Source organism: Hemitrygon akajei, unplaced genomic scaffold (assembly GCF_048418815.1).
Source record: "Hemitrygon akajei unplaced genomic scaffold, sHemAka1.3 Scf000063, whole genome shotgun sequence".
Classification (NCBI taxonomy): Eukaryota; Metazoa; Chordata; class Chondrichthyes; order Myliobatiformes; family Dasyatidae; genus Hemitrygon; species Hemitrygon akajei.
In genome coordinates, this window is record NW_027331949.1 from 1549649 (window position 1) to 1610596 (window position 60948).

The 60948-nt window shown below is 47.9% G+C and overlaps 1 protein-coding gene across 2 annotated transcripts; it reads right to left on the minus strand.

The window, feature by feature from the left end:
* Positions 1–10181: 10181 nt before the first annotated feature.
* Positions 10182–60675, minus strand: LOC140721872 (non-homologous end joining factor IFFO1-like). Of its 2 annotated transcripts, none has more exons than XM_073036696.1 (9): positions 60072–60675; positions 58906–58966; positions 35629–35724; positions 31144–31284; positions 21671–21837; positions 15692–15812; positions 15138–15227; positions 14719–14849; positions 10182–10776 (listed from the first exon to the last, which is right to left on the minus strand). In XM_073036696.1, the coding sequence occupies exons 1-9, from the start codon at positions 60599–60601 to the stop codon at positions 10698–10700; spliced, it is 1416 nt and encodes a 471-aa protein (XP_072892797.1). In that variant the 5' UTR covers positions 60602–60675; the 3' UTR covers positions 10182–10697. The 2 variants fall into 2 exon arrangements, with proteins under 2 accessions (XP_072892797.1, XP_072892796.1); XM_073036695.1 differs by having other exon boundaries at positions 15138–15230.
* Between the last annotated feature and the right edge of the window lie 273 nt (positions 60676–60948).

Below are 60948 nucleotides of genomic sequence, written 5' to 3' on the forward strand. Positions count from 1 at the left end.
TGAATGCTGACATTGCACTTGCCTCCCTCACACCCGACTCAACCTGCAGGTTAACCTTTAAGGTGTTCTGCAAAGGGACTTGGAGTCAAGTTTTCGGATTTTCTCTCCGTTTAGAAAATAGTCCACACAGGTGCAACCCATGTGGCTGTACCCCTTGACAGTAAGTACTCCTGTTTGAGTACTGGGGGGGCGGGAAGAACAGCCCATATGGGGGAAGCAGCAGTGACCATGCCTCTGGCTCAGAAGGGTAGGGAAAGGAAGAGGAAGGCAGTAGTGATAGGGGACTCTATAGTTAGGGGGTCAGACAGGCGATTCTGTGGATGCAGGAAAGAAACTCGGATGGCAGTTTGCCTCCCAGGTGCCAGGGTCCAGGATGTTTCGGATTGCATCCAAGATATCCTGCGGTGGGAGGGAGAACAGCCAGAGGTTGGGGTATATATTGGTATGAATGACATAGATTGGAAAAGGGAAGAGGTCCTGAAAGAAGACTACAGGGGGTTAGGAAGGAAGTTGAGAAGCAGGACCGCAAAGGTAGTAATCTTGGGATTACAATCGGGACACAACACGACAGTGAGAATAGGAAAAGGATGAGTTGGAGGATAAATGCGTGGCTGAGGGAATAGAGCAAGGGGCAGGGATTCAGATTTCAGGATCATTGGGACCTCTTTTGGGGCAGGTGTGAACTGTATGAAAAGGACGGGTTGCACTTGAATCCCAGGAAGACCAATATCCTGGTGGGGAGGTTTGCTAAGGCTACTGGGGAGAGTTTAAACTAGAATTATTGTGCAGTGGGAACCCAACTAAAGAGACTGGGGAAGAGGACGTTAGCTCACAAATAGAGAAAGCTTGTAGACAGTGTGAGAGGGAGGATAGGCAGGTGATAGAGAAGGGACACACTCAGACCAAAGATTTGAGACTTGTCTATTTTAATGCAAGGAGTGTTGTGAACAAAGCGGTTGAGCTTAGAGCGTGGGGATCTGATGTGGTGGCCATTACAGATGGCTCAAGGACAGGATTGGTTACATCAAGTGCCGGGTTTTAGATGTTTCAGAAAGGACTGGGAGGGAGGCAGAAGAGGTGGGGCGTGGCACTGTTGATCAGTGATACTATCACGGCTGCAGAAATGGCTACAGAGTCTCTGTGGGTGGAAGTTAAAACAGGAAGGGGTCATTAACTTTACTGGGTATTTTTTTAATAGTTTTTTTTACAGGGATATCGAGGAGCAGATATGGAAACAGATCCTGGAAAGGTGTAATAACAACAGAGTTGTCGTAATGGGAGATCTTAACTTCCCAAATATCGATTGTCATCTTCCTAGAGCAAGGGATTTAGATGGGGTGGAGTTTGTTAGGTGTTATCAGGAAGGTTTCTTGACACAATATGTAGATAAGCCTTCAAGAGGAGAGGCTGTACTTGATTTGGAATTGGGAAAAGAACCTGGGCAGGTGTCAGATCTCTCAGTGGGAGAGCATTTTGGAGATAGTGATCATAATCTGTCTCTTTTACAATAGCATTGGAGAGAGATAGGAACAGACAAGTTAGAAAAGTGTTCAATTGGAGGAAGGGGAATTATGAGGCTATCAGGCAGGAAATTGGAGGCTTAAATTGGAAACAGATGTTTTCAGGGAAAAGTGTGGAAGAAATGTGGGAAGTAGTCAGGGGATATTTGTGTGGAGTTCTGTCTAGGTTCATTCCAATGAGACAGGGAAGTTATGGTAGGGTACAGGAACTGTGGAGTACAAAGGTTGTATTAAATCTAGTCAAGAAGAAAAGAAAAGTTTACAAAAGTTTCAGAGAGCTAGGTAATGTTAGAGATCCAGAAGATTATAAGGCTACTAGGAAGGAGCTTAAAACGGAAATTAGGACAGCCAGAAGGCCTTGGTGGGCGGGATTAAGGAAAACCCCAAGGCATTCTACAAGTATGTGAAGAGCAAGAGGATAAGATGTGAAAAAATAGAACCTATCAAGTGTGACAGTGAGAAAGTGTGTATGGAACTGGCGGAAATGGCAGAGGTACTTAATGAATACTTCAGTATCCACAATGGAAAAGGATTTTGGTGACTGTAGTGATGACTTACAGCAGACTGAAAAGCTTGAGCATGTAGATATTAAGAAAGAGGATGTGCAGCAGGTTTTGGAAAGCATCAAGTTGGATAAGTTGCCAGGACTAGACGAAATGTACCCCAGGCTACTGTGGGAGGCGAGGGAGATGGCTGAGCCTCTGGCAATGATCTTTGTATCATTAATGGGGACAGGTGCTGTTCCGGAGGATTGGAGGGTTGCAGCAGTAGATTTCAGCAACACATTTGATAAGGTACCCCATTGCAAGGCTTATTGAGAAAGTAAGGAGGCATGGGATCCAAGGGGACATTGCTTTGTGGATCCAGAACTGGCTTGTAGATGGTTGTAGACGGGTCAAGGAGGTCAGTCACCAGTGGAGTACCTCAGGGATCTGTTCTTGGACCCTTACTCTTTGTGATTTTTATAAATGACCTGGATGAGTAAGTGGAGGGTTGGGTTAGTAAATTTTCTGATGACACAAAGGTTGGAGGTGTTGTGGGTAGTGTGGAGGGCTGTCAGAGGTTACAGCCGGACATTGATAGATTGCAAAACTGGGCTGAGAAGTGGCAGATGGAGTTCAACCCAGATAAGTGTTAAGTGGTTCATTTTGGTAGGTCAAATATGATTGGCAGAATTAATGGTAAGACTCTTGGCGGTGTGGAGGGTGAGAGTGATCTTGGGGTCCGAGTCCATAGGACACTCAAAGCAGCTGCGCAGGTTGACTGTGTGGTTAAGAAGGTGTACAGTGTATTGGCCTTCATCAATCCTGGAATTGAATTTAGGAGCCGAGAAGTAATGTTGCAGCTATATAGGACCCTGGGCAGACTCCACTTCGAGTACTGTGCTCAGTACTGGTCTCCACTTACAGACACCAGTCAGTACAAATTGGCAGCAACATCTCCTCCATCAGCACAGGTGCACCACATGGCCGTGTGCTCAGCCCCCCCTCCCCCCCGCCCCCCCGCTCTACTGGCTTCATAATTATGACTGGGTAGTGTGGAGAGCTGTCAGAGGTTACAGTGGGACATCGATAGGATGCTGTTATGAATGTACCACAGCTCTGAGGGGCCGGAGGGTGCGGGACCAGCCCCCTCCTTCTGGAGAATCGCAAGATCGCTATTAATTCGGGTCTTGGACCAGGAAATGAGAGACAATGCAACGGATTGACCATTGTTCTTAGAGGCACCTGTGTGAATTGCAACTCTATAGTACGTGCCAGCTATCAGGGACATGGACACCCTCGGGCAATGTGGGGTGGGGATTGTATCACCCTACCTTGATTGACATTTACAAATCTGCCAGCCATGATAAAACGGAGACTGCAGGAGGCGGTACTCCAGCGACGCACCAGACAGAGACACCATCGCTCATCGCTCCCGTAAGGACGGGAAGCTGTTCGGGAGCCACGTGTGATTCGGTTCCCCTAGCTAGGGAATCGAGTGGCTAATAACCCCGGAAAAGGATTCCGAACTGACAACGGGGAACTCACGTTCCCGATTCCACGATTTGAGTCCAACAGGCTGGCAAGTTTATTTTCTCTCTCCAACCCGTAAACACCCAGCGGTCCCTCAAACGGCTAAAAGCCTTCATGAACTGGCGAGACTTTTTATATTTCCATCGGACAATAGTTTTACCCCTAGACAAACGATAGAGCTACTTCGAATTGTTGATTACTACTATACCTGTGCTTTAGATTGAGTATTGACGACGTATACTATCTGTATGTTTGTATTAACCTTACTTTTGTGCCCCTTTATAAATAAAAACGTTTAAAAATAGTACCATCAGACTTCAGCGGACCTCTCTATCTTTGCTGGTAAGTGACCCAGTTATGGGGTTCATAACAACGTGGGGGCTCGTCCGGGATTTGATACCAAATTGGGAGGTCAGTGAATTGGGTTTGTAAGTCAAAAAATTTGGATCTGGTACGCGGGTAGCCAGATGGGAAACCAGCAAAGATGGACGTGGATGAATTTATGAAAGACCCGACTCTAGGGGCGCTAGAGGCGGCTACAAAATTAGACTTGGTAAATCTGGCGAAGGGGTTAAGCCTCACAGAGGTGAGGTCATCAATGAAAAAGCAGGAAGTGCGAAGGGTCATAACTCAGTATTACATTGGGAAGAAGGTGTTTGCAGCTGAGGAGTTGGAAAATATCCCTGAAAAGGTACTAGCGAGTGGGACGGATCAGTTAGAGTTGGAGAAATTAAGGTTGGAACATGAATTTAAAATAAAGCAGCTGAGGAGGAGAAAGAACGGGCTGAGAAAGAGAAAGAAAGGGCCGACAAACAAAGGGAGCAGGCGTTCCAACTAAAGGGGTTAGAGGTGAAACGGGACTATGAGCTCCAACTAAAGGGGTTAGAGGTGAAACGGGACTATGAGCTCCAACTAAAGGAGTTAGAGGTGAAACGGGACCAGGAGCTCCAACTAAAGGGGTTAGAGGTGAAACGGGACCAGGAGCTCCAACTAAAGGGGTTAGAGGTGAAACGGGACCAGGAGCTCCAACTAAAGGAGTTAGAGGTGAAACGGGACCAGGAGCTCCAACTAAAGGAGTTAGAGGTGAAACGGGACCAGGAGCTCCAACTAAAGGAGTTAGAGGTGAAACGGGACCAGGAGCTCCAACTAAAGGGGTTAGAGGTGAAACGGGACCAGGAGCTCCAACTAAAGGAGTTAGAGGTGAAAAAAGAGCAGGACCAAGCTGAGAGGCAAAGACAGCATGAAATTCAGCTAAAAGAGCTAGAAGCAGCCAAGACAGAGAAGGAACGGGCTGAGAGAGAGCAGGACCAAGCTGAGAGGCAAAGACAGCTTGAAATTCAGCTAAAAGAGCTAGAAGCAGCCAAGACAGAGAAGGAACGGGCCGAGAGAGAGCAGGACCGAGCTGAAAAGCAAAGAGAGTATGAGGAGAAAGAGAAACAGAGGGAACATGACTTGGAGATGGAGAAGTTAAGGAAAGAGCGAAGAGATCCAGGGTTAGATCGAGAAGAGAGGTTTAATGTTAGTCGGGAGTTGAGGGTAGTACCTCCATTCGAAGAGTCGGATGTTGATAGTTATTTCTTGCTTTTTGAAAAGGTGGCAGTAAATCAGAAGTGGCCCAAAGAGCAGTGGGTGGCGTTGTTACAAAGTGTGTTAAAAGGGAAGGCACAACGAACATATGCAGCATTGTCCGTCGAGGAGCGGGGTGCGGAGAATTATGCCAAAGTAAAGGAGGCCATTCTCCGGAGTTACGAGCTAGTACCTGAAGCTTATAGACAAAGGTTCAGAAATTTATGAAAAGGTATCAAACGTATACCGAGCTAGCCCATGAGAAGGGTGTGCTCTTGGACCGTTGGTGCACCGCGGAACAGGTGGATGGGGATTATGGGCGTATCAGGGAGTTATTTTTGATTGAGGAATTAAAAAGGTGTGTTCTGGAGGAGATCCGGATGTATTTGAATGAGAAGCCGAATAAGTCCATCTCGGAAATTGCTAGGTTCGCAGATGAATATGCCCTAACCCACAAGACAAAGTTTCCCTCGAATAAAAGTACCCCGAGAGACCGAGGGAACGACCGAGAAAGTCCGCCGGCTGAGGTAGAGGTCCCGCCGGGAGCTAGTGGTAAGGTTGAGGGGGAAAGGCCAGGCGGCCAGAGATTTCCGGGCTTGACCTGTTTTAATTGTGGGAAGGGAGGACATATTGCATCTAGGTGCTTTGCTCCGAGAAAGGAGCCAGAAAAAGGGAAAGCAGCGGTCCCTATCGGGTGTGCAGTGGTAATCAGAAAATCGGCAAGAGGGTACCGGGTAGGCAGAGAGCGTGAGGGGTCTGAGATTTATCTGTGAGGGAGGGGGACCCACCAATTCCCGTATGGATTTGGAGACACGGGGGCGGAGCTATCATTAATTAGCCGTAACGTATTACAATTCGGACCTCAGACGGGCGAGGTAGCCCTGAGAGGAATAGGAAAATGGACAGAAATGGTGTCCTTACATAGGGTCATTTTGGATTGTGAGCTGGTGTATGGGTCAGTTGAAATAGGGGTGCCATCAGAATTCCCGAGAACTGACGTGGACGTCCTCCTTGGGAACGATTTAGCCGGGGGTAGGATTTGGTCAACCATGACTATGACCCGCCGACCGGTGCGTGTTGAGGCCCCGCCCATAGCGTCCCCGAGCTATACCTCATGCGCGGTCACTCGCAGCCTGTCGAGATCGGCAGCTGAGAACGGGAGCAGTTTAAAATTGGCCAGTTTTGATTTGGCCGAGATGTCTTTACCGACCCTGTGCCACGAGGGTTTAGAGGGTGGTAAAACGAGGAATAGTAATGTAAAAGGGGGTAAGGGAGAGGAGATAGATCAGCCCTTAGCGAAGAGAAAGGTCCTAGAGGTAGGAAATAAAGATGAGAAACGGAAAAAGCTGTTAAAAGGTCCAGAGTTAGACATGGATGATCTGTCGGGGGTGGCAGCCCTGTTTGAAGAAGTTGAGAGTTATCAAGGTGTTCCCGATAATGAGATGAAGGCAGTCCTAGATGAAAAGGATGCCACTACCTTGGAGAGGTCTGCTGGGTTGGCAGATGAGGTTGTTTCAGCCCGCGGGGTTGAGTTTACTCCGGAAGGGAGTTGCCCAGAGAGGAACTGGGAGGATCAGGGGAATTTAGAATTTGAAAAGGGTACGGGTATTGAAAGCCTGGAAGAGGCAGATGTCCCGTTTGAGTGTGTCCAAGATATGGATGCACGTGGTACTGAACCTAGTAATGGAGCTCAGAAAAAGTCTGAGGTATTTGATTCAGTTGAAAAGGAATGCAGTCCCTGTGGGTCAGATGGACTGGGTTCAGTGAAGACAGGGTTACCCCTGGTAATTGGGGAAAGGGAGGGTTCCCAGGTGTTGGTACACGAAGGGGTGGTGAACCTTAAAGTGGAACTCGACCATGGGGGGGATAAACATTATTATTGAAGGGAACGGAAAGTTTGTAGTTCCCAAATCGAATGAAAAAATTTAAAACCCGGCAGCTCGCTTACAGAGTAAGTCGGGAGCTGCCGGGGCCCCACACACTATTGTTATTCAAGGATGTGGAGTGAACAGGCAGCACTTGACAGGCTGTCTGGAAAAAGCGGGATCGCTTGCAGATCTTAAATTGGAAACTAATAGCATGACGGGTCCTGAAGAGAAAAATAGCAACTTGCTTAAAACTAAAGTATTGGGTAGGAATGAATTAGGTCTGGGATCCGGTGTTGATACGAGAACTCCTAAGAATAAGGCGGACGGGAGTTTACCCTGCCAAACTACTCGAGTTCCTCCCATAGAAACTCACCGAAAAAAAGGTGATGGTTAATGGGGGCGCCATTTTAAATAGGAAAACTGGCTGTATGGGATTTTGACAAAGCATGTGAATAGCAAAGACAACCCCCTTAGAACCTGCCTGTTAAGTTGAAATCTGATGCTACCAGCCTTGAGTCAGGTACAAGAGAAACAAAAAATATTAAAGGAAGTGCCACTGTACTCATTACCTGTTTAGATGCTGAATTAAATGTATAACTGTATAGCTCTGTAGTGACACTGAAAGCTTGTGTATTGTGTTAGATTCTAAAATCCTGCAAGACTCTGTACTACTTCGTTTCACCGCTGGTGAAAACGCTTTGAAGGGGGTGTTATGAATGTACCACAGCTCTGAGGGGCCGAAGGGTGTGGGACCAGCCCCCTCCTTCCAGAGAATCGCAAGATCGCTATTAATTCGGGTCTTGGACCCAGGAAATGAGAGACAATGCAACAGATTTGACCATTGTTCTTAGAGGCACCTGTGTGAATTGCAACTCTATAGTACGTGCCAGCTATCAGGGACATGGACACCCTCGGGCAATGTGGGGTGGGGATTGTATCACCCTACCTTGATTGACATTTACAAATCTGCCAGCCATGATAAAACGGAGACCGCAGGAGGTGGTACTCCAGCCACGCACCAGACGGAGACACCATCGCTCATCGTTCCTGTAAGAACGGGAAGCTGTTCGGGAGCCACGTGTGATTTGGATCCCCTAGCTAGGGAATCGAGTGGCTGATAACCCCGAAAAGGAATCCGAACTGACAACGGGGAACTCACGTTCCCAATTCCATGATTTGAGTCCAACAGGCTGGCAAGTTTATTTTCTCTCTCCAACCCGTAAACACCCAGCGGTCCCTCAAACGGCTAAAAGCCTTCATGAACTGGCGAGACTTTTTATATTTCCATCGGACAATAGTTTTACCCCTAGACAAACGATAGAGCTACTTCGAATTGTTGATTATTACTATACCCGTGCTTTAGATTGAGTATTGATGACGTATACTATCTATGTTTGTATTAACCTTACTTTTGTGCCCCTTTTTAAATAAAAACGTTTAAAAATGGTACCATCAGACTTCAGCGGACCTCTCTATCTTTGCTGGTAAGTGACCCAGTTATGAGGTTCATAACAATGCAAAACTGGGCTGAGAAGTGGCAGGGAGTTCAACACAGATAAGTGTGAAGTGGTTCATTTTGGTAGGTCAAATATGATGGCAGCATATAGTATTAATAGTAAGACTCTTGGCGGTGTGGAGGATGAGAGAGATCTTGGGGTCCCAGTCCATAGGACACTCAAAGCAGGTTGGACTCTGTGGTTAAGAGGTGTACGGTGTATTGGCCTTCATCAATCGTGGAATTGAATTTAGGAGACGAGAGGTAATGTTGCAGCTATATAGGACCCTGGTCAGACCCCACTTGGAGTACTGTGCTCAGTACTGTCACGTCTCACTACAGGAAGGATGTGGAAACCATAGAAAGGCTGCAGAGGAGATTTACAAGGATGTTGCCTGGATTGGAGAGCATGCCTTATGAGAATAGGTTGAGTGAACTTGGCCTTTTCTCCTTGGTGCCAAGGAGGAGTGGTGACCTGATAGAGATGTACAAGATGATGAGAGGCATTATTCCTGTGAATAGTCGAAGGCTTTTTCCCCAGGGCTGAAGTGGTTGCCACAAGAGGACACAGGTTTAAGGTGCTGGGGAGTAGGTACAGCCATGGGCTGCCAGCAACAGTGGTGGAGACGGATACGATAGAATATTTTAAGAGGGATTTTATGTGGAGCTTAGTAAAATAGAGGGCTATAGGTTAGCCTAGTAATTTCTAAGGTAGGGACATGTTCAGCATAACTTTGTGGGCTGAAGGGCCGGTATTGTGCTGTAGGTTTTTCTGTGTTTCAATGTTCTGCTACCATAGTGCACGACCTAACATTTTTCATCATTGTATTTCATTTGCCTTACTTGGCCATTCTCCTAATCCAAGTCTTTCTGTATCCTACCTGTTTCCTCAACACCACCTGTCCCTCCACCAATCTTAGTATAATCTGCAAACTTGGCAACAGAGCTATTCCATCATCTGAATCATTAATATACAGCATGAAGAGAAGTGGTCCCAGCACCGACCCCTGCGGGACACCACTAGTCACTGGCAGCCATCCAGAAAAGGATCCTTTTATTCCAACTTGCTGCCTCCACCAATCAGCCAATGCTCTAACCACATTAGGAACTTCCCTGTAATACCATGGGCTCTTAACTTGCCTCATGTGTGGCACATTCTCAAAGATCTTCTGAAAGTCCAAACATACAACATCCACGGTGTCCCCTTTATCTGCCCTACCTGTAATCTCCTCAAGCTTCCACCAAGTTCGTCATTGTCCTGTGTCACCAAATAATCCACAACTACATGCATGTGTCCAACCTCTCCCTCCAAACTCAGACCCTCTGGTCCAGGCAGCAGCCTGTTAAATCTCACCTGCACCCTCTCTGGCTGGACCGCCTCCTTCCTGTAGCAGGGCGACTGAAACCATGCGCGGTACTTCAAGGGCAGACGCACCAATGAATTATGGAGCACGCCCTAACCGCGAAATCCCGGTCCCATGCCGAGCGAAGGCCAGAAGGCCAATCCGCTTTCTGCAAACAGCACACGTGTACTCCCGGGTCCCTCAATTCCCCACACCTGCAGGGTCCTACCCTGGTCAAGTATAATCCCCCCCCCCGCCCCCCATTCAGCATCCCACCCCCTCCCCCAGACAGACTCTGCCTTGCCCTAGAGCTCACCCAGCCGGTGATGCTGCTGCTGATGTGCAGCCCCTGAAGAGAGAACGCTGAGGCTGAGTGTGGATCTGGGGCTGGAATATAGGCCCCGTTTAATGAGGTGAAAAGTTATGTGCAATATAGTTTCTTTTCCATTCCACTGATAATACATCTTATGATACATGGGCGGACAGGTCCACGGGGCGCTGTTAGCGCCTCTCTCCGCCGGCCCGCCCCTCCCACTCAGTGCGGCGAGGGAGCCTCCCACCCGCTCGCGAAATGCATTGACTGTGCGTGTGACTGGAAGCGTGCGCGCCCGCCAGGTGGCAGGGGCAGAGCATAGATTAAATGTGGCTTAGCAAGAGAGAAATGGGATGGAGGGAGGGTGGGAGGGAGTGGGAGCAGGGCAGCTTCTCTCAGTCCTGCCCCGACCACTCCTCCCAACCAGAGACCGCCACCGGCATGAGACGCGCGGTGAGGTGGTACTGGGGTGTCCTCCGCTGCCCCCACCGACCTCCGTCTTTCCTCGACGTCCAGGAGCCTGGCCCGGGGCGGTGGCGGGGCGGGACGGAGGGGGGAGGAGGAGAGGGCCGCTCCTTCACCTGGCGGCGTGGTCCGGGGTGACGCTCTCTGGCTCTGGGGTAGGAGCTGCTGGACGGGAGGGTGGCGAAGAGTTCCTGCAAAGGGACAGGCAGTCAGAGACGCGGAAAGAGCAGCCGACACCACCACCACCCCCCTCTTCAACCATTCCCATAGCTGGTCTCCTTCGTCCATGATGGACGCATCTCCCTTCAAACCATTCCCTCTGGCAGCACACACGGAGGAGCCTTCGGGTGGGGACGCTCCTAACTACATCTCTCCCCCACACCTTAAACCCGTGCCTTCTCGTTCTTGATACCCCAGCCCTGGGGAACGTACCGCACACTGACCCGCCGTGTGTCCCTCATGCACCCCTGGGTGTGCCCAAGCTTTCGCCGTAACCCAGCCCCTCGAGTCCCAGTAACCATCCTCCACCCTCTTCCCAGCACGTTTCCTACAGCAGGGGTGGCTGAGCGTGGGGCTCCAAGCAGTGGAGACGGGTGCCACAGGCACATGGAGCTGAGGGAAATAGAGGGCTGTGCGCTCGGGAAACTCCGGGCAGTTTCTACAGCAGGTTACATGGTCGGCACAACACTGTGGGCCGAAGGGCCTGTAATATGCTGCAGATTTTCTACCTGCTAGCCTCCCGACCCTCGTACTCCAATGAGGGCCAGCGTGGAGTCTGAAGAACCCTATGATTTTATATCACACTTCTTTTGACCTTGATATAAAAACTATTGATTCCTGACCTTCCAGGTTAAAGAAACAGCAAAGACACTCGCTCATGTCTTTGGTTCTACGGCTGCACCGCGGAGAACATTCTCACTGGCAGAGAGCAGAAATCTCAACCTGCTCCATCAGGGAGGGGCACGATCCTCCACAGCATCGAAGATGCCTTCCAAAGGTAACGCCCCAAAAAGGTGGTATCCATCATTAAAGGCTCCCATCACCCAGGACACACCTTCTTCTTATTGCTACCATCGAGGTGGTGGTACAGGAGCCTGAAGGCACATACTCAACGTTCCAGGAACAGCTTGTCCCCCTCCGGAAAGGGGAATCAGCTCCTCTGCTGAACTTTTCTCCTCTTCTTTTCTTGCACTAATGTTCTGAATTCATTTTGTCATCGATAGTTTTCATTGCCGCAGAATAGCAGCTTTCACGACATGCTCCAATGATATTAAACTCGGTTCTGGTAACTGTAACATTCCTGTTATTGTAACTTTCTCCTATCTCTGTGTGTATATTCCTTCTAATTCACGTTGACTATTTCTGGGGAGGAGGGGATGGGGGCTGTAATAATGGCTGGAGGTACGTCTCTACCAGAGGAGGTGTAAGGCATTCTCGTCTCCGCTAGCGTGCAGGCCACCCTTGGGCCTGGTGTAGGGCCTGCTTAGCCGCCCCACTCCCCAATCAGGGTCGCGGGTGGTGGAAGGTCGTATGAGCTGCTGGTCCTCCTCAGCCAGACATTCAACTCCTCTTCCTCGTCTTCAGCCAAACTCCTCTACTTGAGGGCCAGCATTCCCACTCGCCGCCCTGTCGACCTGTGACTCCTCTTTGAGGGGCAGGATGTGGGACAACGCACATGAATGGTGCGAGACAGGCGGGGGTGCGACCACAGCCCCCCCCACCCCTTCCATTCACCCGCCCAGCGAGGTAGCCGGGAGACCCGCAGCCTCCGGAGACCCCGGTTCGATCCCGGCCTCCACTCTGCTGTCTAGGTGGAGTCTGCAAGCTCTCTCCTTGTGACCATGTGTGGGTTTCCTTCCCGGGGGGTGGGATCTCTCGTCTTCCTCCCACATCGGAGGGTGAACTGACCGCCGTAGATTGCCCCAGTTAATTGGCTGTGTGGGTGAGGGAGAGTATTGGGCGGGGGGGGGGGGGGTGGGTGTGGGGAGAGAAAGAGTCACTGGGAATGTGGCAAGACGTTATGGGGTGGGAGGGGGAAAATCCGTATGGTGAAAGGAGTCAGCAACAGCTTTGCAAAGAATCACTGGGTAAATAGGGGGGAAATTATGATAAAACAAATGGGGGGTGGAATTAGTGGGGGGAATGTTGCCCAGATTGCAGGGGGACCAGCGAAGGTGGGGGCTGCAGCGAGTTTCAGGTGGGAAGGGATTAGGAGATTGACAGATGCTGAGATCCTGGGAAAGGGGGAGCTGATCCCCTTCTCACTGGGTCATGAGCCAACATCAGCAACGCCTCCTCGGGGCACGGTCTCCCCTCCCGGGTCTCTGTGGCATTTACCCCATCCCCTCCCCACGACTCACTGTTCACCAGACTGGCCGTCAAGGCAGCTGCAGATCTCAGCTGGACACTCTGACCAAGTCTCCCAATGCCCTCACCCCTCACACCTCCGAGTCTCCCAATGCCCTCACCCCTCCGTCTCCCAATGCCCTCACCCCTCACACCTCCGAGTCTCCCAATGCCCTCACCCCTCACACCTCCAAGTCTCCCAATGCCCTCACCCCTCACACCTCCGAGTCTCCCAATGCCCTCACCCCTCACACCTCCAAGTCTCCCAATGCCCTCACCCCTCACACCTCCGAGTCTCCCAATGCCCTCACCTCCGCAGAGTCCCAGGGTCTTTCAACCCCATCCCGTACCAAATACAAACCTCAATGCCCCCCCACCCACAGAGACGCACACACTCACTCATCCCTGAGGACTGCACCACCCCTCACCCCTGTCCCCAGTACCCAGGGCGATGAGCCTCAGGTACCTCAAACCCAACTACCACCCCCCCAAATCACTAACTGACCCCTGCCCCAGGTCTGGGTGATCTCCCCCTGCCCCACACTCACCGGCCCCGGTCTGGGTGATCTCCCCCACCCCACACTCACTGGCCCCGGTCTGGGTGATCTCCCCCCATCCCTCACCCCACACTCACCGGCTCCCGGTCTGGGTGATCTCCCCCACCCAACACTCACTGGCCCCGGTCTGGGTGATCTCCCCCCATCCCTCACCCCACACTCACTGGCCCCGGTCTGGGTGATCTCCCCCACCCCACACTCACTGGCCCCAGTCTGGGTGATCTCCCCCCCCGCCCCACACTCACCGGCTCCCGGTCTGGGTGATCTCCCCCACCCCACACTCATGGGTCCCGGTCTGGGTGATCTCCCCCCATCCCCCACCCCACACTCACCGGCTCCCGGTCTGGGTGATCTCCCCCACCCCACACTCATGGGTCCCGGTCTGGGTGATCTCCCCCCATCCCCCACCCCACACTCACCGGCTCCTGGTCTGGGTGATCTCCCCCCATCCCTCACCCCACACTCACCGGCTCCCGGTCTGGGTGATCTCCCCCCATCCCTCACCCCACACTCACCGGCTCCCGGTCTGGGTGATCTCCCCCACCCCACACTCACCGGCTCCCGATCTGGGTGATCTCCCCCTGCCCCACACTCACCGGCTCCCGGTCTGGGTGATCTCCCCCTGCCCCACACTCACCGGCTCCCGGTCTGGGTGATCTCCCCCACCCCACACTCACCGGCTCCCGGTCTGGGTGATCTCCCCCACCCCACACTCACCGGCTCCTGGTCTGGGTGATCTCCCCCCATCCCTCACCCCACACTCACCGGCTCCCGGTCTGGGTGATCTCCCCCCATCCCTCACCCCACACTCACCGGCTCCCGGTCTGGGTGATCTCCCCCACCCCACACTCACCGGCTCCCGATCTGGGTGATCTCCCCCTGCCCCACACTCACCGGCTCCCGGTCTGGGTGATCTCCCCCTGCCCCACACTCACCGGCTCCCGGTCTGGGTGATCTCCCCCCATCCCACACTCACCGGCTCCCGGTCTGGGTGATCTCCCCCCCCATCCCTCACCCCACACTCACTGGCCACGGTCTGGGTGATCTCCCCCACCCCACACTCACTGGCCCCGGTCTGGGTGATCTCCCCCCATACTCACCGGCTCCCGGTCTGGGTGATCTCCCCCCACCCCACACTCACCGGCTCCCGGTCTGGGTGATCTCCCCCCATCCCTCACCCCACACTCACCGGCTCCCGGTCTGGGTGATCTCCCCCTGCCCCACACTCACCGGCTCCCGGTCTGGGTGATGAGCCTCCGGCAGGTCTCCATCTGCACGTCGAGGCCCCGCTTCATGCTGCACATCTCCATGTACTCGTGCAGGTGCCGGTTCATGTCGCTCTTGGCCGAGGCGAGCTCCAGCTGTGGGGATGGGGAGGAGGCTCGCGGTGAGAGAGAGGCGGAAGGCGGCAGAGTGGGGGGGGGGGGTGTCGGCGAGTGACAGGGGGAGAGGAGGGAAGAGAAACCAGGGAGGGGAGACCTCTGGGAGCAGGGGGAAGGGACTGCGGTGGGCGGTGAAGGGAGCCGATCAGGAGGTACAGAAATGGACTAGGACGGCGTAGGTGGGGAGCGAGCGAGAGGGGGACAGAAGGGTGAGGAGGTCGGAGGGGTCTGAGGCCCTGTGTGGGCAGGCTTTCAGAGTGGCCCTACCTCGATCTGGTCGATGGTCTGCTGGTACTCGCGCTCCCGGCTCTTGAAGAGACACTCCGTGTCCTTGATCACCTTCTCCAGCGTCTCATCCTTCTCCGGGTGCGCGAGGGAAAGGGGGAGATCACGTCAGCATCAGCCGGGAGAGACTTCCTACCCCTCCCTCCACTCTGTCCCGCCACAAGCCTCCTCCCCCCATCACCCCCTCCATTTATCACGTTTAATAACCTCACACCGTGCGGCCGGCAGACCTGCAGGTGAAGAGACCCACCCTTCTCACCTTGAAACCATGCCCTGTCGTTTCTAACCCAGCTCTCCACCACACCGGATCCTCGGGTGGGAGTCCCAGACTTGGGGGTAGGGAGCAGCACGCGTGCGGTGTGCCGGCAATGTCTCCCCCCTCCCCATTGTGTTTGGCTTCCCACCCCCCCCCACCCCCCGGGGCTTTCCTCGCTTCGCTCCTCACCGACCCAGCCCTCCTTGCCCGATGCTCGGTCGGGCACTCCCCTCTCACGCCCGCCACGCCTCCCGTCTCCGCCTCTGGCTTCTGGCCTCACCTCGTTCACGGTGTCGCCGGTGGACACCCTGCACCCGGACAGGTCATCCCAGAGGAGCAGGGTCTCGGCCGTCTCCTCCCAGGTCAGGCTGTCACACTCGTCGTCCAAGTCGTACTCCCTCCTGCCGGAGGCACAGCGGAGAGTCAGGGGGAGGCAATCGCAACCCACCCCCACCCCCAAACCCCGTCGACAGCGAGCGGCACAGACCCGCGCGTTGGGCGAGTGAGTTTGCGCTCAACTCCAGGAGTTTGTGGAACAGGAGGGGCGGGGGCAGGCCCTTCAACCCATCATTGCCATGCTGACCCGGTCTCACCCTCAGGAACACCTCTGTTTGCACCACTACACTCCCCGACAGCAGATCTGCATACACCCCACAGTCCAAACCCCCTCTCTCCCCTCTCCAGGTGGTAAAGTTTTAAGGAACTCTCAGATTCCTGTAAATGACGGTTGAATACAGACTGTGCCTGTGTATTCTGGTTTGAGCAGCTGCTTCTTTTGAGTGAAGATAAGGATTAAAAGCTCACACAGTCCCACAAGAGGATGTCTCCTGACTTTTCTCACCTTGGTTTCGACAAAGGGTGGAGGTAAGGTAGGACCTTTCTTAATTTCGGTATAGTCTCTTATCTAAATTAAGTTCTGCTCTATTTGAGCAGCTGGAATACCCCTTGATCTGACTGTTCTCTTGTATCGAGATGTTAAAGGATCAATCTGTCCTGCTAACATGTAAATGCTGAGTGCCCAGACAAGGACACTACACCGGATAAATCCATAACCGAAGCCTTTTCTCTTCGTCTTTACCCTCCGTCCACACTAAAATGGCATTTTTGTCCCCCGAAACCAGAGCTTTTCAGAAACGCCTTCCAGGGTGGGTATTTTTGAAAAAGCTGCTTGGGCAGATCAATGTGGACGGGGTAACCGGAGAAATCGGAAAACGCTATCAGACGGCAGCGCGCCATTTCATTGTTTTCTTGAACGCAACCTAGCAATTTCAGAACAGACGGCAACGAGACTAAAGCAAGAAGAGTTAGAAATATACTCACCAAATACTTTGACCCATAACTTACTGAATAAATAAGTATACTCACTTTGCCCTGTTTCCTGTCCTTGCTCTTATGAAGGTGATTTACCTATTTATGCAAGTACTTCTCTGACAACAGATGTGTAACAGCCTAATGTAACATTGTATGGAAATACAAGATAACACTGATGCAGACATGTTTTACACAGTTAACAAGGTGCTTTATTAATGCAGAGTTAGTCAGTTTTTCAATGTTCGTCGTCAGCCGGGTCAATCTGTCCGTGAATTCCCTGTCAGTTGCCTCTGTATGCTCCAGTATTTGTTTTTCTTTTACTTTTAAGTTCTCCTGCATGACAGCCAACAGCTGTCCGTCGTTTTAACTTTTTCTAGTCTGTAACTACACAAATGCGCACTTTTACGGCAAGATTCGACAGCAAATTATGTCGCTTGTTTTCGGTAGATGTGTCCTGCGCATGCCCATTAGGAGGAGATTCACCGAAATCTCCGTTTCAGTGTGGATAGAGATATTTTCAAATGTGCATAGTGTGGACGCCTATCGTCTTTATGCGAAACCGGTGTTTTCAAAATCATCCGGTCTAGTGTGGATGGAGCCCTAGTGTATATACAATGTTCTCTGTTTACCTCTGCCTGATCTGAGTAAGGCTACGTCCACACTAGACCGGATAATATTGAAAACAGCGGTTTCCAGTAAAAACGATAGGTGTCCACACTATGTGTTTTTACAAATATCTTTATCCACCTTGAAACTGAGATTTCGGTGAAATCTCTGCAGGACACATCTACCGAAAACAAGCGACATGCTTGGTGTCGAATCTCGCTGTGAAAGTGCGTGTTTGTGTAGTTACAGACTAGAAAAACTTGAAACGGCGGACAGCTGTTGGCTCTCGTGCAGGAGAACTTAAAAGTAAAAAAAATACTGGAGCATACGGGAATTCACAGACAGATTGACCCGGCTGACGACGAACATTAAAACATGACTAACTCTGCATTAATAAAGCACCTTGTTAACTGTGTAAAACATGTCTGCATCAGTGTTATCTTGTATTTCCATACAATGTTACATTAGGCTGTTACACATCTGTTGTCAGAGAAGTACTTGCATAAATAGGTAAATCACCTTCATAAGAGCAAGGACAGAAAACAGGGCAAAGTGAGTATACTTATTTATTCAGTAAGTTATGGGTCAAAGTATTTGGAGAGTACATTTCTAACTCTTCTGGCGTCAGTTTTGTTGCCGTCTATTCTGAAATTGTTAGCTTGCGTTCAAGAAAACAATGAAATGGCGCGCTGCCGTCTGATAGTGTTTTCAGATTTCTCCGGTTACCCCGTCCACATTGATCCGGCGTTTTCAAAATTACACACTTTGGACAGCGCTTCTGAAAAGCTTCGGCTTTGCCGTTTTAGTGTGGACAAAGGGTAAAAATGAAGAGAAAAAGCTTTGGTTACGTATTTATCCAGTGTAGTGTGGATGTAGCCTAAGTGTTCTTTGTCAGGTATGTTTACCTCTGTTTTAGGTGATTAAGTGGCCTTCGTCTCGGACTATCACTGTAGCTAGGCTTTCCTGACAAAGATAGTATAAAAAGCTCTGTATCTCTATGATTAGGCAGAGAGACTTCCGTGGCTGTCTCTCTGTGAGAGCAGACGGAAGGTTCTCTCTCCTAAAGGTGGAAAATAATCAACTGTGGTACTTGCTTCATCACATCCGGTTGATCACCGTTGACATAGGCATTCCAGGTAAATTAAAATCCTTCTGTGTTTCCCTTTGAACTTTACTCCACTTCACCTTAAACATTGCAATCTGCCCCGGTAGCTCTAGGGAACTAGACTACACGACTGGTGACAAGTCTGCCTCGGGAGGTGAGATCTCCACCTTCAACGTCCTCCCATGCTGCTCACACCTGTCGACCACTAATCAATAACCTGTACCTGGCTATACACCGAGAAGAGTCTATCCACCTCACCTCCGAGGGACCTGTATCATCACCTCTGTTCCAGTCCTGGGAACACCCAAGGGACCTGTATCATCACCTCTGTTCCAGTCCTGGGAACACCCAAGGGACCTGTATCATCACCTCTGTTCTGATCCTGGGAACACCCAAGGGACCTGTATCATCACCTCTGTTCTGATCCTGGGAACACCCAAGGGACCTGTATCATCACCTCTGTTCTGATCCTGGGAACACCCAAGGGACCTGTATCATCAAATCTGTTCCAGTCCTGGGAACACCCAAGGGACCTGTATCATCACCTCTGTTCTGATCCTGGGAACACCCAAGGGACCTGTATCATCACCTCTGTTCCGGTCCTGGGAACACCCAAGGGACCTGTATCATCACCTCTGTTCCGGTCCTGGGAACACCCAAGGGACCTGTATCATCACCTCTGTTCCGGTCCTGGGAACACCCAAGGGACCTGTATCATCAAATCTGTTCCAGTCCTGGGAACACCCAAGGGACCTGTATCATCACCTCTGTTCTGATCCTGGGAACACCCAAGGGACCTGTATCATCACCTCTGTTCTGATCCTGGGAACACCCAAGGGACCTGTATCATCACCTCTGTTCTGATCCTGGGAACACCCAAGGGACCTGTATCATCAAATCTGTTCCAGTCCTGGGAACACCCAAGGGACCTGTATCATCACCTCTGTTCTGATCCTGGGAACACCCAAGGGACCTGTATCATCACCTCTGTTCCGGTCCTGGGAACACCCAAGGGACCTGTATCATCACCTCTGTTCCGGTCCTGGGAACACCCAAGGGACCTGTATCATCACCTCTGTTCCGATCCTGGGAACACCCAAGGGACCTGTATCATCACCTCTGTTCCGGTCCTGGGAACACCCAAGGGACCTGTATCATCACCTCTGTTCCGGTCCTGGGAACACCCAAGGGACCTGTATCATCACCTCTGTTCCGATCCTGGGAACACCCAAGGGACCTGTATCATCACCTCTGTTCCGATCCTGGGAACACCCAAGGGACCTGTATCATCACCTCTGTTCCAGTCCTGGGAACACCCAAGGGACCTGTATCATCACCTCTGTTCCGATCCTGGGAACACCCAAGGGACCCGTATCATCAAATCTGTTCCAGTCCTGGGAACACCCAAGGGACCTGTATCATCACCTCTGTTCTGATCCTGGGAACACCCAAGGGACCTGTATCATCACCTCTGTTCTGATCCTGGGAACACCCAAGGGACCTGTATCATCACCTCTGTTCTGATCCTGGGAACACCCAAGGGACCTGTATCATCACCTCTGTTCTGATCCTGGGAACACCCAAGGGACCTGTATCATCAAATCTGTTCCAGTCCTGGGAACACCCAAGGGACCTGTATCATCACCTCTGTTCTGATCCTGGGAACACCCAAGGGACCTGTATCATCACCTCTGTTCCGGTCCTGGGAACACCCAAGGGACCTGTATCATCACCTCTGTTCCGGTCCTGGGAACACCCAAGGGACCTGTATCATCACCTCTGTTCTGATCCTGGGAACACCCAAGGGACCTGTATCATCACCTCTGTTCCAGTCCTGGGAACACCCAAGGGACCTGTATCATCACCTCTGTTCTGATCCTGGGAACACCCAAGGGACCTGTATCATCACCTCTGTTCTGATCCTGGGAACACCCAAGGGACCTGTATCATCACCTCTGTTCTGATCCTGGGAACACCCAAGGGACCTGTATCATCACCTCTGTTCCAGTCCTGGGAACACCCAAGGGACCTGTATCATCACCTCTGTTCTGATCCTGGGAACACCCAAGGGACCTGTATCATCACCTCTGTTCTGATCCTGGGAACACCCAAGGGACCTGTATCATCACCTCTGTTCCAGTCCTGGGAACACCCAAGGGACCTGTATCATCACCTCTGTTCCAGTCCTGGGAACACCCAAAGGACCTGTATCATCACCTCTGTTCTGATCCTGGGAACACCCAAGGGACCTGTATCATCACCTCTGTTCTGATCCTGGGAACACCCAAGGGACCTGTATCATCACCTCTGTTCCAGTCCTGGGAACACCCAAAGGACCTGTATCATCACCTCTGTTCTGATCCTGGGAACACCCAAGGGACCTGTATCATCACCTCTGTTCTGATCCTGGGAACACCCAAGGGACCTGTATCATCACCTCTGTTCTGATCCTGGGAACACCCAAGGGACCTGTATCATCACCTCTGTTCTGATCCTGGGAACACCCAAGGGACCTGTATCATCACCTCTGTTCTGATCCTGGGAACACCCAAGGGACCTGTATCATCACCTCTGTTCCAGTCCTGGGAACACCCAAGAGACCTGTATCATCACCTCTGTTCTGGTCCTGGGAACACCCAAGGGACCTGTATCATCACCTCTGTTCCAGTCCTGGGAACACCCAAGAGACCTGTATCATCACCTCTGTTCCAGTCCTGGGAACACCCAAGGGACCTGTATCATCACCTCTGTTCCAGTCCTGGGAACACCCAAGGGACCTGTATCATCACCTCTGTTCCGATCCTGGGGATCACCCAAGGGACCTGTATCATCACCTCTGTTCCGGTCCTGGGGATCACCCAAGGGACCTGTATCATCACCTCTGTTCCGGTCCTGGGGATCACCCAAGGGACCTGTATCATCACCTCTGTTCCGATCCTGGGGATCACCCAAGGGACCTGTATCATCACCTCTGTTCCGGTCCTGGGAACACCCAAGGGACCTGTATCATCACCTCTGTTCTGATCCTGGGAACACCCAAGGGACCTGTATCATCACCTCTGTTCTGATCCTGGGAACACCCAAGGGACCTGTATCATCAAATCTGTTCCGATCCTGGGGATCACCCAAGGGACCTGTATCATCACCTCTGTTCCGGTCCTGGGGATCACCCAAGGGACCTGTATCATCACCTCTGTTCCGGTCCTGGGGATCACCCAAGGGACCTGTAGTACTCACAGCTGGTTCAGCATCCGCCGCATCTCCTCGCTGATGGCGGAGGAGGTCTCATCCTCCCGGTCCTCCTCCTCCCCTCCCAGTAGCTTCCTGGACGCCTCGCTCTCCAGTAGCGGGCCCTCATTGCCACAGGCCGCCTTCGACTCCTTCTTACGCCCGGACGGGGAGACCTGAGGCCAGGAGACAGAAGGGTAAGAGCAGGGAGAGGTGGCCGACCGGCTTTTATTTTTAAACATCAGCTCACCATCCTTTCTTTTAAACAAAAGTTCATTCCAACACTAAAACTCAGCACAATAACCAGGACATCGTCAATGATTTACAGTTTCGAATTAAAATATGGTTTTCACCATCTGCAACACACTTGAGTCACGGGGGGGGGGGGGGGGGGGCTCCACCCTTGGGTCTATTTAAAGCGGGGACTGAGAGGCTCTGAGTACGGCCGTCAAAGGTTGTAAGGCCATCTTCGTCTCGCCCGCAAACATGGCCACAAAGCCACCAATCCCATCAGAGACCCTCACCACCCAGGCCACGCCCCTTCCTCACAGCTGCCATCAGGTGGAAGGTACAGGTGCGTCAGGATTCTCAGCACCAGGTTCAAGTTACCACCCCTTGACCATCAGGACCTTGAGCAAAAGGGCTACACTCATTTAAGGACTGTTATATTGTTCTACCATGCTCGTAATGTATTGCTGTGTGTTTACATCTGCATTTGCGCAGTTGGCTTACAGCTCCTGATGCTTACAGTCACTGATGGATTTGCTATGCCCGCAGAGAAAGAACCTCAGGGTTCAAAGTGGTGAGGTGTATATACTCTGGTAACAAATTTTACTTTGACCTTTGATCTGTCATCTAAATCACTGACGTATAAACAAACGGTCCAAAAACTGACCTCCCCCCGTGGAGAACCACCAGATACCGCTGGCCAACCAGAAAAGGCTCCCTTTATTCCTACTCTCTCCTGTCGGTCAGCCTATCTTCCATCTGTGCTGGTATCTTTCTAGGAATACCAAAGGCCTTTCTCTTGCTCAGCAGCCTCTTGTGCAGCACGGCAAAGGTCCTCTGAAAATCCACAGTGAATTCAATCACTGCCTCCGAAAGGTTCCTCTCCCATAGAACATTACAGCACAGAAACAGGCCTTTTGGCCCTTCATGGCTGTGCTGAACTATTTTTCTGCCGAGTCCCACTGACCTGCACCTGGCCCATATCCCTCCAAACCCCTCTCATCCATATACCTGTCCAAGTTTTTCTTAAATGTTAAAACTGAACCCGCATTTACCACTTCATCTGGCAGCTCATTCCACACTCCCACCACTCTCTGCGTGAAGAAGCCCCCCCCCCCCCCGCAATGTTCCCCCTTCACCCTTAACCCATGGCCTCTGTTTTTTCTCCCCTGGCCTCAGTGGAAAAAGCCTGCTTGCTTTCACTCTGTCTATACCCGTCATAATTTTATAGTCCTCTATCAAATCACCCCTCATTCTCCTACGCTCCAGGGAATAAAGTCCTAACCTATTCAACCTTTCTCTGTAACTCAGTTTCTCAAGTCCCGGCAACATCCTTGTAAACCTTCTCTGCATTCTTTCAAACTTAATTCCTTCCTTCTTTTAATTTGATGGCCAAAACTGCACACAATACTCCAAATTCGGCCTCACCAATGTCTTATACAACATCACCATACAATTCTAACTCTTATACTCAATACTTTGATTTATACAGGCCAATGTACCAAAAGTTCTCTTCACTATCCTATCTACCTGTAACGCCACTTTCAGGGAATTTTGTATCAGTATTCCCTGATCCCTCTGTTCTACTGCACTCCTCAGTGCCCTAACATTTACCTTGTATGTTCTTCCTTGGTTTGTCCTTCCAAAGTGCAATACCTCACACTTGTCTGTATTAAACTCCATCTGCCATTTTTCAGCCCATCTTTCCAGCTGGTCCAAATCCCTCTGCAAGCTTTGAAAACCTTCCTCACTGTCCACTACACCTCCAATCTTTGTATCACCAGCAAATATGCTGATCCAATTGATATAAATGACAAATAACAATGGACCCAGCACTGATCCCTGTGTCACACCACTAGTCACAGGCCTCCACTCAGAGTAGCAATCCTCCACTACCACTCTCTGGCTTCTTCCATTGAGCCAATGTCTAATTCAATTTACTACCTCTCCATGTATACCTAGCAACTGAATCTTCTTAACTAACCTCCCATGCGGGACCTTGTTAAAGGCCTTACTGAAGTCCATGTAGACAACATTCACTGCCTTCCCTTCATCCACTTTCCTGGTAACCTCCTCGAAACACTCTAATAGATTGGTTAAACATGACCTTACATGCACAAAGTCATGTTGACTCTCCCTAGTAAGTCCCTATCTATCCAAATACTTGTAGATCCTATCTCTTAGAACACCTTCCAATAATTTACCTACTACAGACATCAAACTTACCTGCCTATAATTTCCTGGACTACTTTTAGAGTCTTTTTTAAACAACAGAACAACATGAGCTATCCTCCAATCCTCCGGCACCTCACCCGTGGATACCGATATTTTAAATATATCTGCCAGAGCCCCTGCTATTTCAACACTAGTCTCCTACAAGGTCCGAGGGAATACCCTATCAGGTACTGGGGATTTATCTACTCTGATCTGCCTCAAGACAGCAAGCACTCTTCAATCTGTGTAGGTTCCATGACCTCACTACCAGTTTGCCTTATTTCCATTGACTCCATGCCAGTTTCCTTAGTAAATACAGATGCAAAAATAACATTTAAGATCTCCCCCATTTGTGTTGGTTCCATACATAGCCGACCACTCTGATCTTCAAGAGGACCAATTTTATCCCTTACTATCCTTTTGCTCTTAATATACCTGTAGAAGCTTTTTGGATTATCCTTCACCTTGACTACCAAAGCAACCTCATGTCTTCTTTTAACCATATAACCATATAACAATCACAGCACAGAAACAGGCCATTCCGGCCCTCCTAGTCCGTGCTGAACTCTTAATCTCACCTAGTCCCACCTACCCGCACTCAGCCCATAACCCTCCACTCCTTTCCTGTCCATATACCTATCCAATTTTACCTTAAATGACTCAACTGAACTGGCCTCTTACTACTTCTACAGGAAGCTCATTCCACACAGCTATCACTCTCTGAGTAAAGAAACACCCCCTCGTGTTTCCCTTAAACTTTTGCCCCCTAACTCTCAAATCATGTCCTCTCGTTTGAATCTCCCCTACTCTCAATGGAAACAGCCTATTCACGTCAACTCTATCTATCCCTCTCAACATTTTAAATATCTCGATCAAATCCCCCCTCAACCTTCTACGCTCCAATGAATAGAGACCTAACTTGTTCAACCTTTCTCTGTAACTTAAGTGCTGAAACCCAGGTAACATCCTAGTAAATCGTCTCTGCACTCTCTCTAATTTATTGATATCTTATCTCTCTAATTTAGTGATATCTTTAGCCCTCCTGATTTCTTTCCTAAGTATTTTCTTACTCTTTTTATACTCCTCAAGCATCTTATTTCCTCTCTGTTGCCTATACATGTTATACATCTCTCGCTTCTTCTTTATCAGAGTTCCAATATCCCTCGAGAACCAAGGTTCCTTACTTTTATTCATTTTGCCTTTAATCCTGACAGGAACATACACACTCTGCACTCTCAAAATTTCTCCTTTGAAGACCTCCCACTTACCAATCACATCCTTGCCAGAGAACAACCTGTCCCAATCTATGCTTTTAAGATCCTTTCTCATTTCTTCAAATTTGGTCTTTTTCCAGTTTAGAACCTCAACCCGAGGACCAGATCTATCTTTGTCCATGATCAAGTTAAAACTAATGGTGTTATGATCACTGGAACCAAAGTGTTCCCCTACACACACTTCCGTCACCTGTCCTAACTCGTTTCCTAATAGGAGATCTAATATTGCATCCTCTCTAATCGGTACCTCTATATATTGATTTAGAAACCTTTCCTGAACACATTTTACAAACTCTAACCTGCCTAGACCTTTAACAGTGTGGGAGTCCCAATCAATATGTGGAAAATTAAAATCCCGTACTATCACAACTTTATGTTTCCTGCAGTTGTCTGCTATCTCTCTGCAGATTTGCTCCTCAATTCTTGCTATTTGGTGGTCTATAATACAACCCCATTAATGTGGTCATACCTTTCCTGTTTCTCAGCTCCACCCATATGGCCTCCGTAGACAAGCCCTCTAATCTGTCCTGCCAAAGCACTGCTGTAACATTTTCTCTGACTAGCAATGCCACACCCCCACCCTTCATTCCTCTGCCTCTATCACCTCTGAAACATGGGAACCCTAGAACATTAAGCTGCCAGTCCTGCCCCTCCTGTAGCCAAGTTTCACTAATGGCTACAATGTCATAATTCCACATGTCAATCCACGCCCTCAGCTCGTCAGCCTTCCCCACGGTACTCCTTGCATTGAAATAGACACACCTCAGAAGATTATTACCACCACACACAACCCTTCCATTTGTGACTTTGCATGAACTTTTAACATGTATTTTCACCCCCGCTATCTGCTCTGGCACTCTGGTTCCCATCCCCCTGCCAATCTGGTTTAATCCCCCCTCCCCAATAGCACTAGCAAACCTTCAGCTCCCTAATCAAATCGGGTTTATTACACAACACCCAATCTAGAATCTAAGCCTTTTCCTTAGTGGGCTCAACTGTAAGCTGCTCTAAAATGTCAGTTCATGGGCATTCTACAAATTCCTTCTCTTGGATCTAGCACCAACCTGATTTTCCCAATCTATCTGCATATTGAAATCTCCCATGACTATTGTATCACTGCCCTTTTTACATGTCTTTGTACCCATCCTGGCTGCATTTCAGAGGCTTCCATTAGAGTATTTTCACCTTTGCAGTTTCTGAACTCTACCCACAAGACTTTTACATCTTTCGATCCTATGTCATCTCTTTTTGTGGATTTGCGCACTTCCTAGAAATTAGAGGTGTTGCCGTGCTTTCTTTGGTGTTATCATTTCAAGTAACCCTCTGCACCTCTGATCCCCCCAACAGGACTGGCTCACGGACACTCATCAGGCAACAAATAAGCTCCTTGGGCTTGCGGACATTGAGTGAGAGGTCACTGTCGGGGCACCGCTCAGCCAGACCTTCCACCTCCCTCCTACATGCTGGTCCGTCCCCACCTTTGACTCGGCCAGCAAACTTGAACACGGCACTGGGACGGTGCTCAACCTCACAGTCATAATTATGAAGCCAGTAGAGCGGGGGGGGGGGGGGAGGGGGGACTGAGCACACGGCCATGTGGTGCACCTGTGCTGATGGAGGAGATGTTGCTGCCAATTTGGACTGACTGGTGTCTGTAAGTGGTGACCAGAACAAGTGGAGTCTGACCTGGGTCCTATATAGCTGCAACATTACTTCTCGGCTCCTAAATTCAATTCCACGACTGATGAAGGCCAATACACTGTACACCTTCTTAACCACACAGTCAACCTGCGCAGCTGCTTTGAGCGTCCTATGGATTCGGACCCCAAGATCACTCTCACCCTCCACACCGCCAAGAGTCTTACCATTAATTCTGCCAATCATATTTGGCCTACCAAAATGAACCACTTCACACTTATCTGGGTTGAACTTCATCTGCCACTTCTCAGCCCAGTTTTGCAACCTATCAATGTCCCACTGTAACCTCTGTCAGCCCTCCGCACTATCCACAACACCTCCGACCTTTGTGTCATCAGCAAACTTACTAACCGAACCCTCCACTTCCTCATCCAGGTCTTGAAGCTTATTAATTAGTTTTGATCATATTGGATGCCTGTGGGCGTTAAGAAGAATGAGGGTGGATCTGATTGAAACCTATTGACCATTGAAAGGATTAGTTCCACTGGACGTGGAGAGGGTGGAGGGTGCCCAAGACCAGAGGGCATGGCCTCAGGAAAGAAAGAGCCCCTTTAGAACAGAGATGAGGAGGAATTTCTTCGGCCAGAGGATGGCGAATTTGTGGAATTGATTGTTGCAGACGGCTGTGGAGGTCAAGTCATTGGGGGTCAATAAAGCAAAGGTTGATATGTTCTTGACAGGGTGGGAGGGGGGTAAAGATTATGGTGAAAAAACCAAGAGGATGAGGTTGGTCAGCCATGATGGAACAGCCGTGAGGACTGATGGGCCAAATATCCTAATTCTGCTCCTACGCCTTATGGTTTTATGGTCTAAACTTAGGACCTCTAGATGGAGCCTCACCCAACCTCAGGGGCAAAAGCGTGCTGGCATTTCCTAACCTATTCAACTTTTCCTGTAGCTCAGGTCCTTAAGTCCCAGAAATATTCTTGTAAATTGTCCCTGATCTCTTTCAAGCTTACCTTTCCTGCAGGGAACTGCACACAATAATCCTACTGGGCTTCACCCAGGGTTTCTACAACCTCCCAACATCTGAAGTTTAATTATCATTCAATCATATATAAACATAGCAAATCAAAACAGCGTCCTCCAGGCAAAGGCACAGAACATCACACATGACTAAGTTTTCAGAAAAACATAGTCACAACAAAAAACACAAAACAAAAAAGCCAAGTCCCTGAGTGGCATGACTGTGGATTTACAGGATGGGATGTTGTCGTGTCATGCCATCTGCAGAGATTCTCTGATCACTCAGAAATGACTGGGTGAAAAAGGGAGGACGAGAGGATGAATACAGGGCCTGGTGGAGGACTTTGTCAAATGGTGCAAGCTGAATCATCTGCAGCTCAACATCAGTAAGACAAAGGAGATGGTGATGGACTTTACGAAGACTAAGTCTGCTCTGCTCCCTGTTACTATGGATGGTGAGGACATGGATGTGGGGAGGACCCACCAGTACCTGGGGAGGCACCTGGATGACAGGCTTGAGTGGAAACCAGCACAGAGGCTGTGTACGAGAAGGGCCAGAGTCGCCTCTACCTCCTGAGGGGACTGAGGTCCTTTCGAGTATGCAGGCCTCTCCTTCACATGTTCTACCAGTCTGGTGTCACCAGTACAATCTTCTATGTGGTGACGTGCTGGGGCAATGGCACCAACACGGGTGATGCCAACAGGCTCAATAAACTGATTAGAGAGTCTGGCTCTGTTATAGGAGTCAAACTGGACACACTGGAGGCTGTGGTAGAACAAAGGACCCTACGGAAAATACTGGACAATGTTTCTCACCCTCTGCACGGCACCTTGGCTGAACAGAGGGAACACTTTCAGTGATAGACCGAGACAACTGTGCTGCTCCAAAGAACGTTATATGAGGTCATTCTTACCCTCGGCCATTAGGCTCCATAATGAGTCAATCTATAGTCAGTGAAGTGATGACTTCCTCCTGTTAAGATGGTTTTATTCTTTCTTAGCTTTCTTCTAATATTTATAAATATGTGCATTTGTAATGCTACTGTGACATTGTAATTTCCTTTGGGATCAATAAAGTATCTATCTTGTCCCAGTCCAGGTTGTTCTTCCACTGAGTCAACACTAGAGAGCAGCAGTGAGTGTCGCTGTATTGATGCTGCCAATATGGTGGAGCCCCACAGAAGCAAATGTCCAACAGGGTCTAATGATCGCTACAAAGACGTCTGAGACAATCGCTGTTGGACCGTGCACCTTCCTGGTGCGATGGCCTGCAGCAACGCAACAACAGTAGGTCCAGCTGCATCACTATCGAGCAACTTGCTAATGGGTTAGTCCCGCAGTACTTCGTGTCCTTACCATCCAGCAGCGACTTGCAACGGTTACAAAATCAAACAGAGCAAATATCAGACCCCACTTGGAGTACTGAGCTCAGATCTGGTCTCCACTTACAGACACCAATCAGTTCAAATTGGCAGCAACATATCCTCCACAATCTCCATCAGCACAATTTAGGAGCCGAGAGGTAATGTTGCAGCTCTATGGGACCCTGGACAGACCCCACTTGGAGTACTGTGCTCAGTTTTGGTCACCTCACTACAGGAAGGATGTGGAAACCATAGAAAGGCTGCAGGAGATTTACAAGGATGTTGCCTGGATTGGAGAGCATGCCTTATGAGAATAGGTTGAGTGAACTTGGCCTTTTCTCCTTGGTGCCAAGGAGGAGTGGTGACCTGATAGAGATGTACAAGATGATGAGAGGCATTATTCCTGTGAATAGTCGAAGGCTTTTTCCCAGGGCTGAAGTGGTTGCCACAAGAGGACACAGGATTAAGGCGCTGGGGAGTAGGTACAGAGGAGATGTCAGGGGTAAGATTTTCACTCAGACAGTGGTGAGTGCGTGGAATGGGCTTCTGGCAACAGTGGTGGAGACTTTTGGATAGGTATATGGAGCTCAGTAAAAATAGAGGGCTATGGGTAAGCCTAATAATTTCTTAGGTAAGGACATGTTTGGCACAACTTTGTGGGCCGAAGGGCCTGTATTGTGCTGTAGGTTTTCTATGTTTCTAACATATGGGGGGGGGGGGTGTGCAGGAAATTGGGTTTGCTTTTCTATAGAGTGTTACGTGGCAGATACATCTAGGACATTGAAGGAAAAACAGAGGGCTATGCGGAAGGGAAGGGTTAGACTAATCTTCAAGCAGACTGCAAGACAGCAGTGTCCAAAGTCAGTGCTCAAGTAGTCAGCACAACATAGGCCCATGGGCCCAAACACTGCCTCACCAACACGGCGTAGCACCCCAGCTCCTGTACTCCATCACACAATCAATTCATCGGATGCTGGAAATCCAAAGCACCACGCACGCACGCACGCACACACACACACACAGGTTAGAGCATCTAAGGAATAAACAGTCGGCATCCTAAGCCAAGGCCCTTCTTCAGGAAAGGAAGAGCGAAGGTGCCAGAATTAAAGAAATGGGGAAGAGGAAGGAGGCCAGGCCGGAAGGTGATAGGTGAAGCCGGGTGGGTAAGAAAGATAAGGGGCTGGTGAGGAAGGAATCGGACAGGAGAGGGGGGTGGACCGTGGGAGAAAGGGACGGAGCAGGGACTTCAGTGGGGGAGGTGATAGGCAGGCGAGAAGACACAAGAGGCCAGAGCGGGGAAAAGAGGGAAGGGAGAGGGAATTTTTTTCTGCTGGAAGGAGAAATCAATGTAGAATGGAGGTGACCCGAAAAGAGAGTGGCCTCAGCAGGGCAAGAGGGGGTCTTGCACTCAGTTATGAAGGCCAACCTGCCAGAACTCCCTTTCTGACCCTATCTATCTGTGAGGCTACACTCAAGCAACTGTGGATTGCACTCCCAGAATCCCCCCCCCCCACCCCCCCCACCCATTCTACGGCACTGCTCCAACCGTCCTGTCCTGGTTCGTCTGCACACACAGATGAGGGTCTGACAGGCCGACCCGAAGCAGGGAGCCCGAGATACCAACCTCCCCACCCCCGTTCATCGGCACTGCTCCAACCGTCCTGTCCTGGTTCGTCTGCACACACAGATCAGGGTCTGACAGGCCGACCTCCCCACCCCCGTCCATCGGCACCGTTACCTGGAACATCCTGATCATGTCCTCACAGTTCCGCTGCTGCGCGACGTCGCACAGCTTGGCGGTGATGTCGATGCGCCGGCAGATGTCCATGTCCACCTTCATGGCCTTCTCCTGAATCTTGGTGTCCAGCTCGCTCAGGTCCTGGGGAGGCAGAACGAGAGCCACTGGCACTCGGGAGGGGTCTCACAGCACGACACACTCCCCCCTCCCACTGCCCCGCCAGCCCGCAACCACCACCTTCCGCACACAGACTGCTGCCTCACAGACTGAAGCCTTCGGCTCCCTCCTGGCCTACGGTGCTATCTGTGTGTGCACGCGCTCCAAACGACTGCGAGGGTCTCTCTAAACCACCCACCCCGGGGTCAGCCAACTGTAGATCTCCCCCCACACACACACACGTGGGTAGGCGTGAAGTGTTAGAGAAAGAAAGGTGATCTCTCAGGGATCCTTGTCACCCAGGAAATGCCCTGTCTCATTCTTACCACCGGGAGGGCGGTGAAAGAGCCCCAAGACCCACCCTTGGTGGTTTAGGAACTGCCTCCTCCCCTCCACCATCTGCGGACCAGGAACTGACAAGAGAACAATCTGCAGGCACTGGAAATCCGAGCCACACACGCGGCAGCGTCTGTGGAAAAGAGTGAACAGTCGATGTTTCGGGCCGAGACTCCTTTGTCGGGATGGGTCCTCGTGCACTGATCCTGGCCAATTTCTTCCAGTGTGTTCACAAAGCGGAAGCCTGGCGAATACGGCGAATGTCGGTGACCCGATCGGTGGGGGGGGGGGGGGAGGCTGTTCACTTTTTGCACTATTTAAAAAAATATAATTCCAGGTATACAAGATGAGGGGCATCGATCCTGTGGATAGTCAGAGGCTTTTCCCAGGGCTGAAATGGCTAGCACAAGAGGGCACAGTTTTAAGGTGTGTGGAAGTAGGTACAGAGGAGATGTCAGGGTTAAGTTTTTTCTTTTAAAATGCAGAGAGTGGTGAGTACGTGGAGGCGTATACAACAGGGTCATTTAAGAGACTCCTGGACAGGTATATGGAACTTAGAAAGTAGGGGGCTATGGGTAACGCTTGGTAGTTCTGAGGTAAGGACATGTTTGGCACAGCTTTGTGGGCCGAAGGGCCTGTGTTGTGCTGTAGGTTTCCTATGTCTATAATCGTGTTAATTATGTTTTGCATTACTGCCACCAAACACATCAGTGATAACAACCCTGGTTCCAATGTCAATACCAATGTGCGGGACAAAACAGGATCAGTGTCACTGGGTGGCTGATGGTGTGGACTGAAGATTCCGGGGGATACATATACACTAACCCCCAACCCGGTTCACTGACATTCACCGTATTTGCTCAGCCCTGCGGCCACAAAGGGAGAAATCAGCCGGAATTGACACACTTGGCAGAGTCTGAAGTCCTGGCCGCTCCTGTTCACGCAATCAGGCATGACAACAGTGGAGGCTGTCACGAGAAGTCTGCCTTTAAAAATCATGGAAGGGCGACACAGGCTTGAGTGCCCCTCATCCGGAATGCGCGGGGGCCAGAAGCGTTTCGGATTCTGGGGCACCGTGTAACACCTGGGATTGCCACCGTTTCCAGCTGTGTCCTCGTGCGCTGGCACCACAAGGTCGACTTGTGTGTACTTAGCAGTAAAAATCGCTACACGCCAGCCATATAACGAAACTATAATAAGTGTGGGGTAACAAAACCAGCTGAGCTGCATCGCGAGGACACCTGGATCAGCTGTTAAACAACGGCAGGCCCTCAGTCCCCACCTCTGATGCCATGTTTCCATTGAAAGGTTACAGCTCACTGTATTTGTACCTGACTCCCGGTTTTTTTTTTACAAAAGGGCTTGATGCAAGGTCTTCTGCTTAAAGGTGCAGGTGAACTTCAGCGACTCCTGGCTAATGAAACAAGGAACACAACAAACAAGACACTTTGTTGGTCACACTTTTTCTGGCAAACGATCACCGCAAGTGGAAGGCTGTAACTTCCCTCTGAACTTGAGGGTGCTTCGACGTGGCAGAGCCGAACCCAAGGTGTGATCGATTTGAGTGCCGTGCCGGAGGGCGGATCAAGATGGCAAGCTTCGGGCACCGGAGTGTACCCGTTCGACTGAACTCGATGTTTGGTCGGAGACCTAAGCTCCGTGCCGAACCGAGGCAGTGGGGTCCAGGCCCCAAAGCCCATCGAGGCACGAGGGTTGGCTGCCGATTTATGCGCCAGGCCAGGGTGGCGTGGCCCGATTAAGATTGCTGCTCCACAACCTTTACTCGGCTCTGCACATTCGACTGTCTTCCTTTTCTTTTACGGGTTGTTTTATTTTTTTTTTATGGGCTTGATGTGTGTTCCTCTTTGCTTTCTGCACATTGGGAGCTCCACTGTTTCTTTTGGGTTTCTTAGGAGACGAATCTCAACGTTGTATAATGTATACACACTTTGATAATAAATGAACGAAGAGGGATAGAAACTTTGAGGGATTCATTGTGGTGTCAGATTTTCATCAGCGTCAGTCTTTGCAAACTCATCAAGCAGACCTTTAAAAATTTTCAAATCTTTAGAAGTTCAACATTCTGTTAAGTTCCTGCTCCCAGCCAGCTGAATATTCACAATTACCTTCAATTTTCAGTTGATCACGATAGATCTTTGCTTTCTTCATGGTCAGCATACGTTCACTCCAAAACTGACAAACACAGAGAAAAGATCTTCCAATTTTGCTCAATGCGGTGCCTGTCTATTTTTCCATTAACTCAGTCCGTCACCAGTGTGAGATCACCTCCTGTGATGCACAGAGACTTGAACACAGGAAACGTCCCAGACAACTGAGGAATTTTCCATCAGTGACGTCAGGTCAGCGCTTCAAATAGACGCGGATTTCAGAGGTTTTCCGATTGTGGAATTTCACATAAGGGATGTCCAACCGGTATTTAAAAAAAAAAAACACCATTGCACTCAACATCAGCAAAACTGAGGATCTGAGGTCGGGAGAAGACACAACACTCCTTCGAGGGGGGTCAGCAGTGGAAAGGGCGAGCAGCCTCAAGCTCCTGCGTGTAACCAGCTCTGACCGGGGCCCAGTCGTGAAGGCGGCATACCAACTTCGTCAAGAACTTGAGGAGGATTGGTATTGTCTCCAAAGACTCCAGGAGATTTCCCAGGTGAGCATTTTAATGCGTCCTGTCACCGCCTGGTAAGGAGGCTCCAATGCAAAGGATCGAAAAAGACTGCAAACAGGAGGAAATCTGCAGATGCTGGAAATTCAAACAACACACACAAAATGCTGGTGGAACACAGCAGGCCAGGCAGCGTCTGTAGGGAGCAGCACAGTCGAGGCTTCGGGCCGAGACCCTTCACCTCCATGGCGGGCACAACCCGCCCCACCACTAAGGCCATCTGCAGAAGGCTGTGCCTTGAGAAGGGTCCTCAACACCCAGGACACGCCCTCTTCCCATTCCTACCATCACTGAGGACCTGAACACTCGTTTCGGACACGAGAGCGGGGTCGAGGGACCTGTTGCCGTGCTGGGCAAGTCTGCAGTGAGGGACCCCAGCGCTCACGGTCCACGGCTCCCCAGGTGGATGGGAGGGCGGCACACTCGCCCACACCAAGGCACTGAGCTCAGCAAACTGGAAAACACACTGCACCTTTATAAAACTCTGGTTAGGCCACGTCTGGGGAATCGCATGCAATTCCAGTCACCCTGCACCCCACCCCTCACCCTGCTCCCCGATCAGAGGAAGGGTGTCGAGCCTTCGGAGAGGGTGCTCTGGTACGCTGCCTGGAGTAGATGGCGTGAGCTACCAGGACAGGCCGGGCTGACTTGCGTCGTGTTCTCTGGAGCAGGGGCACCGAGGGGAGAGCTGACAGAGGTGTGTGAGATGACGAGAGGCAGAGACGGAGCAGGAAAAGTCTCACAGCGGAGAGTACGTATTTAAGGCCGGATCAGTCGGGGGGTGGTGGTGTGAAGGTGAGATGCGGTGCAAGTTGCTTTTTTAAAATAAACAGGTGGGTGCCTGGAACAGATGTGCTGGAGGAGAGAAAGATGATCCAGCTTAAGAGGCTCTTCGCCAGGGCGTGCAGGAAACGGAGGGAGATGGACCATGAGGGGATAAGGTGTCATTAGCCTCACGAGTCCTGCACAGCATTGGAGTGACCTGTGACTAGGGCTGGGCGCTAGATTCTGGGAATGGTGCTGGGTGAAGCGGTGGGAGGAAGTAGGGATGACTGGACACGGCGTGGGTGGGTTGATGGACGACGGGCATTTGGCCGATGAACGGGGACTCCTGATAATGTGGGAGAGCTCAGGGTGGGATGTAGAGAGGGACCGAGGCTCAGGAGGCCACTGTCCTGGGTATCAACCGACACAGGACAGAACGAGTGGGTCTAGCTCCATTGACCCCATCCCGGAGGAGGGGGGGATGAGGCCAGGAACCCCACCCCTTGTTCCTTCCCCGACCCCCAGAAACAGCCCCACTCACTCACGTTGCTCATCAGCCCCTTGAAGACCACCAGTTCCGCCTTCAGCTGCCGAACCTTCATCACCAGTTCCTCCTGGACCGCCTCGGCCTCCTGGGACTCCTGAAACAGCCAGTCAGCGTCAGCACCGCGCAGGCCGGGGGGGTTAAAAGGTCGGCACCGGTGGGGTCGGGGGCAGGGCGGAGGCCGGACGGGAGGGTGAACGGCACCGGGACCGGACAGGGGCTCAACGTTACAAGGAGTTCTGCACTGGAACTGGCCCGCCAAGTCAGTGTCCGATTAAAATAACCTCAACCCCGCTCGCACGTGATCCACGTCCCCGCAGTTAGCAGCTCTTCAGATGGAAAGACCCTCGCGCGTCTTCTCTGCACTCTCGATCACGTCTTTCCCGTAACAGGGTGGCCAAGGCCTGACACAGGAGCTCTGGTGTTGCCTCACTAACAAACGACACAATCTCAATAAAACGTCCCAACTCTTAATGAGACAGAGGAGCAGAATTAGGCCATTCAACCCATCGAGTCTGCTCCGCCAGCCCATCATGGCTGATTCTGGACCCCACTAAACCCCCTCTGCAAAGGACCCACACCCTTCACAAGAAGGGGGTGACCAGGATTGCACACATTGGGCAAAATCTAAATTTATACAGCTGCAGCCAGACTCCCAATGCAGGGCTGGCCTCCTCACTTCAGGACAGGTACGCTGGCTATGGAGTTCTGTGCAGAGGAGGTTCACCAGACTGACTCTGGAAATGAGGGAGTCAGTCTATGAGGAGTGACTGAGCCATCTGAGATGAAACTCTCTGGGAACTGAGGAAAACGAGAGGGGACCTCAGAGAAGCGTACAATTATGAAAGGGATCGATAAAATGAGGCTGAGGAGTTGTTTCCACTGGTAGGTGAGACTAGAAACAGGGGACATTGCACCTTTGAAGCTATCTATTAAGACAATGGATTCATCTTCTAATGCTAAATTTCAACTCTATTTTGTTGCAGGACCCAGGCTTGCTTAATTTTATTAAACAATAAATTGATTTGTTTTTCTCAAAAAATTTTACAGAAGAGATCTCTAGTGGAACATTATGGGACACTTTTAAAGCATTTATTCGTGGACAGATTATTTCATACTCTGCTGGTGTTAGGAAATGAAATAATTCGGAAATATTAACATTGGTTGATAAAATTAAAGCAATTGATAAGATTTATTCAGTGACCCCTAGCAAAGAACTTTATAAAGAAAGAGTTGAACTTCAAATGGAGCATAGTCTGTTATTATCCTCTTCCATTGAAAATCAGTTAATTAAATCTAGAACCCAGTTTTATGTACATGGAGATAAATCTGGCAAATTATTGGCTAATCAATTGAAAACTGCTTCGGTTAAACGACAAATTACTAAGATTCGTAAACGAGATGGCGCTTTGACGATTGATCATAAAGAGATAAATAAAGCCTTTCAAAATTTTTATAATTCTTTATATCAATCAGAATTTGTTGAGGATTATTCTATAATGGATGAATTTTTAAGAAAATTGAATATCCCAGAATTAACTACAGAAGATAGTGTACTTCCAGATGCACCTATTACGGAAACCGAAATAGAAGAGGTTATTTTTTCAATGAATTCAGGTAAAGCCCCTGGTCCGGATGGTTATACTCTGGAATTTTTAAAATCCTTTTCTTCTATACTCTCTCCTTGGCTTTGTAAAATTTTTAAAGATGTGTTAACTGTAGGTAAATTGCCACAATCTTTTTATGATGCCTCTATTTCTCTAATTCTTAAAAAAGATAAAAGACCCCACTATCGGCATCCTATCGGCCTGTATCTTTGCTGAATACGGACTTTAAGATTTTTAGTAAACTTTTGGTCACTAGATTAGAAAATATATTACCTCAAATTATCTCTGAAGATCAGACTGGATTTATTAAAAATCGTTATTTATCTTTTAACATCAGAAAATTGATTAATATTATTTATACTTCTTCATCCAAAATACCAGAAGGTGTCATTTCTTTAGATGCTGAAAAAGCATCTGATAGAGTTGAATGGCCATATTTATTTAATACGTTGCAGCATTTTAATTTTAGTGTGAAATTTATATTATGGATTAAGTTAATATATTATAAACCTTTGGCTTCGGTTTTCACCAATAATCAAAGATCTTTTTTTCAGTTATTCCGTGGTGCGAGGCAAGGCTGTCCTTTAAGTCCTTTACTATTTGACATTGTTTTGGAACCTTTAGCTATCGCCATTCGTGAATCACCTAATATTTTGGGTATTACCCGTGGGGAAGGGACTTATAAGTTATCATTATATGCTGATGATCTGTTTCTATACATATCTGACCCTGAGAGATCTATTCCTGCTATTTTGTCCTTGCTAGCTCAGTTTAGTAGCTTTTCTGGTTACAAACTGAATTTTAATAAGAGTGAGTTATTTCCATTTTTGCAATGCAAGTTCCAATTTATAAAAACTTACCATTTAAAGTTGTCACAGATCATTTTACTTATTTGGGTATTAAAATTACAAAGAAACGTAAGGATTTATTTAAAGTTAATTTTTTACCTTTAACTGACCAAATTAACAAATTGTTACCAGGTGGTCCCCATTATCTTTGTCATTGGTTGGTCGAATTAATGCTATTAAGATGATAGTGTTGGACTTCCGGTAAGATGGCGACTGTGTTAGCTGCTTTGAACTTGTGCTCCGTCAATTCACCTATCTTTGCACTATATGTCTCCATTCTTAAACCTTAGTTAGGTATTTTATTGGGTTTCTTTTACTTGCCTGCGAACACATCTACCTTATAATGTCTAACAAAAGTGCTAAAACCGGGAAAAAGGAAACTTCTACGAATTTGCCGGTTGATATTCTCGCAGCGTTGGAACATTATCGACAAGATATTTTAAAGGAAATTAAAACCCATTTCAACCAGCTGGATTCCAAATTGGATCGGATCAACGCTAAAGTGGACGAACATGTTGAACATCTATCTCGCATCGACTCAACCTCTGAAGATTTAAAACGCCGTGTTCTCTATCTCAAGACTTTGTGCGCCAGCCTAGAGGAAAAGAATTGTAAACTTTTTTCCAAAATGGCGGATCTTGAAAACCGTAGCAGATGTTGCAATCTACAAATTCTTGGTTTGCCAGAGGCCACTGAACAGGGCTCTCCCGTGAAATTTTTTTCCAATTTTCTCTGAGAGATTTTTGGGAAGGAATTTCTCCCGACTCCACCTGAGCTTGAAAGAGCACACAGAATCTACGTTCCCCGGGCAATTCTGGGTTCCCGCCCACGACCGGTAATTTTGTGCTTTCATCAATACCAGGTGAAAAACCGTTTGATTATGGAGGCACGCCGCAGAGGTACTTTTGCTTTTCAAAATACAGTCATTCGTTTTGTGGAGGATTTTGCCCCCCAGGTTCTGAAGATGCGTGCTGAGTTTAAAGGGGTAATGAAAGTGCTTTTTGATCGTGGTTTTAGACCCTCCCTTCGGAATCCAGCTGACCTGCGAATTACGCTTACTACTGGAGAATATAAGTGGTTTAAATCAGTGAAGGATGCCGAGGCATTTGTTGGAAGTCTTCCGGCCAGCACGTCTCCTTAAGATCCTGGTCTGACTGTCTAAAATGGTGGATAAGTACCTCTCATAGTAAAGCTATTTTTTCCGGACTCAGACCTTTCTTGAATAACTCAGACATTATTTATTGAAATTCTAAGGGCTGTAGACAATCTCTCCCTGGACTTGGTGCGTTTTTTCTAAATAGATAATCCAAGTTTAATGTTTCCCTGCGGACGTTTAGATTGTACTTGGGTAATCCATTTTATTCTTGTATAACTTTTTTAACTTGTTTTGGAGGTTTGGAGTTTTTATTGAAGGCCTCCCCTGTTGGTTGATTCATAGTTTAAGTTTTGCTCCCCTTTTTTTTCTGTAAATGGTTGATAAGTACTCTCTTCGAATATACAATTTCCCCCTTTTCTCCCTCCCCCCTTTTTTTTCTTTTCTCTTTTAATCTTCTATAACTTTTCGCGGGTAGGTTAGTTTTGGTTTTCTTTTGATTTTCTTTGTATTAAGTCTTATACTTCTGTTGAAGTTGTTCCTATTTGTAATGATGTTTTCTAGTGCATAAACTAGTTACCATTTGCTATAGTATTTAGACGGAACTGTTGTTAATGACACAGAACTGGAAGTCATACTTGGGTTAATTTTTTTGGTAGAGCTAGCTGCTCTTTTTGGTAGCCGTCTAGTTTTGGGTTGCGAGGGTGGGGCGGATTCTCCAGTTCCAACACTACTCACTGTTTCCTTTGCTTTCCTTTGTTATTCAGGACATGTTTCTGTTTTGATTCTACGAATCTATGTTTACATTTTTGCTCCCAGACTGTTATTGTACTGCTTGACTTTTTATATGCCTGCTGCCTTCTACGTACGAACAATTGATAATGGTTAACACACTTAAATTTGTGAGCTGGAATGTAAAGGGATTGAATCACCCTGTTAAAAGAAGGAAGGTCTTCTCATATATTAAACAACTCAAAGCTGACATTGCTTTCCTTCAAGAAACTCATATTTGTTGTTTTGATAACTCCCGGCTTTTGTCAAAGTGGGCGGGTCAGCATTTTCATTCATCCTTTGCCGCCAAAGCTAGGGGGGGTCTCCATCCTTATTAACTCAAAATATTCCTTTTGAACTCCATCATAAGATATCTGATACAAATGGCCGTTTTATTATTGTTTCTGGTAAATTATATAATACTAAAGTTGTACTAGCAAACTTGTATGCCCCCAATTTTGATGATGTTAATTTTTTTGAACGTTTTTTCTCCTCACTACCAGACTTAAAACTCATACTCTCTTATACTGGGTGGTGATTTCAATTGTTGGTTAGATCCTAATTTGGATCGATCGTCCTCTGTTACTAGGCCACCTACTAAATTTGCCTTAGCTATTCAATCGTTTCTTTCTAATTATGGTATCTCTGATATATGGCGTTTCCTTCATCCTACTGAGAGAGATTATTCCTTTTTTTCACATGTTCACCATACCTTTACTAGAATTGACTACTTCTTACTCGATAATCAACTCATTCCATTTGTCTATTCTTGTGACTATCAGAGTACACTGATTTCTGACCATGCCCCAATTACTGTCTTTAAATTTTCCTGGTCTCCCTCAGAGGAATAAACACTGGCGGTTTGACTCGACTTTATTATCGGATGATGATTTTCTAAAATTTATTAAGGATCAGATAACCTTTTATTTTAACACCAATACATCACCTGAAGTGTCATCCCAGATTGTCTGGGATGCCATGAAAGCATATTTGAGGGGCCAAATAATCTCCTATACAGCAAATCTTAATAGAAAGTCCTGTGCAGATCGATTAGACCTCATTAATCAGATTAAAGATTTGGATCAACTGTATGCTCAAACTAAGAACCCTGAACTATACAAGAAGCGTGTAGAACTTCAAGCTAAATTTAACCTCCTGTCTACTCAACCTGTCGAACGCCAACTTCTTGAAAGTAATAGTCGCTTTTATATCCATCGCGACAAATCTGGTAAATTTCTAGCCAATCAGTTGAGGCGTTCCAAAGCTAAACAACATATTACAAAGATCCGGAAGGAGAATGGAGACTTTACATCGGATCACCTAGAAATCAATGACGCATTTAAAAATTTCTACTCTCGACTTTATTCCTCTGAATCTTTGAATGACAATATCTCTGTTGATCATTTTTTAAATAATCTGAATATTCCTTCGCTTTCATCTGATTTTAAAGCCAAACTTAATGCGCCTATATCAACAGAAGAAATATCTTTTGCAATTTCTGCATTGTCCTCAGGGAAATCTCCTGGACCTGATGGGTTCCCCGTAGAATTTTATAAATCATTCTCTTCACTTCTCTCTCCTCAGTTACTCTCAGTACTATCTGACTCGTTTAAATATGGCCAATTGCCACCCTCCTTTAATGAGGCATCTATTATTCTTTTATTAAAAAAGGGTAAAGACCCAACAGGTCTTGGTATAGGTCGATTTCTTTGCTTAATGTTGATGTTAAAATCTTGGCCGAAGTTTTGGCTTATAGATTAGAAACTGTTATCCCCTCTATTATTTATGATGATCAAACTGGTTTTATTAAAAACCGTCTCCCTTTTTTTAACATGCGACGCTTATTTAACATTTTATATTCACCTCCAACTGGGATTCCTGAATGTGTTATTTCCCTCGATGCGGAGAAAGCATTTGATCGTATAGAGTGGAACTACCTTTTTGCAGTTTTAGAAAAATTTGACTTCGGTCAAAGTTTTAACTCTTGGATCAAATTGCTGTATTTGTGTCCTACTGCCTCTGTTTTAACTAATTTTCAGAAATCCCAGTTATTTAACCTCAAACGTGGCACCCGTCAGGGATGCCCTTTAAGTCCCTTTCTCTTTGATTTGGCTATAGAACCCTTGGCGATAGCATTTCGAAATTGTCCTGAACTGACCGGGATTTGGAGAGGGGGTGTTGAGCATAAAGTTTCTCTTTATGCCGATGACTTGTTACTCTTTCTTTCAAATCCGTCTACATCCTTACCTCCAATGTTTTCACTTCTTGACCAGTTTAGCCAGCTCTCTGGATATAAACTTAATTTACATAAGAGCGAACTTTTCCCAATTAATAAAGAAGCACAAGAATTAACATTTCGTGATCTCCCTTTTAAAGTAGTTCATAATCAATTTACTTATCTTGGGATTACAGTCACAAGGAAGTTTAAAGATCTCTTTCGTGAAAATTTTGCCAATCTTTCATATACTATTAAACAGAGTCTGTTACAATGGTCACCTCTTTCTATGTCTTTGGTAGGTTGTATTAATGTTGTTAAAATGTATGTTCTCCCTAAACTTTTACATTTATTTCAATCAATCCCAATTTTTATTCCTAAATCTTTTTTTGATTCCTTAGACTATTATTTTGTCATATCTGTGGAAGAATAAGCGCTCTAGAATTAATAAAGGTTATCTCCAAAAATCTAAAATCTAAAAAAGAGGGGGGCATGGCTTTACCTAACTTTCGTTTATATTATTGGGCAGCCAATATACATTGTGCTACCTTTTGGTCTTTCTTTCATGGTCAACCCGAGTGCCCTAACTGGGTGGCAATGGAGTTGAGCTCCACTAAAGAATTATCTATCTCTGCACTTCTTGGCTCTGTACTCCCTAGCAGTTTGTCCAGATTAATAGTTAATCCTCTTGTTAGACACACTCTGCGTATATGGGCTCAGTTTAGGAAATGCTATGGTTTCCATGGTTTTTCCTTTTCTAGCCCTATCTTACATAATCACCTCTTTTTACCTACTACGTACGATTCAGCATTCCATGATTGGTATAGGAATAGGAAGGGCATTAGATATTTTGAAGATCTTTTTATTGATAATCGCTTCGCTTCTTTTCAACAGCTCTCTGCTAAGTTCAATCTGCCTAATGCTCATTTTTTTTTAAGATATCTCCAAATTAGACACTTTATTACTCCTTTAATTCCTAACTTCCCTGAAATGCCTGAGAAAAACGTTATGGACTTATTTCTTTCTATTAATCCACTAGGTAAAGGTTTAATATCATTTATTCGTGATAAGGAAGGCTGGTAAGGAAGGCGGGCTCTGTCGTGGGCAAAGTACTGGAGTGTTTAACATCGGTAGCTGAGCGAAGGGCGCTGAGTAGGCTACGGTCAATTATGGATAACTCTGAACATCCTGTACATAGCACCATCCAGAGACAGAGAAGCAGTTTCAGCGACAGGTTACTATCGATGCAATGCTCCTCAGACAGGATGAAGAGGTCAATACTCCCCAATGCCATTAGGCTTTACAATTCTACCGCCAGGACTTAAGAACTTTTTAAAAGCTATTATTAATGCTTTTTGAGATAGTGATTTAGATGCTTATCATATTTTTTACTGAGTTAAGTATTGTATGTAATTAGTTTTGCTACAACAAGTGTATGGGACATTGGAAAAAAAGTTGAATTTCCCCATGGGGATGAATAAAGTATCTATCTATCTATCTAAATTAGCAGCCCGTGTGGATAAAATAAAAATGGCATGGGAGCATGATTTAAATACCTCCTTATCTGATGAGACTTGGGACTCGATTCTCAGATCGGTTAATTCAACCTCTCTTTGCGCCCGCCATTGCCTTTTACAGTTTAAGATTGTTCATAGAGCCCATATGTCTAAATCTAAATTATCTCGATTCTACCCTAACATTAGTCTGCTTTGTGATAAATGCAAAAGGGGCGAGGCCTCTCTCATTCATATGAACTGGCTTTGTCCTAGCTTGGAGAAATTTTGGAAAGATGTCTTCATAACGTTATCGCATATTCTGAATCACCGCCTAGAACCTAACCCTTTAATTGCTTTGTTCGGTTTCTGGGGTGAGACAGATTTACGTCTGAGTTCGACTAAGTGTCGAATATTATCTTTTGCCTCTCTCCTGGCTAGACGTTTAATCCTCCTTAGATGGAGAGATGTTGCCCCGCCCACGCATGCTCAATGGCTTAACGATATTATGGCCTGCTTAGACCTTGAAAAAATTCATTATTCAGTTCTCAATTCGGATTTAAAGTTCCATAAGGTATGGGGACCTTTTATTGAGTACTTTCATAACCTTCCTCTTGACTAGGGTTTTTTTTTCGGTCCCTTGCTTTCAGCTCCTCTTTTTTTGGTAGTAGGCATGAATATCTTCTGTTGCTAAGTGTACAGTTTTGGGGGTTTGATTGTCCTGATTTATATTCTCTATATTGTGTTGCGGTTGGTTTGAATTTTTTTTTGTTGTGGGGCTTGGGGAGGATACTAATTTTACATGTCTTCAATTTGGGTGCTTTCTCAATAATTTTCTTTGTATCATATTATTATTGTATGTTTATTTTTGCACTGTATTAATGTTCTTCATTTTGATTTGGGGTTTTTTATCTGTAGCTATGTAGAAAATGTATAAAAAAACTAATAAAAAAAAAGATAGTGTTACCGAAAATTTTATATTTATTCCAAGCACTACCAATTTTTATTCCTAAATTTTTTTTTGGTATTATTGATTCTAAAATATCTTCATATCTGTGGCAGAATAAAAATCCTAGACTAAGCAAAAAATATTTACAGAAGCCTAAGGAGGGTGATTTGGCTTTGCCAAACCTGAGATTTTACTATTGGGCAGTTAATATACGATATTTAATATTTTGGACACAAGAATTGATTATAGCATCTTGCCCACAATGGGTAAATTTGGAATGTAAATCTGTACAAGACTTTTCATTGTTTTCAATTTTAGGATCTTCACTTCCTTTTTCTTTATCTAAATTGAATAAACAAATAACTAATCCCATAGTTATTTATACATTGTGAATATGGTTTCAATTTCGTAAATTCTTTGGCTTGAATAAGTTTATCTTATCAAGCCCTAACCTTTTTTTCGACCCTCTTTTATGGATCAAGCCTTTGTATTATGGAAAACAAAAGGTATAACATGTTTTCGTGATCTATTTTTAGATAACAGTTTTATGTCCTTTGAACAGTTATCTAATAAATATAATTTACCTAAAACTCATTTTTTTTAGATATTTGCAAGTTAGAAATTTCTTGAATAATATGTTAGTCTTTTCCGAAATTATGTCCAATGGACATTACGGAAATTTTTTTAGCTCTGAATCCTTGCCAGAAGCATTTAGTAGCTACCATTTATAATATGATCATGAAAATACAGCCAGAAGTATCAGAAAAAATTAAGAAGGAATGGGAAAAAGAACTTCATTGTCTTATACCCACTGAGCAGTGGGAGAAAATTTTACAATTAGTCAATTCCTCTTCTATTTGTGCTAAACATGCCCTAATACAATTTAAGGTTGTACATAGGGCTCACATGCCCAAGGATAAACTTGTTTGATTTTACTCTCATGTTAATCCAATCTGCGACAGATGTCATTCATTGCTTCATTGACCCACATGTTTTGGTCTTGCCCTTGTTTGCAAAATTATTGGAAAGATATTTTCGGTATTATTTCAACAGTTCTGAATAACAAATTGCAACCGCATCCTATTACTGCAATTTTCGGTTTACCAATGGTGGATAATATTTGTTTATCCCCCTCAGCTCGACGGATGATTGCATTTGTTACATCAATGGCTAGAAGATCTATCCTATTGAACTGGAAAGAAATTAATCCTCCAACTATATTTCAGTGGTTTTCTCAAACTATCTCTTGTTTGAACTTAGAAAAAATTAGAAATGTTGTCTTTGATTCTTCAGTTAAATTTGAAGAAACTTGGAGAGCATTTATCCAACATTTTCGTATCTGTTAAACTGACTTTTCCTAAACCCTGCTTCTATTATCCTTAATTATTTGGATGGAGGTGCGGATTTATTGACGCTACTGTGTATATTTGACATAATATGTTGGTTAGGTTTTTTTTCTTATTTACTCCATTTTTCGTAATTACTATGTTTGGGAGGTTATTATATATGGATTATCATCTATATGAATGTATACTTAACTTATTAATTATGTACTTTCAAACTCTCTGTATTCATGTTTCATTTATGGTTTTTTAAAATTAATAAAAAGATTTAAGACATCGCCTCAAGATTCAGGGGAACAGATTTCAGATGGAAAAGAAGAGAAACTATCCCTGGACAGCAGTGAATCTGTCGAGTTCTCTGCCCTGGGAAGCAGTAGAGACGACCACTCTAAACATATCTAATGCGCAGTTGGGCAGACTGTTGCAGAGGAGAGGAATTAATGGCTACAGGAAGAAGGCAGGTGGGGAGGGTTTCGGGAGTAAACCCTGAAGGAAAAATCCAAAGCTGGAGTCCCTGAGGCAGTCCGACGTTGAGTTCAACGCTGACTGGCAACTCCTGCTGTTGCCGTTCCTTTGGGTTCATTAGACACGTGGAGAGGAGGAGCCTGCTACGTGGGCAACAGCTTTCTCCCCATACTGTATTGCCCTGGCTTGTGTATCTTGTAGACAGCTGGGCTGCAAACTCCATGGACAGGTAATGAAGAACCCTTTACGTTCGACCTCCCAAAGATTAGTACCGCACACCCGTCTGGGTAAAACTCCATCTGCCATCGCCCCCGCCCTCACCGAAAACTGATCTACACCCTCTGGTGGCATTCGACACTGTCCACAACCACACGGCTGTTCGGTTCAGCTCCGCAACTTGCCAGCCAACGCTCCTTCAGTACCGAACGTGGAAAGGCCTAGATAGGGTGGATGTGGAGAGGATGATCCCTGGTGGGGGTAGAACTAGAGGGCACAGCCTCTAAATCGAGGGGCGGCCATGGTGGAATGGCGGAACAGACTCAACGGGCTGAATGGCCTAATTCTGCTCCTGTCTTGTGGTCGAGCGTCCCCGTCGGCCCTTGACTGTCTTTACGGATGCACCACAGCAGCCGCCCCCGATCCGGATGCTCCGGCAGCTTGGAACGGTAACTACTCCGCCGGTGACCGCAAGGAGCAGCAGAGAGTTGGAGACACGGCTCGGCGCAACACGGAAACCAGCTTCACCCCACGGAGCCTGTCTAGTTTCCCGCTGCCTCGGTAAATGCCCACCCACCCCGGACGGAAAATTATGCCCAGTGTTGAATGTCTCCTTACTATGATGAAATGGACTCCCGATGACCTCATCATCGACTTGCAATGACCTCGCACCCCGTCTACCTGCACTGTACTTTCTCTCTGTGATACTTTACTCTGTTGCTCTTTTACAACTTCTTCTGCCTCGATGCACTGAGCAGCGAAGTGATCTGTATGAAACCCGAAGGGTGGACAGAGCCCAGTGCATCACGTTGAAAGCCCTTCCCCAGCACCGAGCAGGTCCACAAGGAATGCAGCACCCCTCCTCACCGACCCCCACCACCCGTGCCATGGCCTCTTCTCGCTGCAGCCATTGGGAGGGTGGTGCAGGGGCCTCGGGCCCACACCACCAGCTTCAGGAACAGCTCAATGATCATTCTGAACCTCGTTCATAACTGAACTGATTCCACAACCTACAGACTCCGCAGCTTTTGCTCTGAGCATTATTTATTATAATTATCAACTTTTTTTGGTACCTGTACTGTTTATCTTCTTTTGCACATTGCTTTTGTGTATCTGTCCATCTAGTCAGTCTGTCCCCCTCAAACCCCGCCCATCTCTCTCCCTCTGCCCCCGACCATCTCTCTCCCTCCTACCCCCACCATCTCTCTTCCTCTCTCCCTCTGCACCCCATCCTCCTCTACCCCTCCCCCACCCATCTCTCTCTCCCTCTTTGTAAAAAAGCAAATCTCAGGGTAGTACATGGTGACATACACAGTCTTACTTTGATTAGAAATTCATTTTGAACAACGTGTAAAAGTTCTTCACCGTGCCTCAGAATGTGGCTACAATGAACCCATCCCACGACGGCCTGCCCAAGCTGCCCGCCCCAATCAAGCTTCACTTTTCCAAACGGGGGGTAAATCCTCTCCAACACTTACGCCAGGCTCATCAGTCTTGGCATTTCCCAGAAAATCATGAGCAGATCAGGGGGTCAAACACGTTGGTGGAATCGGATGTTGGGGGGGGGGTGGGGGGGTGGGGTGGGAGACTGGTGCTAGTCCTCAGATCGAACGTGAAGGTTGACATTGGTGGGGACCAGACAGCCTGAGAGACGGACATCAAACGGGGCAGTGCTGATGACATCAGTGCCGAATATTATGTAACTAAACCCCCCCGCCTGCACGTGGCCCTCATCCCTCGCCTTGCTGTGTGTTAATGTATCTGTGACCAGGATTAGTGAACACCTGTCACACCTGCCTGACTGCCAGCCAGGCAAGCACACTCCAGCACCCTCTACTCCCAGTAAAAAAACACAAAACGCCTTTGCATATCCTTTTTAAAATCTTCCCCTTCTCATCTGAAACGTATGCTCACCAGATATTACACAGGGTGGTGGGGGAATTTCCACTCCTTGTCCTCGATCTTCAGTCAGCCTCCAACTTGCTGGAGAAAACCACTCCGTTTTGTCCAACTTCTCCAATACTCTCTACTCCAGGCGGCATCTCAGTGAGCCTCTTCTGCACCTTCCCCCACCCCCACCAAAGCTTGCACAGTCGGCCTTTCCTGCCGCCGACATCTGTGCTGGCCATAGCGCCAAACGTAATCTGCCTCTCCAGCCTGCACGTGACCCACGCCCCTCCGCTCTCCACAGGCTCCTGTGTCTGTCTGAAGGCCTCTTTGAACCCTCAAGTGCATTTGCTTCCACCACCGCCCTCTGGCAGCACATCCCATGGGCACCCGGCGCAGTACAAAAACTCCCCCTGCTCACGCCCACCACCCCCACGCTGAGAAGCACGCCCTCTGTCACCAAACATGTTCCTGCGAGAAAAAGATTCTCACTGCTTACCCTATCTGTGCATTCCACAATTTTATTCATCAACCTCCATCACGTCTCCACTCAGCTACTCCACACAAAGCACTCCCTCCTCTTCTACCTCGCACTCCTCCACCCTGGCAGCATTCCAATAACAACCCACACAATATGCTGGAGCAACTCAGCCGGCCAGGAAGAGGGTGAACAGTCGACGTTTCGGGTCGAGACCCTTCCTGAGTCCCAGAAAGAAAAGGACCCTTCCAGTCACTTTGCAATGTCAAATTTATAAGCAGAACGCAGGGTGACGTACAGGTCCTGAGGGAGGGCGTCGGCCCCAAGCATCAACGGTGTATTCATTTCCATAGATTCCTGACCAGCAGAGTTTTTCCAGCATTTTGAGAGAGATACAAGGTTAACGGCACGGTTTCTCTTTACGAATTAATAAGAGGAGAATTAATTATCTTTTCCCTTATTATACATACTATATTAGATTTTGATAATGTTTGATGATTTTGATAATGTTTATTTCACCTTCTGTATGCATTGTTATTGATATATATATATTTGAGATAATTCCCCTCTTGCTCGTGTATATGCTCTTTTTAAATCAACAAAAAGATTGATAACGAAAGAAAGAAACACTATAAACAGGCCAGTTCTGGAATAGTGGGGGGTTTCCATATCAAAATTTTTAAAAGTTTTTTTCTTTTTATGAATTGATGAGAATTAATTATCATTTTCCTTATTATACATACTATATCAGATTTTGATAATGTTTGATGATTTTGATAATGTTTATTTCACCTTCTGTATGCATTGTTATTGATATATATATATTTGAGATAATTCCCCTCTTGCTTGTGTATATGCTCTTTTTAAATCAACAAAAAGATTGATAACGAAAGAAAGAAACACTATAAACAGGCCAGTTCTGGAATAGTGGGGGGTTTCCATATCAAAATTTTTAAAAGTTTTTTTCTTTTTATGAATTGATGAGAATTAATTATCATTTTCCTTATTATACATACTATATCAGATTTTGATAATTTGATGATTTTGATAATGTTTATTTCACCTTCTGTATGCATTGTTATTGATATATATATATTTGAGATAATTCCCCTCTTGCTTGTGTATATGCTCTTTTTAAATCAATAAAAAGATTGATAAAGAAAGAAGAGTTTTTCCAGTATTTTGAGAGAGATACAGGGTTAACGGCAGGGTGGAGGAACAGAGATCACAGGGTCCACAGCCACAACTCCCTCAAATTTGATGGGATTTTTAAGAAGGCACACAGTGTGTTGGCGTTCACGTGTCAGGGGATTGAGTTCACGAGCTGTGGGGTAACGTCGTAGCCTGTGACAAAACCTTCTGCATGGAATATCTAGCTCAGTTCTGGTCACTCCGTTACAAGGGAATGTGGGTGCAGAGGAGATTTACCTGGATGCTGCTGGACCAGAGGGCACGACACGAGTGAGGATAGGCCGAGACGGGCTTTTCTCTTTGGGGCAGAGCAGGATAAGAGGCAACTCGAAAGTGATAATGAGACAGAGATCGAGATGATAGCCAGAGACTTCCGCACCCCCCCCCCCCCCCCCCCAGAAAAGGCTCTCATTAATTTTAGAGCAAGTGGATGAATTTATGGTTGGGGGGTTCGGGGCATGCCACAGAGACTGGTGGGTGCGTGGAAGAGGCAGATACATCAGTGGCATTTAATAATCTATGAATCGGATGAGAGAAAACCAGAGGGCGACATGCTGGAGGGAAAAGTTAGGTTGATCACAGCAGGTTCAAAGGTCAACGGCAAATCTTGGGTGAAAGGACCTGCGCGTGTGTGGGGTACAAGTTACAACAGGTAGACTTAAAGACGGCCGGGGCATAGATATCCCGATGGGATCCTGACAGAGGCCGGGATGTTGGGATAGAGATTACCAGGGGAGAGAGAGAAGTCATGTGAAAAGGGCAATGTCACAGTGGCCACGGGGTATTTCAATATGCAGGTAGATTGGAAATCATCAGGGTGGCGCTGGACCCCAAGAGGAGGTCTACGAGACGGCCTTTTTCAGCAGCTTGTGGTCGACCCCTCTGCAGAAAAGGCAATTCTGGATTGCGTGTTGGGTAATGAACTGGGGAGATTGAAGTCAAGAAACCCAAAGGAGGCAGTGATCATTATGCAGAATCACAGGAGAGTACACCACAGAAACACGCCCTTTGGCCCATGCTGAACCATCCAAACTACCTACTCCCATTTACCACAGCCCTCCGCACCCGTGAACCCATTCAAGCTTCTCTTAAACGTTGAAATCGAGCTCACGAGCACCACTTGTGCTGGCAGCTTGTTCCTGCGAGTGAAGACATTTCCATAAGATATAGGAGCAGAATTACAGGCCATCTGGTCTGCTCCGCCATTTCATCATGGCCGATCCAATTGTCCTGAGTCCCAATCTCTTGCCTCCCTGCCCACCATATCCCTTCATGCCCTGATCAATCAAGAATCTATCAACTTTTGCCTTAAATATACATAAAGACTTGGCCTTCACAGCTGCCTGTGGCAACAAATTCCACAGATCAGACTCTTAGACTCTCCCGCCATAGGAAACAGGTTTCCCCTCGTGTCCCCCTTAAACTTTTTCGTCTTTTACCCTTAACCCATGACAAGTTGTGGTCCCACCCAGCCTCAGTGGAAAACGTCTGCTTACAATTACCCTGTCTAAACCAACTCTATCAATTCTCCTTTCAACCTTCTACGCTCCAAGGAATAAAGTTCTAACCCATCCAATCTTTCTTAACAACTCCGGTCCTCCAGGCCTGGCAACATCCTTGTAAAATTTCTCTGCACTTCAACCTTATTTCCTGTAGGTAGGTGACCAAAACTGCACACCATACTCCAAATTTGGCCTCACCAATGTCTTGTACAACTTCAACATAACGTTCCAGCTCCTGGACTTGATACTCATCAAGGACAATATCCCAAAAGCTCTCTTAACAACTCTATCTACCTGTGATGACACTTTCAATGAATCATGGACCTGTATTCCTTTGCTCCCTCAGTGACCTCCTGTTCACTGTGTAAGACTGTGAACTGTGCTACTGAAGTGTGAAACCTCGCACTTGTCTGCATTCAATCCCACCTGCCATTTTCCAAACCAATCTCGAGCTGGTCAAGATCTCGCTGCCAGCTCTGATGATCTCCCTCACTATACACTGCACTCCTAATCTTCCTGTCATCCACAAACCTGCCGATTTATCTTACCACATTACCACGCAGATGACCAACGACAACAGGTCCGGCACCCATCCCTGCAGCAGACCTCCAGCGAGAGAGGCAACCATCTACTACCACTCTCTGGCTTCTCCCACAAGGCCAATGTCCAATTTGCTACCTCATCTTGAATGCCAAGCGACTGAACCCTCTGGTCCAACCTCCCCTGTGTGGACCTTGTCAAGCGCCCTGCTAAAGTCCCCTGCCTTGCCTTCATCCACCTTCCTGGTAACTTCCTCGAAATACTCTACAAGATTGATTGAACATGGCCCACCATGACAGAGCCATCCTGACTATTCCTGATCAGTCCCTGCCTATCCAAATATTCAGACATCCAGTCCATTCGAATACCTTCCAGTAACTTTCCCACTCCTGATACCATGCTCACTGGCCTATAATTTCCTGGTTTACTTTCAGAGCCTTTCTTGGGGCTGGGGGGGCTAAGCAGCAACTGCACCAGGCCCAGGGGCGATCTGCAGCCGAGAGGAGGGAAGAGGAGGCTTACACCTTCTTTTGTCGGGACAGATCTCCACACTGCTTCCCGAATGGATAACGTAACCATCAAAAGCCCCAATACAGCAAATTGCCCGTGTCCATTTGAACCCCAGCAGAATCTGGAGTTGTCGTGGCCCACGTGGGGACCAATGAGAGAGGGCGAATGGGGAACGAGGCTCTGCTGAGGGAACTTGAGCAGCTGGGTGTGACATTAAAAAGCAAAGCCAAAGATGGCAATAATCTCTGGACTCTTACCGGAGATGTGCAAATCCGCAAAGGATTAATCGATCGGGGAACTAAACGCGTGGTTCAAAGTTTGGTGTGGGAGGAGTGGATGTGAATTTGTGGGCTCTTGGGGCATTGGGGAAGGTGGGAGTTGCTCTGACAGGACGGGCTCCACCTGAACTATGCAGGGGCAAGGACGCTGGTCAATCGTATCACCAGGGCTGAGGACCAAATAGCAGTGGGGCGGGGGTTGTTCAGCAGCTTGGAAAAGTAAGGATAAAGTAAATGGGATGGGGGAGTGCAGGAGCGGTAATGAAAGTCACCAGAATAAAAAAAAAGGACCACATTTTGAAAGGGTTAAGGATTTGACTTCAGGCAACAGAGACAGAATTGAAAAGTGTGATGAGTACAGTATTAAAGGAGTTACATTTGAATGCATGCAGCATTCAATCTTGCAGAGCAGTTAGAAACTGGCAGGTTTAAGCAGCTGTCTTTACATAATATTAGGCAAGCTTGGGAGCATGATCTGAATATGCAAATCTCTGATGAAGATTGGAATGCCATTTTGAAATTAGTGAATAAGTCATCTTTTTGTGCTCATCATTCTTTGGTACAATTTAAAGTGGTACACAGAGCCTATTTATCTGATGAGAAATTATCCCGTTTTTATTCTGATATTTCTCCAACTTGTGACAAATGTAATTCAGCCAATGCTTTGTTAATTACCGTAGATGTCGGATTATAAGCCGCTACTTTTTTCCCACATTTTGAACAGCTTTGAACTCTGCGGCCTTTACTACGGTGCGGCTAATGCATGATTTTTTTTCATGCCGCCAAAAACATTTTGCCTCGTAACAGTAGACCAATAAAATTGATGAGTAGTTCACAGAGGTCCAATGAAATTGTATGATAAATCAAGCGCACTTTCACAATTAAATTATTGTAAATCAGTCATTTGTACTCACCCTCATCAACATGGAAAACACTCGAAGAAAAGCATTGTGCTGCCTTTATGGCAGTTATTTAGTTTATAATATTTTCGCTTAGTAATTCATTTGTTAGTATTTTCTAGTTAAAGTTAGAAGTGTTTTAAGTACCCGGTATATTTGTTTTCTGTACTACATCCCGGGATGCTATGACGTCACATCCGGTTTCGCCGCGTCTTGTGGGAAATACCGGTTTGCGATAAACGGGAAGGTGGGGGGGCGAGCGGCATTAGACCCGAGCGAACGCTGCTTTTAAGTTAAAGGCGATCAATAACTTTTCCTGGTAGGCTGCAGTATATATATTTTTTACCAGTCGTTAGGAGATATTGGAATGTTGTTCAGTAAAAAAGTATACGCAACGTAATTTGTGTGTTACCGATACATATGTATATTTAAAAGTAGCCGCGTTACAGGCACGGTTCGAAAAAAAGCATTTGCAATATGTATTTGTTTATGTTACCATATGGATTTAATTAAAAGTTTAAAAATCCTCACGTGTAATATCTTTCTGTGTAAATATCTCATATTACAACGTGGGACACCTGCAGCCTAAAATCCGGTGCGGCTTGTACAAGTACAAAATTGATTTTCTTTCTAAAATTAGAGCCAGCGGCTTTTAATCAGGTGCGCTCTGTAGTGCGAAATCTACGGTAGTATGTTTTGGTTATGTCCCAGCTTAGAAAAATTTTGGAAAGATGTATTTTCTACTTTTTCTCAACTTTTTAAACACTAACTTTGAACCTAATTCTCTTACTGCTCTCTTTGGTATTCTCGGAACTCAAGATATAACTTTAACTCCCTCAGACTTGTATGTTCCAGCTTTTATCTCACTTATGGCGAGAAGACGGATTTTGCTTAAATGGAAAGAAGCAGTCTCTCCTACTCATATGCGGTGGTTACAAGACATTATGACTCATCTTAGTTTGGAGAAGATTCGGTATTCTATTTCTAATTCAGTACAGTACTTTTATACGACATGGGGTTCTTTTATGAATTACTACTCTAACTTGTGAAAGGTTTATTTTCTATGTCGATGTTATTATTTATGTTATTCTTTGTTAACAACTTAGCAACACTTTTTTTTTTAAATATTTTTTTCCTTGCTCTTACCCATTGGCTTTCTTGATGGGGCTAGATTTTATATATATATATATATATATATATATATATAAAATTCCTAATGTATACTCGTATATACTATACTATATACACATATGTTACTCAGTCCTGTACAGTTAAATTTTTCTATCGTCTGCATTGTTAGTAATTTTTTAATATATATACTCTGTATTTGTTATATATTCTTGTATACATTAATAAACATATTGAAAAAGAAACTGGCAGGTAAGACGTTGTGGGCATCACCTAGTCATGGCCAAAGGAAACCTGCAGTGGGAGCTTAGCATCCAAAGATGCTCTTCCTATCAAAAGGACAAGCAAGTGTGTAGAGGGGTTGGTCTGGCACCATTAGTAAATTTAAAAAGAAATCAAATCATTACAAACAAGTGACATAGGATCTACAGGCTAGAGTTAAGAAAGTGCAAGGGTGAAAAGACCCTGATGGGAGTGGTAGACAGGCCTTGGATGTGGGTACAAATTACAGCAGGTGATGGAGATGACATCTAAAAATCGGCAAGGTCATGAGGGATGTCGGGGATTTCAATGTGCAGGTAAATCAGATTGGGGAAAACAGGTTGGCGCTCGATCCCAAGAGAAAGAGGTTTTAAAATGGCCGCGAGATGGCTTTCCCCACTGGGGAAAAGGCAGTTCTGGCTTGGGTGCGGTGAACCCGATTTGAACCGGGAGATCAAGGGTAAACAGATCCTCAGGAGGCAGTGGTGTTAATATGATAGAATACACCCTGCAGCTTGAGAGGGAGAAGCTAAAATGAGATGTAGCAATATTACAGTGGAATTAAAGGAACCAGAAAGGTGAGAGGGGGGCTGCTGGACCAAGTTGATTGGAAGGGGACACTAGCAGGGACAATGGCACGGCAGCATTGGTTGGAGGTTCTAGGAGTGACTACCCTCACTGGCATTCTTAGATTTCTGACATATCTGGTGTCTTTCACAGTGAAGACCGACTTATTGAGCTCATCTGCCATTTCTTTGTTCTCTCCCCCCCCCCCCCCCCCCATTAGAGATCGGTTCATTTGAAAGGAGAAGCATTCTAAAGGGAGGATGAAGCAACCCTGGCTGACGAGGGAAGCCACAGACAGCAAAAGAGGAGGCATTAGTGGGAAGCTTTTAAAAGCCAACTAAATAGCAGTAAAGGAGAGAAAAGATTAAATGCAAAGGTACACTAACCAATAATATGAGTATTTTCAGATATATAAACAGGCACGTCAATAAAATGAGATACTAATTGGGGGGGGGGGAGGAGAACAAAGAAATGGCAGATGAGCTCAATAAGTCAGTCTTCACTGAGGAAGACACCAGATATGTCAGAAATCTAAGAATGCCACTGAGGGTAGTCACTATCACTAAGGAGAGGGTGCTTGGGAAGATTAAGAGTCTGAAGGCAGATAGACAGATTGGCCAGGAAGAGATTGTGGAGACATGGGCAGTGATCTTTCAAGAATCAGTAGATTCTGGAATGGTTCCGGAGGATTGGGTAATTGCTAATGTCAAAAGGGAGGAAGGCAAAAAGCAGTAAATTATAGACCAGTTAGTGGGTTGGTAAGATTTTTTGAGTCCATTATTAAGAACAAGATTTTGGAGGTACATTATAAAACAGGCCAAAGTCAGCGTAGCTTCTTCATGGAGATATCTAGCCAGACACGTCTGCTGAAACTCTTTATGGAAACAACAGACACCGTTGACAAAGTGAATGTTCTTTACTTGCGTTTTCAGACGACGACAACGCGCTGCACACGGGGATGCTGAAACAAGGTCAGAGCCTATGCCATTACCGGAAAGACACTAGCGTGGACAGATCGTAGATTAAGGGGGCCAGTAGGTAGTACTCTGGAAGTACCTGAATGTAGCAGATTTGAATTCAAGAACCAGTCTCAGTCCGTAACGTAAATTGTGTGCAGTAACGAACTCCTTTGCAAATAAACAGTGTCCGTGGAGCACAGGCTGGCCGAAAACACGGGGCTGGCTGCTCAAAAGATCAACATTATGACAACGAGGCTGTGTTAATTGGCCGGCCCAAACTCAGGCAACTATGGGTTTAAGTACTTTGCAGCACTGTAAGCAAGTTCAAAGGAGCTTGCAGACCCAAACCGATACTATCAAATAATCTGTGTACCCAGAGAATCAGCTCTCACAACACTTGGGCACCTGGTTCTCTGTCTTCTGAAGTTTTTAAAGAATATAGAAACATAGAAAACCTACAAATTCACCTTCGGCCCACAAATTTGTGCCAAACATGTCCCTACCTTAGAAATCACTAGGCTTACCTATAGCCCTCTATTTTTTCTATCCAAAAGTCTCTTAAAAGACCCTATCGTATCCACCTCCACCACATTTGCCGGCAGCCCATTCCACGCACTCACCACTCTCTGAGTAAAAAACTTACCCTGTCATCTCCTCTTACCTACTCCCCAGCACCTTAAACCTGTGTCCTCTTGGGGCAACCATTTCAGCCCTGGGAAAAAGCCTCTGACTATCCACACGATCAATGCCTCTCATCATCTTGTACACCTCTACCAGGTCACTTCTCATCCTCCGTCGCTCCAAGGAGAAAAGGCCGAGTTCACTCAATTTATGTTCATAAGACATGCTTCCCAATCCAGGCAACATCCTTGTAAATCTCTTCTGCACCCTTTCTATGGCTTCTACGTCCTTCCTGTAGTGAGGTAACCAGAACCGAGCTCAGTACTCCAAGTGGGGTCAGACCAGGGTCCTAAGAGATGCAACATTACCTCCCGAAAGATACTCAGGCGCCAGCTGAAGTGGAATGCCCGAGGAAGACGTGGGACAGTATGGCCCAGGGAAGGAATGCGGGCAACTACCGGGAATGCCAGTAATGGAGACATATCACCGCGCTGAGGGAGAAGTGAGGGGCAGCGGGATCCGGGGAAGGATCACATAAGAGATGATGAGACTGCCGTGGATGATGCAGGGTGTAAATATCTTTGTAAGAATACAGAGTCCTCAGGGCTGGACAGTCCACTTCCACTGAAGGTCCAGCTCAGCCCAGCGGGAAGCTTTAGGTTTGGGATAGCAGTGGGATGAACCCACCCCGGCTGGGCTGGGGAGATCGACCGGAAGAAGGGGATGGGGAAGAGAAGCCCAGAAGTGACTGTAGTGGATGTACCTTCTGCCGTGAGGACACGAAGGGCTTGCTTCACGAGCCAGCGGCCGGGTCAGCCAGCAAGAACTGGCCAGAATAGATGCGGAAGGGTAAAGGATATGGCGTTACCACTGTGGTCTGGAAAGGGGGGGGGGTTGCCCACCGAAACAGGCAGACACCACAGTAGGGACCTGTCCCCCGACCACGTTATAGAGCGGGTGAGGACAGCACCTTCCGTTCCAAGTAGTGGTCACCCACAGAAGATATTATCTTTAGGGGACGGCATTGTGATATGTTCAACACAAGAGGTTCAGCAGATGTTGGAAATTAAGCCCAACACACACAATAAGTATGCCCGAGGAACTCAACAGGCCAGGTGACGTTCCATGGGAATGAATGAATAGTCGAGTGTTTCGGGTCGAGATCCTTCGTCAGGACTGGAAAGGAAGGGGGGAGGGCACCAGAATTAAAGAGGTGGGGGAAGGGGAATAAGCTGGGCAACAGATGAAGACAGTGAGCGGGGTGAAGTAAGAAACTGGGAGGTGTTAGGTGGAAATGACCATGGGCTCGAGGGGCGGGGAGCGATCAGACAGAAGAGGAGGGTGAACTGCAGGAGAAAGGGGAGGAGGGGCACCAGGGTCGGTGAGAAGATGCATTTACAGTTCCGTTTTTGGTTGGGTGGGGGGGGGGGGGGGGGGGGCAGGTTCATCGCGCTCACCTCCTCCAGCAGGGCCACCCTGTCCTGCAGCTCCACTCGTAGCCGGTACTCCTGCTCCCACCTGCGGAGCCAGAGCGCGGTCAGTCAGGGCTTCGCAGTCACCACCCACCCATCCCCGTTCACTCCCTCCACTATAGTGACCCCTCCCTCCCGCCCACTCCCCTTTCTCTTCACCACTACCATCTCCGCCTCACTCCCCCGTTCTCCAAACTCCCCGCCACACCCCCTCACACTCTTCCCATCTCCACCTGCCCCTCCCACCCGCTCCCCCAGGCCCTCAATTCAAACCCCTCCACCACTCCCCCTCACCAGCCCTCTGTCCCACCAGCTGGACCACCCACATCTCCCACACGCCAAAGGAACAGTGCTAAGCCATTGGGCCCATCGAACCCTATCTTTCCAGCATCGCTGATTTCTCCTCTCAACCCCATTCTCCCATCTTCTCCTCAAAACCTTTGATGGCAGTACTAATCAAGAATGTGCCAACCTACATTTTAAATATACCCAGTAGCTTGACTGCCACAGTCATCTCCAACATTGAATTCCACTGTTCCACCACCTTCTGAGGAAATTTCTCCTCATCGCTACTGACCAAGCCTGCAAATTAACCTTCAAGGAATGCAGCAAGATGAGTCCCAAGCCCTTTAGCCCTCAAAATTATCAATTTGTTCCCCATTTTGAAAACAGTGTGCGCCTTTTATTCCTTCTACCAAAGAGCAGGACCATGCATGTCCTTTCGCTGCCCGTGGCCATCTCCCCCTCAGCCACCTGTGCCTCAACTTGCCCCCGACCACCCGCCCTCTGCCTCTCCACAACATCAACCCCCTCCTCGCTCCCACTTAGTCACCATCACGTCTCAGATTCCTCATTCTCCCGGTCAACCTGCCTGAGACTCAGCTCTACCCTCCATCAATGAGGATCTCTCTGACGCACTGATCCTCCGCTCTCCACTCTGTGACCCAACTCATCCATGAGGGTCGCTCCGAGTCTCAGCTCTCCCCTCCCTGTGACCCAAATACAGCTGTCGCTCCGGACCCCCGTATCTGCGCTTCACCGCCTCCCCCTCCCGTTCACTTCCGCCCCTTCCACGCCTCCATCCCGGGCTCCACACTCACCCCCGCGACCCTCCCTCCGTCCCTTTGCCGCAGCTCCCCCCGCCCCGGTACCTGTGCCGCAGCTCGTCCCGTTCCCGGCGCACCTTGCCCAACACGTTGTAGAGAGCGCGGAGCTCGGGGCTGATGGTGTCCACCTGCACGGCCGCACCGGGGACACCCGATGCGGCGCCGCCGCCCCCGCCGGGCGGCGGCAGCTCGGACCCGGGGCTCAGTGGCCGGCTCCCGATGCCATTGGCAGGTCCGAGGGCCAGCGTGTAGGGCAGGCCCAGCCCGAGGCCGATGGGGCCACCAACCTGCACGGCCCGGTCCCGGGTGGCGGTGGCGGAGCCGGAGCCCGGGCTCGACCCCTTCTCCAGCCGCTGCTCCAGCTGCCGGTTGCGCCGCTCCAGTTCGTGCACCCGCGCCAGGAAGCAGCGGAAGCGCAGGTTCAGCGCCTTCAGCAGGCTGATGTTGGAGCCCAGGTCGTCGCGGAGCGCCATGGTGGCCGGGTAGGGTCCCGGCGGCAGCCCCAGGCCCACGTCCTCGACCTCGGCCGCCGCCGCAGCCACCAGCAAGAAGTTGGGCCCCAGCAACGAGTTCATGGTGGATGCGAGGCCACCCAGCGGCTGCGCAGTGTCGCCTCGTGACGTCAGGGGGTGGGGCCTGCGGTTGGTCGGCGCCGCCCGGCCGGGAAGGCAGTTGCGGTAAGCTGACGTCATGGGGAGGCGGGTTTGGAGCGGCTCCGCTTTGACAGGCGTGCTGCGGTAAGGTGATGTCAAGATGGGGCGGGACCTGTCGGAGTAGACGCGCTCCGGTTGGAGGACGTCCCCGGAGAGGCGGGGCCGTACCGAAATATAGGGCGGGATCTGGCGAGTAGGGCGTGCTGCGATTGGGCAACTTCACCATTGATAGGCGGGTCGCTTTGGAACCTAATTGATAAGAGGAGGAC

Coding starts and splice junctions, on each gene's coding strand:
- LOC140721872 (XM_073036695.1), bottom strand. CDS start 60,601: ATGAACTCGTTGCTGGGGCCCAACTTCTTGCTGGTGGCTGCGGCGGCG. Junction 21,838..31,143: donor ACATGATCAGGATGTTCCAG/GTAACGGTGCCG, acceptor TCCTGGCCTCAG/GTCTCCCCGTCCGGGCGTAA. Junction 10,777..14,718: donor ATCACCCAGACCGGGAGCCG/GTGAGTGTGGGG, acceptor GTCCCTTTGCAG/GAACTCTTCGCCACCCTCCC.